Consider the following 56,849-nt stretch of genomic DNA (forward strand, 5'->3'; position numbering starts at 1 on the left):
GGAGCCCACAAAATGATCAATATAGATGAGGTAATCATTTTCTTCCTAGAGCTTGGCATGCCTGGCAGGTAGTAAATATTCAATAGATATTTGTTTAATGATGAGCTTTTATAAAAAACAAATTAACATAATGAATTCCATGTCTCAGGGAGCGACTGCAGAGGCTTGGGACCAACCGTCGTGAGTAGGAAGTTTCCTCAGCCGGCTGAGCACTGAGCGGGGAGATTCGAGGATGTTTCTGGGGAGAAATCCCAACACAAACTCAGAGGAAAGGGTGAACCTTTGAGTGGGATGTGAATACACTAAATACTCAATATTGGGACCTTCCAGGAAAATGAGCTGGGGACCCGCTTTCCGAGTCATGTTGGAACCAGAACCCCAAGGTCTTGGTGCCCCGACCTGGTGTCAGGCCTGAGCCTCTGAAGTGGGAGAGCTGAGTTTAGGACATTGGACCACCAGAGACCTCCCAGCCCCACATAATATCAATCAGCGAGAGCTCTCCCAGAGATAGCCATCTCAACGCTAAGACCCATCTCGACCCAACGCCCAGCAAGCTCCAGTGCTGGACACCCCACGGCAAATAACTAGCAAGACAGGAACACAACCCCACCCATTAGCAGAGAGGCTGCCTAAAATCATGCTGAGTTCACAGACACCCCAAAACACACCACTGGAGGTGGCCCTGCCCACCAGAAAGACAAGATCCAGTCCCACCCACCAGAACACAGGCACCAGTCCCCTCCACCAGGAAGCCTACACAAGGCACTGAACCAACCTCACCCACTAGGGGCAGACAACAAAAACAATGGGAACTATGAACCTGCAGCCTGTGAAAAGGAGACCCCAAACACAGTAAGTTAAACAAAATGAGAAGACACAGAAATATGCAGCAGCAAGGTAAAAACCCACCAGACCAAACAAATGAAGAGGAAATAGGCAATCTACCTGAAAAAGAATTCATAGTAATGATAGTAGAGATGATCCAAAATCTTGGAAATAGAATGGAGAAAATACAAGAAATGTTCAACAAGGACTTAGAAGAACTAAAGAGCAAACAAACAGTGATGAACAACACAATAAATGAAATTAAAAATTCTCTAGAAGGAAACAATAGCAGAATAACTGAGGCAGAAGAACAGATAAGTGACCTGGAAGATAAAATAATGGAAATAACTACCACAGAGCAGAATAAAGAAAAAACAGTGAAAAGAATAGAGGACAGTCTTAGAGACCTCTGGGACAACATTAAATGCACCAACATTAGAATTATAGGGGTCCCAGAAGAAGAAGAGAAAAAGAAAGGGTCTCAGAAAATATTTAAAGAGATTATAGTTGAAAACCTCCCTAACATGGGAAAGGAAGTAGTCAGTCAAGTCCAGGAAGCACAGCGAGCCCTAAACAGGATAAATCCAAGGAGAAACACGCCAAGACACATATTAATCAAACTATCAAAAATTAAATACAAAGAAAAAATATTAAAAGCAGCAAGGGAAAAGCAACAAATAACATACAAGAGAATCCCCATAAGGTTAACAGCTGATCTTTCAGCAGAAACTCTGCAAGCCAGAAGGGAGTGGCAGGACATATTTAAAGTGATGAAAGGGAAAAAACTACAACCAACATTACTCTACCCAACAAGGATCTCATCCAGATTTGACAGAGAAATTAAAACCTTTACAGACAAGCAAAAGCTAAGAGAATTCAGCACCACCAAACCAGCTTTACAACAAACGCTAAAGGAACTTTTCTAGGCAAGAAACACAAGACAAGGAAAAGACCTACAAAAACAAAAGCAAAACAATTAAGAAAATGGTAATAGGAACATACATATTGATAATTACCTTACATGTAAATGGATTAAATGCTCCAACCAAAAGACATAGACTGACTGAATGGATACAAAAATAAGACCCATATATATGCTGTCTACAAGAGACCCAATTCAGACCTAGGGACACATACAGACTGAAAGTGAGGGGATGGAAAAAGATATTCCATGCAAATGGCAATCAAAAGAAATCTGGAGTAGCAATTCTCATATCAGACAAAACAGACATTTAAATAAAGACTATTACAAGAGACAAAGAAGGACACTACATAATGATCAAGGGATCAATCCAAGAAGAAGATAGAACAATTGTAAATATTTATGCACCCACCATAGGAGCACCTCAATACATAAGGCAAATGCTAACAGCCATAAAAGGGGAAATAGACAGTAACACAGTAATTGTAGGGGACTTTAACACCCCACTTTTACCAATGGACAGATCATCCAAAATGAAAATAAATAAGGAAACACAAGATTTAAATGACTCATTAGACAAGATGGACTTAATTGATATTGCTAGGACATTCCATCCCAATACAACAGAATACACTTTCTTCTCAAGTGATCATGGAACATTCTCCAGGATAGATCATACCTTGGGTCACAAATCAAGCCTTGGTAAATTTAAGAAAATTGAAATTGTATCAAGTATCTTTTCCAACCACAGTGCTATGAGACTAGATATCAATTACAGGGAAAAAACTATAAAAATAAAAACACATGGAGGCTAAACAATATGCTACTAAATAACCAAGAGATCACTGAAGAAATCAAAGAGGAAATCAAAAAATACCTAGAAACAAATGACAATGAAAACACGATGATCCGAAACCTATGGGATTCAGCAAAAGCAGTTCGAAGAGGGAAGTTTATAGCAATACAATCCTACCTCAGGAAACAAGAAAAATCTCAAATAAACAACCTAATCTTACACCTAAAGCAATTAGAGAAAGAAGAAAAAAAAAAAACCCCAAAGTTAGCAGAAGGAAAGAAGTTATAAAGATTAGACCAGAAATAAATGAAAAAGAAATGAAGGAAACAATAGCAAAGATCAATAAAACTAAAAGCTGGTTCCTTGAAAAGATAAACAAAATTGATAAACCATTAGCCAGACTCATCAAGAAAAAGAGGAAGAGGACTCAAATCAATAGAATTAGAAATGAAAAAGGTGAAGTAACAACTGACACTGCAGAAATACAAAGGAGCATGAGCGATTACTACAAGCAACTATATGCCAATAAAATGGAAAACCTGGAAGAAATGGACAAATTTTTAGAAAAGCACAACCTTATGAGACTGAACCAGGAAGAAATAGAAAATATAAACAGACCAATCACAAGTAATGAAATTGAAACTGTGATTAAAAATCTTCCAACAAACAAAAGCCCAGGACCAGATGGCTTCACAGGCGAATTCTATCAAACATTTAGAGAAGAGCTAACACCTATCCTTCTCAAACTCTTCCAAAATATAGCAGAGGGAGGAACACTCCCAAAATCATTCTACGAGGCCACCATCACCCTGATAACAAATCCAGACAAAGATGTCACAAAAAAAGAAAACTACAGGCCAATATCACTGATGAACATAGATGCAAAAATCCACAACAAAATACTAGCAAACAGAATCCAACAGCACATTAAGGATCATAAACCATGATCAAGTGGGGTTTATCCCAGGAATGCAAGGATTCTTCAGTATATGCAAATCAATCAATGTGATACACCACATTAACAAATTCAAGGATAAAAACCATATGATCATCTCAATAGATGCAGAAAAAGATTTCAACAAAATTCAACACCCATTTATGATAAAAACTCTCCAGAAAGTAAGCCTAGAGGGAACTTACTTCAACATAATAAAGGCCATATATGACAAACCCACAGCCAACATCGTTCTCAATGGTGAAAAACTGAAGCCATTTTCTCTAAGGTCAGGAACAAGACAAGGTTGCCCACTCTCACCACTATTATTCAACATAGTTTTGGAAGTTTTGGCCACAGCAATCAGAGAAGAAAAAGAAATAAAAGGAATCCAAATCAGAAAAGAAGAAGTAAAGCTGTCACTGTTTGCAGATGACATGATACTATACACAGAGAATCCTAAAGATGCTACCAGAGAACTACTAGAGCTAATTGATGAATTTGGTAAAGTAGCAGGATACAGAATTAATGCACAGAAGTCTCTTGCATTCCTATACACTAATGATGAAAAATCTGAAAGAGAAATTAAGGAAACACTCCCATTTACCATTGCAACAAAAAGAGTAAAATACCTTGGAATAAACCTACCTAAGACGACAAAAGACCTGTATGCAGAAAACTATAAGACACTGATGAAAGAAATTAAAGACGATACAAACAGATGGAGAGATATACCATGTTCTTGGATTGGAAGAATCAACATTGTGAAAATGACTATACTACCCAAAGCGATCTGCAGATTCAATGCAATCTCTATCAAACTACCAATGGCATTTTTCACAGAACTAGAACAAAAAATTTCACAATTTGTATGGAAACACAAAAGATCCTGAACAGCCAAAGCAATCTTGAGAATGAAAACGGGAGCTGGAGGAATCAGGCTCCCAGACTTCAGACTATATTACAAAGCTACAGTAACCAAGACAGTATGGTACTGGCACAAAAACAGAAATATAGATCAATGGAACAGGATAGAAAGCCCAGAGATAAACCCATGCACATATGGTCACCTTATCTTTGATAAACGAGGTAAGAATATACAATGGAGAAAACACAGCCTCTCCAATATGTGGTGCTGGGAAAACTGGACAGCTACATGTAAAGGAATGAAGTTAGAACACACCCTAAAACTATACACAAAAATTAACTCAAAACGGATTAAAGACCTAAATGTAAGGCCAGACACTATAAAATTCTTAGAGGAAAACATAGGCAGAACACTCTATGACATAAATCACAGCAAGATCCTTTTTGACCCAGCTCCTAGAGAAATGGAAATAAAAACAAAAATAAACAAATGGGACCTAATAAAACTTAAAAGCTTTTGCACAGCAAGAAAACCATAAAGAAGACGAAAAGACAGCCCTCAGAATGGGAGAAAATATTTGCAAATGAAGCAACTGACAAAGGATTAATCTCTAAAACATACAAGGGCAGTTCATGCAGCTCAATATCAAAAAAACAAACAACCCAATCCAAAAATGAGCAGGAGACCTAAATAGACATTTCTCCAAAGAAGATATACAGATGGACAACAAACACATGAAAGGATGCTCAACATCACTAATCATTAGAGAAATGCAAATCAAAACTACAATGAGGTATCATCTCACACCGGTCAGAATGGCCATCATCAAAAAATCTACAAACAATAAATGCTGGAGAGGGTGTGGAGAAAAGGGAACCCTCTTGCACTGCTGGTGGGAATGTAAATTGATATAGTCCCTATGGAGAACAGTATGGTGGTTCCTTAAAAAACTAAAAATAGAACCAGCATATGACTCAGCAATCCCACTACTGGGCATATACCCTGAGAAAACCATAATTCAAAAGGAGTCATGTACCACAATGTTCACTGCAGCCAGCACTATTTACAATAGCTAGGACATGGAAGCAACCTAAGTGTCCATCGACAGATGAATGGATAAAGAAGATGTGGCACATATATACAATGGAATATTACTCAGCCATGAAAAGAAACGAAATTGAGTTATTTGTAGTGAGGTGGATGGACCTAGAGTCTGTCATACAGAGTGAAGTAAGTCAGAAAGAGAAAAACAAATACCGTATGCTTACACATATATATGGATATACGGAATGTAAAAAAAAAAAAAGGTTCTGATGAACCTAGGGTGAGGACAGGAATAAAGATGCAGACGCAGAGAATGGACTTGAGGACATGGGGAGGGGGAAGGGTAAGCTGGGACGAAGTGAGAGAGTAGCATTGACATATATACATTACCAAATATAAAATAGCTCGCTAGTGGGAAGCAGCTGCATAGCACAGGGAGATCAGCTCAGTGCTTTGTGACCACCTACAGGGGTGGGATAGGGAGGGTGGGAGGGAGATGCAAGAGGGAGGGGATGTGGGGATATATGTATACATATAGCTGATTCACTTTGTCATACAGCAGAAACTAACACAACACTGTAAAACAATTATACTCCAATACCAATAAAGATGTGAAAAAAAAAAAAGTTATCATACATTCACCACCTATTCAGCACCCTGGACCCCCATGGAACCCTGGCAACCCTGATCTTTTTAATGTCTGTATAATTTTGTCCTTTTCAGAATGTAATATAAATCAGATCATATAATATGAAACCTTATTCAGAGCGGCTTCTTTACTTAGCCATATGCATTTAAGTTACTTCTGTGTCTTAAGTGGCTTGAAAGTTATTTTTTGTTATTATTAAATAGTATCTCATCATGTGGTTGTAGCACAGATTGGTTGCATACTTTCCTATTTTGAAAGTCATTTTGAACCTTTCTTGGTTTGGATGCACATGAATAAAGTTGATGTTAACATTTGAAAAAACAATAAAATACTGAGTGCAGAAATAATAAATGGCAAGAGGCTTTATACATAAAATATAAGTTATCAGTGGATATATGTATATGTATAATAGATTCACTTCGCTGTACACCTGAAACTAACACATTGTAAATCAACTGTACTCCAATAAAAATTTTTTTTTGTCAATTTTCTAGCAGTGTTCTTGATGTAGAAATAAGTGCATCGTGTTTCTTCACCTAAATATATTTCACTAAAAGATGAAAACAGGAAAAAAATATTGTACTAAAAACGATTCATTTAAAGGTGGATTATTTAGATAATTCCAAAAAACAAGAATCATAGGTTAAATGACAAAATTAAATATCCTACACGTTAAAAGTGAAAAATTATAGTGTCCATTTTATTTTTTCTCTATTACAAAAAATTAGATTTATGTGTGGGTTTTCCCCCAACTTAATTTGAATAACTTCAAACCTATAAAAAATTTAAACTGTATACAGTGAACAACCTTATGCCTTTCATCTAGATTTCCTAATTGTTAATTTTGCCTAATTTTATCACATTTGTCTCCCCAATTATTAACCTCTTGCCACACTTATTTTATTGTAAGTTATTGCCACATTTGTATGTTCTCTTTCTCTTTCTCATGCTGCGCTCTCTGTCTCTCTTTCCCATTTGAAAGTAAATTGCAGACAGAATGACTTCACTTCTAAGAACCTCAGCAAATATCTCCTAAGAACTAGGACATTCTACATAACCATGATATAACACTCCAGATATTTAACATTGGTACCATAACACAATCTAATACAAAGCCACATTTCCCAATTGCCTCAAATTTCCCAATTGTCCATTTAAGCCGCTTTTTCATTCTTTGATCCAGGTTCCAAACAACAGTCACACATAAAGTTTAGTTATCATATATCTGTATTCTAGAACTGCTCTACTACTTTTACTTTCATGATATAGTTGGAACCTCCGTAGCTATGCATTCAACCATCCATGGATTCAACCAATTGTGGATCAAAAATATTCCCCCCAATTCCAGAAATTTCCAAAAAGCAAAACTTGAATTTGCCACGTACTGGTAACTGTTTACATAGCACTTGCATCGTGTTTACAATTATTTACACAGCATTTACATTTTATTTGGTATTATAAGTAATCTAGAGATGATTTTAAATACGCAGGAGGATGTACATAGGTAATATGCAAATGCTACACTGTTTTATATAAGGGACTTGAGCATCTGCAGATTTTGGTATCTGAGGGGTTCCTGGAACCAGTCCTGCACTGATACCAACAGACATCTGCACTGCTTTGTTTAAGAGTCCAGAGCAGTTTGTTGTTGTTGTTGTTTTAGATATTACTTTTATTTATTTATTTGGTGGCACCGGGTCTTAGTTGCCCCTCACCAGCTCCTTAGTTGTGGCATGTGAACTCTTAGTTGCGGCATGCATGTGGGATCTAGTTCCCTGGCCAGGGATGGAACCCGGGCCCCCTGCATTGGGAGCATGGAGTCTTAACCACTGTGCCACCAGGGAAGTCCCCAGAGCAGTTATTTTGTGCAATGTCCTACAATTAGATTTGTCTGATTGTTTTCTCCTGATGAGATTTAGGCTAAACATTCTTGGCAATTTGGCAGGTGATGTGTCCTCCGGTGCATCAGATCAGAAGGTACAGGTCTCCATTTTAAGATAACTCCATTACTAGATTTTTTTTAAAGAACAAAACTCATTCATTTTACATATAACATTAGCTTTGGGTTAATATAACCCCTCTTTACAAGTGTCCACAGAAGGTGGGAGCAGGGTGGAAAAGACACTGGCATGAGAACTGAGGTTTAGTGCCAGTTTGGTCAGTAACTAATTGTGGGATCCTTAGGTAAAAATCTTAAAATCTTCATCTATTAAAGAGAGAGAGAGAGGAATGAGCCACAAGATTTCTAAAGATCCTTTGAGTTCTAATATTCTATGACTATGAATCAACTTGTAATAGAGACAGAGGTGGGTTTGGGATCAGGAGACCAGATTTGAGCACCAGTTCAGCCACATACCAGCTATGTGAACACGGACAAGCCATTTAATCTCTCTAAGGCTTGCAGAGATTTACCTCAGAGAATGCAGAAAGATTAAGGGGTTATTGCATGTCAAAGTGCATTATAAACCATAAAAAAACTACCTAACTGGCGGGTATTATTTTATAATATCCAGTTTTTCTTTTTGCTCTAATTAGTTAATGAGAAAAGCAACCTAAAGTGACACAGACCTCATCAACTTTAAAACCAGGAAATGCCAGTAAGAGTTGCGTGTCATACTCTATTCATGGAATTTATAGAATAGTTGTATTCCATAAATGCTTATGCTCTGACGATTAATAATAGTGCCTAAAGTTACTCACTTGTACAGGCTAGTCCCGCCTAAAAGGATTGTCATTGTTCTTGGAATCCTAAATTTTGAGGGGGACAAAACAGTGAACACAGTATATGAGAACGGTAACGAGTACTTACAAACTAAATTCCTTATTCAGCAATCAATTTTGTGTTGAGCCATCAGGACCCCCGGAGAGGATGGCAAACTGAGGCCAGTGCAGAAGGGAAGTTGTCCTGCTTTTTCAGTGAGATGGGCAGCCCTAGAATAGACTAAGTCTCTTGAGCAAAGGCATGTTTTCCCGAGACAGCTAGTGGGACTTGTCACACACGCCAGCCCTATTATATTCTTATAACCCTTTATACTCTTTATATTAACCGCCCCAGAGTTTCTTTCCGGCCTTTGAACGGAACTCGGGGAACCTAGTTAGTTCGTGCACAGTGGCCACATTTTTTCGATTATTCAGCAGAACCGATAAAATATTTCCCTGGAAGAGGTTTAGGGCGCGCACACGCCCCTTGGTTTGTGTCGAGTGACGCGCGCACTATCTATGCCGAGAGTGCCTAGCGCACTGCTGTTGCTCAAGACTCGAGACACTTCCAGAAAATGGCTAACGAAGCGGTGGGGAACGGCGGCACGGCGGACGTTGGTGCGGTTGAACGCGCCTGACCTCCCAGTCCACGCAAGGGGCGGGGGGGGGGGGGTCGCACCGCCCAGGTGGCAGCGGCCGTCCCCACAGCGCGCGCTGGGCGCCATCCCCCGCTTCCCGCCAGTGCGCACGCGCGCCCCTCATCCGGGTGCTGGTTGAGGCTGCAGGTTGCGCCGGGGTGGCGGACGGGGGCGGGGCTAGTGGCTCATTGTGCGCAGCGCTGTGCGGCGCCGGCGGCCGGCGAGGCCTGAGTTGAAGTTGGAGCTGCTGCCGCCGCCCTGCAGATCACTCGCTGCCTAGGCAGCGCGCTGTTCTTCTAAAATGGCTGCCGCTACCGGTGCTGTGGCAGCCTCGGCCGCCTCAGGTCAGGCGGAAGGTAAAAAGATCACCGATCTGCGGGTCATCGATCTCAAGTCCGAGCTGAAACGGCGGAACCTGGACATCACCGGAGTCAAGACTGTGCTCGTTTCCCGACTCAAGCAGGTGAGGCCCGGCTAGGTCCGGGAAGGCGAGCTTAGGCCGCGCCTCGGAGCCCCCACTTCCGCCGCAGCCCCCGGCTGCTCGCAGCCGCCGGGGCCCGCGGGGCCGCGAGGTGGGGAGGCCCCGGGTGGCGCCCGCGCGCGCGGGAGGGCGAGGACCCTCTCGCGGCGCCCCCGCCCCCGCGCGCCGGGCCGGGCCTGCGAGGGGCCCGCGAGCCGCCCGGGACCGGCCGCCGCAGCCGAGCGCACTCCTGCCTCCCCCGGGACGTCCCTGCCAGGCTGCGGACGGCCGGCGCGGCCTCCCAAGGGCGATCGTGGAGACCCGGGAGGCGCTCGGTCCCCAGCCTTTAGCGATGGTGAGCGCGTGCATTTCTTGGCCTCGTAGGGACTGGTTACTTTGGTGACTTCTGCGAAGTTACCGTTTAATTGTGTCCAACCGTTTCCTCCCCATATTGGGGGGTAATTGGTAGTGGGAGTTGATGGGTGGGTAAGAGAAAGGGTTTGTTTTCCGCTGGGTTTTCAGTTTTTGCAATAGCGCAATAATCTTCTTTTTCTTCCCTGATTATCTTTCTGGTTTGAGTGAGCGTTGGAATTGTAGTAGAGGAGAAATAAGTTTGTACTATAGAAATTAGGAAAGCTCCTTTTAGTTCTTTACTTTCGTAGCTAGCAACTTTTCTGCAATCGAGAATATTTAGACTTTTGTTCAGTATGATAATATGAGTCAGTTAATTTTCTCGACTGGGTAATATGTAAAACTCCATGTGATTTTGATACCTAATGATGTTTCTTCCTGAAAGTTTCTCTCGTGTAGTTTAATTGCTCCTTTGTGAAGTTGGTTTATGAAATGACTGGCAATTCTAATGTCTTGAGGCTTGAGGTTTGCTAATTTTTTTTTTTCATTTCGTTTTTTAAAATAAGTTTAGATAGACTGTGTAGCATATTAACTTCTCTTTCTAATGTAGGCTATTGAAGAGGAAGGAGGCGATCCAGATAATATTGAATTAACTGTTTCAACTGATACTCCAAACAAGAAACCAACCAAAGGCAAAGGTTGTTACGAGTTATAAACATATTTTAAAATATATTTTGGTTATATAACTTGCCTCTGCTCTTGTGCCACTTGCCCTGTTTATATAGTGCTACTCTTTGCTATTTCCCTCTGGCACTCTGCCTTGTTGGGTCAAGGAAGAAAAGTTACTGTTGCCAGGCTTTGGGTGACTAGTAGCCCTTAAGATTTGGCTGAAGCTGACCTGAAAGTGAGACCAGTTCTTTCTTGCTTCTGAAAAAATTACAAAGTCAAGTTTCATGATATTTCTTCCTTCATAGTGTGAAGACCTGAAGAATAAAATACGGTTTAATACATGTCTACCTTGCCCCACAATTGGCAGAGTATTGATGGAATTCCTACCAAATCTTTCACCTTGGCTCCTTGCTGTTTTCTCTAGTATATTAAAATTTTATAACCTTTGTGTTTAGTATTTTGTTTGACTTGGTGAACTTAATTTGCATTTATGCCATTAAACATTCTAATTTTCAGTGAAATTCAAAAAGACCTTACCAATCATACTAACAAGGTAGGGGAAAAAATCCATGACTAATTAGCTTAAAAATAAAAAGTTTTAAGTTATAGGGATATGTTAATGATTTTGATTTTGTAACTTTTAAAATAGGCCAGAATATACTTCTAGGATATGGTGATTTAATGAATAGGTAAAGGTGGTTTTAAATTAACATTTTAACAATATAAATGGGACTTAGATATATTTAAAAGGTTCTGGTAAGTGAAATACTTACTTGAATAATTACGGATTTCTCCCTCTGTCCTATAAGGACAGTGTCAGAGGGTGGGCATGATGTGGGTATCTGGATCCTGGTACCTACATACAAGTTCCATGCAGCTGCATTTTAAAACCTAACACTCTTTACTGCTTTAAGTGATCCTAAATGCTGCTCTCTGCTGTAAACCAGATGGATTGAACTAGAGTAAAATGGTTGAATGGATTAACCTTGAAAAGAAGGAAATAGTCAAGTTTGATCTTAAGCAATCTGCATGAGTATTGGGACCAGGCACATCTTGATGCCGTCTCACTGAGAGTTTTTGTAGGTTTGCAAGAGTGCCCTATTTGTGCCAAAGGAAATTGAAAAGGGCAAAGAAGCATTTTCTGGATGGGATAGGAATGGCAGAGGTAGAAATGGTGTTTAGAGGAGTAACAAAGTTATCTTGAAGATCTGTGCCTTTTAATGTAATTCTTAACTCAGTGTATCACTTTGAGGGATACATTTCCCTGTGTTAGAGAAGCTTGTGTTGAGAAGCCTCTGCTGACAAACCCAGAGGCAATTTCAAAATGAGGAAGCATAAAAAATTCAGAAATAAGTACATCAGGAATTAACCATGTTTCTTATTGTGATTTCTTATAATGATTTTGATTCATGTCATTTATTTAGCATATTATGGTAGTTTGATAGATGTTATGTATTAATCATAGTCCCAAATTATTTAAGCTGATTACTGATTTTAGCATGTAAAGTAAATCTCATTTGATTTATTCATTCTCACCTACTTTTAATTTCTCTGTGTATCCCTTTCTTTTTCAGTCATTAGGAACTTCACTCATCCTACCTTTAGCAATAAATTCAGCAATATACCATTTTAAGAAGTTTTTCAGTATACATATGTATATGTGTATGTATGTATGTGTGTGTGTATATATATAATAAGTATGTTAATTTTTTCCTCTTATATGGATTATAAGGATACTTGAAATTTAATTTTTCCATAACTCTGATGTTAAGGTATCTTGTAGTATTTAGTCAGGAGTCGTAACATTAATTGTCTGTCTGCAGCACACTACAACTGTTTACTTCATGAGACTCATTCTGGGACATGTGTGATAAATAGCTCTTGTCTCCTTGAGTTCCATTTATCATTGTTCTGAAAATCCTGTGAATGAGAAAGAACATAATGTAAATCCCAAACTACGAACCTAGTTTGAATTAATTTACAGTTAAGATGCTTATAAGTAAGATTATTTTAAATTTTAAATTAAGTTTAAAAATAATTTTTAGACATCAAATTTGAATAAGGAAACTTTTAAAAATATTAATAATTAACAGATTTTTAAAACTAAGAATTCAAGAAATTAAATAGTATTGTAATATGATGTTCTTTTTGTCACGTCTTATTTCACTTGACAGTATCTATCTTGAAAGTAATTGCATCTTGGTCATACTACTTTTCCTTCAATGGGTATACTTCCTTTTTGTAAAATTGGAAAATTTACTAGACCATCTGTAAGGGTCTCTTAATTCTGAAATTTAATAATTATATGTAGCTAGGAGCCAGAAGAAAAATTCTTTTTTTAGCTAAAATAGATGTATAAGGAAGGAACAGGAAAACTCATAGGTCCTCAGTCAGTATGGATATCTTTAGCTGGGAATACTAGAAAAAGGATAAGAATAAAGAAAGGGATTACTTAGAGGCAGTCAGGTAGACAACAGCAAGACACCACATCTAACAGCTTGTTAGGCAAAATAAATAATTCTTATGATGATGTGGCTTAATGTAGCAGTAAAATTAAATGATGTTCAATGATAAGGCAAGAGAAGCTTCATGGGTCTTGAAAAGTTATTTAGGTGAAATATTAAGTTCGTTCTCTTATAAGTGCAGGGTCACTATTTCTCAATTTTTTTGTGTTAAAATGATTATGTTTTGACAGATTAGAGGAAGAGGAGTCTGCATTCTTAAATATATTGTAGAATATTTTTTAAAATGCTGTTATTACAAGCACAAACTCACAAACTTGTAACAAATGTTGATAATGTTATAGCAGGTCCTAATATTTATGGTTAACGTATTTGTAAAATCTATTTGCATAGAGTTAGTGGGGTGAAGTTTTAAGCTTAGATTGGTTCTCACTTCTGAGTCTTTTCACATTCTCTTTGCTATGAAATTTTTAATAAGTAACCTAGAAGAGCGCTTCACCAGTGAGAGTTACTGTCATTATTTGGGTGTGTGTTAAGAAAGCGGTTAAACAGGTAGAGCTAACTCCTCATTAGCTTCTTTTAGAGATTATAGATGTAAACTTTCTTTCGGTTCACCTGTAAACAGCATATCATTCTTTTGGATATTCAACCTTTCGAGTCACCTCTAAACTTCAGCAAAAGTTACTTTAAGTAGTTAATCAATGCAATATTCAGAAGTGTATGTAATCAGTACTTACCGAATTGAAACTCACTTAACAATACTTGCAGGTTTAAAAAAGATTCAAACTGCTATATAAAATCTGTTTTGTTCCCACTATAGAAACAAGTATATTTTTGGGTTACAGATTTATCCAAACATAATGCCTGATTAGGTGTGGAAAGTACTACACTCAGTATAATTAATTACATGTTTACTGTGTAAAGCTTTCTAAAATTTGTATGCCAAATAAGAATATAGTAATCAACCACATAAAATGAATTCCATGTAATTTAGTATCATAGTGCACTGTAATGCTTGCTTTTTTTTTAAACTGTTGTGTGTTTGGATGTTAAGGAAACTTTAATCAGAACTGTGGCATTGAGAAGCATTTTGGGGACAAAATTGTCATAAATCTTTTTTGGGTACCCACTGGGCTAGAAGCTTTGTGGGGGTGAGGACATAGTCTTTTATTTACATTAGTCTTTGTAATGCCTGCATATTGCTTGGCACATAACAGGTTTGTTGAATGAATACTGAGGGCCATATGATGACTTTCTTAACAACTGCTTTTAAAAATATTTCTTTTGGTGCTTATTTTAATTGCATATTTCTTTGTAGGCAGCAGTCTATCAGAGATTAATGGTCTTTACTATTTTCCAAACAGTTTTTCTTTTTAAGGTGCTTTTCTCAACAGCACTAGTGGCTTCTCCTTAAACACTGATTGTGAAATGTACTTACTCTTAGAGTACGTGAATCATGGCACTCGCCTTTTTATCCCTCACCAAGTTGTTGCTGTGTTGGAAAGCCTCATAACTTTTGCTGGAATATTGTCCAACTTCAGAAGTTGTGTATGTCATTTTCATTTCACAAAATCAGGCCCTTTTATCTCAGCCATTAAAGCCTGCATTTGACTTATGCAGTTGTATATGGTGGATTATGTTTATCAACAAAGCACTTTTGTACTTTTTTCAGCTATTTTATTGTGTCAAATATGGTGTGTGTCAAGGATCCTGGTGGGGAGATAGATAAAATTTTCTAGTACTTTATGACAGTGTCTTTCTCCCATGTCATTCATCTCCTAGGCATTTTGAATTAAGGACAGAAGACTTCACACTTTTTCTTCTCTTTCATGAACTCATGTAAAATAAAGTGAGAATTGTCCAGGAATTAGAGGAAAAAGCAATCATTATTATCAGTTGGTGGCATCAGAGATGACTTTAATGAAGAGACTGAACAATGGCTTAGGGTTTAAGGCTGAAGTTTACTGATGTATTTAATCACCTATAAGATAGTTCTCACACATTACAATAAAAGGGCCTGGTGTGGTGCAATTCCGGGAGTTAACCATTCACACCATAAACTCCACAGCCCGAGTTAGCCTTATGTGGCAGTTCTGGTAACCTGGAATAGTAGTTTGTATTATGGCTTTACAGAATTGTTTTCCAGATTATAAAAGTGAAATGTTTTCATTTTAAAAATTAGATAATCCAGAAAAGTACAAAAAAGTGAAAATTGCCCGTAATTCCACCACTCGGATTTTATCACAGATAACATGATCTAAGGTATATATGTACATGTGCATGTACTCATAGGAGGTTTATGTTTAAGGATTTTTTTTTTTTTTTTTTTTTTTTTTAACTTATCGAGAATTAATACCGGTTCATACCTACTCAAGGTGTTTTGTTGAAGGTAGGTAGAATTTAAATTTTTTCTAGTCTGGAGAATCTGAAAACAGTAACCTTTTATGTTCTTCTCACTCCAACTTCTTCAGTTATGCTCAGTCTGCTCTACATTAGAGTCTTTAAAAATACAGATACCAGGCTCCTGCCCCCCAGAGAGTTGGTTTTGGTTACTCTGTTGGGGGCCCAGGAATCAGTATTTTCTAAAAGTTCCCCAGGTGATTCTCATGCAGCTTGGGTTAAGAACCACTGGCTGCTCTAGATTACAGCTTGAAACTTAGCATCATTTTCATTCATCTCTTTCTGCCTGTCAGTTTGCAATTAGTTCTCTGTTACAGTTTTCAAAAGACGTTCACATTGCTTTATTTGATGCTCACAACAATGCTGAGTTAAGCAGTGCTATTTTCTTTTTATTGATAGGATAGAAAAGTAATCCGTTAAGAACTCAGTTACATTCTTGCTGCCTTTTAAAATCTTGTGCAGACGCTCACAAATGTGTGTGGATGTTCAGTTTGGTTGTCTTTAGATGACAAAGTTAAGAGATTTAAAAAAATATACGTTTGGTGTTTTCCAGATTTATTTTAATATAATGAGTATGAATTATCTTTATGGTAGATTTTTAAAAAATAATAAAATGACCTATTGGATGACTGCTATGTTTAAGACAGTGTGCAAAGCCTTTTAGAAAACTGATTTCATTAGTGAAATACCATTTTAATAGAAGAGAGACTAAAACACATATGCAAATGGTTAACACAAAGCATAGTACATGATTATTTTAAGATTTCATACAGTTGAGGAGAGGTTGTTGCTGGAAACATCAGTGTTGTTCAGTTTGGCCTGGTCTCTGAGTCTTCGCCCCTCTTATCCAACAAATTTTATGACTGAACATTTTCTATGTTTCATAGCTTCTGTAAACGTTTAGGGGAAAAGTTACTCAGCCACAAAATTTTTTTGGCAAAATTACTTTAAAATCTACTTGTTAAGTGGATTTTTTGTTTCGTTTTGTTTCTGGAGGTATTTCTGAACTTGAAAAGGAAAATTACCAAACCTTGTAAGGACCAGTTTGCCTTTGAAGGAGAAAACCAAATTGCCATCCAGAATTCTTTATTGTTATTCTGAAATACAAACATTCTGAAAATGTAGTTTTTTCTTAAGTTTGGTGGCAAAAGTGAGGCTACTTATAGTCTTGATTTATCCTAATTGATGTTAATATTCATATATTTCATTGCACAAATGTTTCTGTGATTGAGAGAAACTGTTCCAGAAGCCACTGGGAGGTTTAAATTTACAAATGGTATATACACTATTGTACTCTCTTAAAATCTGACAGTTCTGAAACATGTCTGGTCCCAGCGGTTTCACTAAGGATTTGTGGACCCATACAAACAATGTTGCATAATTAAGGAGGTGTTCTAGTGTCATCTTCCTTTGGTGTATACATTTTTACTTTACCATTTTACTTTTGACCCTAAAATCATGCAGTGAAATTTCAAAATAACTATATGTTACTACTATGATAGTTTGAGATGTCATAAGTAATTTTGCTTCCATTTTTTTATTTTGCTATTCAAACTATCTTTACTACTCAATTTATTTTCTAGTTTTGTTCCTCAAAGCATTAAAGTTAGGCTTCCGACTACATTGCACTTTCAGTTAGCTTCTTCATCCTGGTGGTGCTACTTTGCTTTTGGACCAGTTCCCATTTCTGTGGTATATGCCAGATTCCCTGAAGGACAAAAGATTCATTTATTAGTTTGTTGTAGGAGCTTTCATAGCACAGGCTTAAATGGGATATGGGGTATAAACGATTACTGACTGTACAAAAATGGGCCTAAGCTGGTGGTGCTTGTTGAATTAAGTGGGATTTGATTTTGCTTTTAAGTTATTTCTTATCTGTGACATCATAAAAGTTAGGAATCTGTAGATGTACTTTGTAACATCGTTAAAGTTGGAGTTTACAGTCCTTACTGACAGGATGGGGTTGCACGTGATGCTAGTTTGACTGGCGTGTCACGTCTTACCTTTGTCCCAGTGAGGGCTGATAGAAATTCTGAATAGAAATCCAGACCTTGTTTACTGCCAGCATGCAGCCTAGAACCTATACCATTATCAGTCAGGATATATATAATGCTTGAGTATCTACTTATTATGTAGCATTGTACTAGGTTCTGGGCTGGATGATGAACATCATAGCTTTTTAAGATGTGAATTATTTTTGTATGGTGGAGGGGTGATACTTTTTTTCATAAAGGAAGAAATTACAGTATAGTTTCTAATTCATCATGTGTAAACAAGTGCAGAGTTACAGATCATGAGAGGAGTCAAAAACTAGTGTGTGAAATGTCAGTTTTCTTAAATATTATGTACCTATCAGGTTATTATTAAAGTTTCATCACTGTATGTTTGAAAATCTCATCCTTGTGGTTTTTATGTTTACAAGCTTATGACACATTGTGTCCAGTGTTTTCATGTGATACAGCTGTTAAAAACAATAAGGGATAGCAAACTTGGAGCTTTTTGTGTACCTCTGCCTCTTGTTGCCTGTTTGTCATGGGGCAAGTTACGTAATCTCTGTGACTCTCACATTTTAAAATTTTATGGATGTGGCTTGTGGAGCCTGTGTTCATGCTAAAAGAGATAACATTTTTAACGACTGGCACATTGTAGCTACTTGAACATCAATGGTTTTGTGGTTTTTGAGGAGTGGGAATAGGCCTGGGATTAAACTGAAGCGCTACCCTTACTAACTTTGTCATCTGATTAACTTTTCAGCATTAGTTTCCTATTTTGTAAAATGGGGCTAGTTAAGAGGATAAAATAAATGCATTAATACATATGAAGCATTTATCCTAGTGTCTGCACTGTGGAAGCTGCTTAAGCAGTGGTAGTGACTGCTGTTGTTGTTTTGGTTGATGTAGTGTAATTTGGTTTTCCTTTAAGTAAACTAAGGCAAGTGAAACTCACCATGGAGTGTGCATAGTATATGTAGCTTGTCATTATGCTGAGGGCTGCCATTTCAAAGATGGTATCTTTAAATTGAGTTCATTAACCACTGCTTACTAGAATAATGTCTTTTAAGTAGGTCATAGTAAGATGAAGTGGAAAGAATTTAAGACTGGAAATGAGAAGCCTTGGCTTCCAGTTCTGACAATGCCATTTACTAGCTTTGGGCAAGCTGTGTAGCCTCGGGTTCATTTTCTCTTTTGTAAAATTGTGATTACCGGCCCTATGTACCATGGGGTGCTAGGAAAAATCAGTTGACCTTTTTTTTTAAGTGCTTTGCGGCACTTCGCTGGTGGCGCAGGGGTTAAGAATCCGCCTGCCAATGCAGGGGGCACGCGTTTGAACCCTGGTCTGGGAAGATCCCCCATACTGCGGAGCAACTAAGCCCGTGCGCCACAGCTACTGAGCCTGCGCTCTAGAGCATGTGAGCCACAACTACTGAAGCCTGCACGCCTAGAGCCCGTGCTCCGCAACAAGAGAAGCCACCGCAGTGAGAAGCCCGCGCGCTGCAACGAAGAGTAGCCCCCGCTCACCACAACTAGAGAAAGCCCGCGCACAGCAACAAGACCCAATGCAGCCAAAAATAAAATATAATAAAATAAATTAAAAAAAAATAAAGCGCTTTGCAAATTGTAAAGCATTTTATATTTGTAAAGAGTAAATAGTATATGCAAATGATCTGAAGGAGTTCACCCAAAAGCTCGATACTCTGTAGGTTATTTGGTGGTGTATGTGTTGGGGGGTGGAATCCTATAGTTTTATTTTATTTATTTAATTTATTTTTGGCTGCGTTGGGTCTTAGTTGCGGCACGCGGGATCTTCGTTGAGCCCTGCGGGCTCTTCGTTGTGGTGCGCGGGCTTCAGGGCCATGGGGTCTGTAGTTGTGGTGCATGGGCTGTGTAGTTTGTGACACGTGGGCTCTAGTTGAGGCGCGCCAGCTCAGTAGTTGTGGCATGTGGGCTTAGTTGCCCCGTGGCATGTGGGGTCTTACTTCCCCGACCAGGGATCGAACCCTCGTCCCCTGCATTAGAAGGCAGATTCTTTACCACTGGACCACTAGGAAGTCCCAATCCTATAGTTTTAAAAAGCTTATTTCTTCTCAAAGGTAGCATCTTTAAAGTTTTTATATTATGGAACTTTCTCTAAACGTGATAAAACAATTTAGTGAGCTCTTTCTCACCTGATACTGTTTTCTTTTGTAAGGAAGGAACAGCTCTCTTGTTGCCCTTACAGTAACTTCTAATTTGTATTTTCTCTAAAATACAAATGCCACTAAGCTCCACATTTTGTTTCTCTTGATTCACACAAGCCCTCAGTGGATAAAAGAAAACTCTTTACTCTTAATCTTTTCACATATTTGGAAAGGACCAGTATCTTGTTTCACTTTTTATCTCTCATTCATGGAAAGGATTTCAAATTGGAAGTAGATGGAAGATAGGAGCTGGTGAGGAGACATGGGAAAGGGAGGCATCCTAACTTTTTTTTACAGTTACCTCACAGCGAAACCCTCTACTCTGGGGGTCATGGAAGCTTGAGACATGGCAACTCCTGTTTTACGCAAAGGAAAGGTTGATTAGTTAGCCTCAGGAAAGAACATTCATTAACATCTCAAAATAAATAAAAATTTAAAAATTTAATAGTAAAATTTTAGCAGCTGTGATTTTTTTTTTTTTTTTTTACAGCATTTCTGATACAGTATGGGTTATTTAATTAGTAGATTTTTGTGGACTAGCTTGAAAACACAAACTTTTAGCTTTGGCTCTGTGGAAAACTTTTTTTTTCTGATGTGGAAAACATTTTTAAAATTCCAACCACCAGTTTACAAAGGTTTGAAGATGAGGGCTGGGTCAGGGAGGCCTGTAGTCTATCTAGAAGCTCTTAACAGTTTTTGGTCTGAAGTAATTTCTACTTGCCTTAAATCAGTTAAATCAGTCATTATGTTAAGCGCCCAGCGCTATTTATATTTAGGCCTTTGGAGAAACACAAAATAAGCATAAAAGCAGTCACTGTACTTAAGGTATTTTTTTAAATGGTGAAGCAAGATGTACTTGAGAGTACAAGGCAATATATAATCAGCTGATGGATTGTGAGGTGTCAAGTGTGAGAATTTTATTTTAGAGAAAGCTTGTTGACAAGGAGAACTTAGGGAAGGCTTTATGGGGGATATGAGTCTTGAATTTAGCCATCAGATGTCTGGTTATGTATACAAATAGTAGAGAACTGTTGAAAGGTGCTGCTACTTCCGGGAGAATTGGAGGTAGAGAATTTGAGTGGTGTAAAAAATGTATCTCATATGTCAAGTTGGTTAAGATGATGGGTTCATATGTAGGATTAATTGTACAGTTTATTTTAGTGAAATGAAACAGCATGACATTGTTAATAAAGCTTTTTTTTGTTTGGGACAGCTGTGGCCAGGTGGTTTATAAGCAGTTGGCATTAGCTTTGTCCGATGATTTGGGAGTGGAGAGTGGTACCTCGGGGTAAACTTCTCTGAATGTTTTTTGCTTTTAAAGTAATAAAATATTGGTTGTTAGCCCATTTTCCTTCTTTCGCAGGTAAAAAACAGGAAGCAGATGAGTTGAGTGGAGATGCTTCTGTGGAAGATGATGCTTTTGTCAAGGTAAAGTGTTAATTACACAGGTTAAGATGTTTATTTTGAGCCTAGCATTTTGCATGATGAATTCATGCATTTTACTTGAACAATAGACACTGAAATATGTAGGTAAAATAATGATAGAGACTTATGTAATATTGTCGATCTTATTAATTCTCATAGTTGAGAAATATAATAAATAACTTTATCTTTAGTTAAATGAGACAAAGCAAAAAATGTTTGTCCGAGCCTTTAAGTAGAAATCTGAGACATAGGGGCCAGAGGAACAGCTACAGGACAATTGTTATCTTAGTTCCTGGACAAGGTACTGCCCATCGCATTAGCTTTCGTATATAACAAACAGAACTTAGAATAATGTAGTCCCTAAAATGGAGAAAGTTGCTGATGTGTTGCTACTTGGTGAAGATCAGATTAAGAAATTTGTTTTGCCCTTTAAAGATAAGCCAGGTCTTTATTGGCTAAAAAAGAATGTATTTTAAAACTGACCAACCAGAAATATGAAGTATTTTAATTTTAATTGAGGTTGTGGCAGTTCTACATACTGTTATTTTTAATCATAGTTAGATTTTTTTTGCTTGTTTTCATTTTAATGAAGTGTGATCTGCTATTTACTGATCATTAGATCTTAGGTAGTGTGGCATTTGCAGGAATTTTTTAATGAGCATAGTTCCTCTTAAATTAGGTACATTTACACCCCATGTATTTCCGTTTTCTGTGTACAGTTAGGCCATATTGCCGTAACATCTTGGGATGTCTGTGTGCTCCACCATGAAGCCAGCTCATGTCCATTCACCCACCCATCTCTCCTATGGTCTAGCTCTCTACCCTGCCTACGTTATACACACACAAGCCACACAGCACCATGCGTCTCAACGCTTTGTATCTTACACTTTGAGGGCAGGCACAGAGAGAAAGAGATGTTTGGTTGAGGAGTTAGCCCTGCAGTCAGATAGTTTAGGAAATGTTTGCTCAGGGATCCATTAAAATTGATGATTGCATGTCTGTAACCAGCTTTCGTTTGAGCATTTAAGAACTCTTCAGTCTTTGTATTCTTTTATACTTGTGGTATATCTTCCATTAGGTTTGTTCCTTTGCTCTTCTCTAGTTATCTTCACTAGTGAGTGCATGATTAAGCCAAAATTATCCATAACCTGGAAAAGCATTGTGACTTAGTAAAAACCCTTTTAGTTTTCACATTTCTAACTTCCTTTCAGCTCTTCAATTCATAAAAATGTTTCAGTTGTTTGAAACATTACAAGATGTAATATTGCTGTCTCTTATATGTACTGCAAAGGATGCCTTTGTGTAATTACTAAATGAACCTGGTCTCATAATGTCTAGAAGAACAAAAGAGCTTTAAAAAAAAATCCTATTTAAATATATCTTCACTCTCTTTATATTTCTTTTTCCCTTTGGAAGTATCCGCGTATGTGATGAATTTGATAGAAATTAAGTGAATATGCTTTCCCTGTTTCTCAGAGTTGGTAGTTTTGGAATTTATACAGTAGTGGTGGGTAAATATCACCTATTGCTTAGATATATGAATACTATAGGAATTACTTCTACTTATTGGTGAGGAGAATGGTCAAAGTTGGCACTTCAGAGTAGATGAAGTTCCCTCAGTGACTTCCCTTGTGATTTTCTTTTGTTTTGCACCTATTCTTCTACCATCATATAACCAACCACCTACTCCATTTTCAATCCCCTACGTTCCTCCACCCATAGGTAGTGAAGTTGGTTAAACCTCTGTCCCAGAGACGCCCTGCTCCCCAAGCACTCCATATTCCAAAACAATCGTATTTCTTCTCGGTGCCCACCAGAAATTTCAATTCACTCATTGCAGTTCAGCTATGAATGATTAATAGTTATACCCCTGCACTTTTCCCCTTTTAACCCAGAAACTTTTTGTTAAATCTGCTAGATGTACCATGAGAATAGGAAAGGAGGAAGGAATGTTCATTGCTTTCAACCCTTTCTCTGCAGTTAATCAAAGAGGGAACTAGGCAGATTGCTGCTTTTCTTTGTTTCTACTGAGGTACCCTTGTATCCTTAAACTTTGAAGGGCAAACAGATATTCTTTCACAGAGGCAATCCCAACCTATGTTCCCCTGCTTAATCGGCTTTGTGGCATAGTGGTAGATTTCAAAGCTAATACATTTAGATTAATTATTTGCATATTTCCTAAGAACAGACATTGGTGTAACAGTTGGGATTCCTTATTATTAATTAGAAATAAACTTTATATTATCATATGTAAGATTTCCGTGGTCTTTGAAGTTAAATCAAACTGTGACATGTGGAGAAAAGTCATTTCTTTGAAGCCATGTCTTAAAGGACAGCTCGTACAAGTATGTGATTTGGTAAATATTAAACAACTGGAACTTGAGAGCAATCCAGTTAGTGTGTATGTATTTCAGTGTAAGAGATTTGGGAACGCTGACGCATAGTTTAATGACCTTGGCATTAGACCCCCTCTATTTTTAAAGACACAGTTAGTGTGTCCTATAAAATGATTGAACTTTGACTTTGGGAATAATGTCAAAATATGATAAAAGTGAAAACATTTAGAGATGTAAATTACCAAAAAGGTTTGGTGGATAGCCTATAGTACTTTGCCTCGAGTTGTACCAAATTTTCTTACCATTAAAAGGACTGTGAATTGGAGCATCAAGAGGCACATGAACAAGATGGAAATGACGAACTAAAGGACTCTGAAGAATCTGGTGAAAATGAAGAAGAAAATGTGCATTCAAAGGAGTTACTTTCTGCAGAAGAGAGCAAGAGAGCTCATGAATTAATAGAGGCAGAAGCAATAGAAGATATAGAAAAAGAGGACATCGAAAGTCAGGTCTTTAGCCAGTTTTTTTTAAAACGTGACACAGTTAAATTAAGTACTAAATAATAAAAAAGTATTTTTCTAGTTCAATGTGAAAGTCACAGAACTTTCAAAAAATATGTTTTTAAAGTTATTTATAAATCACCCAGACTCCTACCATCTAAGATGACCCTTTTATTTTTGCTTATTATCTTCCACATATGTATATATTTTTACCTAGTAGTTATCATGCCATAAGTTGCTATCCTATATAATATTTTCACATATCATAATGACTTCATAATTCTTCTGTTACACCACAATTTATTAGACTGTTTTCTATGTGTCTAATAGCTACTCCTTTAATTTGGGATATTTAAGTTTTAAGTTGTTTACTACCCCGCTGTGAATGAGTGTACCAATCTAACTCTGACCTTGCTAACATTATAAGGTGGTAGTTTTGGTTTGTTTTGTTTTTACTACTTTAGTACATATAAAAGACTAATTTGCATTTATTTGGTTATTATCAATGGTGGGGAAATTACTTATGAAGGTTTAACTTAAAAGCATATAATTTTAAAATCTTTTCTTTGAATGAAATAGATCATTTGTCCTGCTTTGAAGTATGTTAGTACATCTTAAGAAAATCAAGGGCATAGGGGGTCAGTATTCATGCCTAGAACACTTCGTTCTACCTAGCCTAATAAATGAAGGGCTCATGAAGGACATTTTTCAAATTCTTTTATCAATGTGACTAAGCGTTTCTGTTGGCATAAAAAATATAGCCTGAATTATTAAGCATTGACTTAGGACCCATGGTATCCATAGACCCTGCACAGAACACGAGGCAAGTGATAATCGGGTATAGCATAAAAGCATTCTCATGTTACCCAGATATTTTGTAAAGCAAAGCTATTGTATACCCTTTTACTTAGGAAATTGAAGCTCAAGAAGGTGAAGATGATACCTTTCTAACAGCCCAAGTAAGTTTACATTTAGTCCTATGAATTTGATATTGTGGGTGGAAGGGCTTGGAAAAGGAATCTTATTTTGACTTCATAATTCTTTAATTCATAAAATTGCCTTAAATTTAATACTGAGTTACTTATGTGGTATATACAAAATACTTTAAAGTGGCAGCTGAAATTTCTGTTGCCATAGAGGTAATTGGAAGTTATTACAACAAGGTTCCTACCATTTTCAAAATAAAAATAAAAACAGTCTATCCTTTGTATAAAACATGACTCTAGTTACCAGTCTTTTGGGAAGCCTTCACACGCCTTGATTTTTTTTGGTCACTTTGATATAAAATAAATCATTTAAAAGTACTAATATCCTTTTCAGGGCTTTAAAATTTTGTTAATTTAACACTCCTAGGATGGGCATAGTATAAAAATGATAAAAATCTCTGTTCAATTAATTTACTTGGGGTATGTATGTATGTATGTGTATGTGTGTATAGAAAATGACAACTCTTCTATTCTGTATTAGAGTTTGTTTTTGGGATATGTGATACGCATAGTGTACATCTCAAAGTATGACGTACAGATGCTGTAAACACATTTATAGCTCAATTTCTCTACTAAAAAATTATCCTTTGTCTTTTTCTCATATCTGTACTCAAGAATGCCTTGTTCATGTACCCTCTTTAAATAGTATACTTTCAAATAGAGATAGGGATTCCCTCTGTTGACTAGATTTAGAAAAAATAGTGATCCAGCTGTGTTATTTCCTCACTCTAATATTTACTGGAAGAGTATATAATGGGGCATATATTCATAGACTGCTTAGCTGATTGCCTCTGGTCATGCCTTCTTTCCTGCAGCTCTCTTGCCTTTGAAATGCTGGTGAGGCTATATATTGGCTCTCTGTGTTTATTGCAATGGGGGAGAAATTGCATTTCTGGGAGAAATGTTTTTGGTAATTTGGAATATTCAGGAAGGAAATATTAGGACTCTGAAAGTCTGTAGACTTGTCCCCCATACTATCCTCAGGTACATTCATTTCTGAATGATGAAAAGTAGATGAGGAAGATCAACTCCCAAATTGGAGGAGTACCTTCTCTAGATTACTAATTTGCAAAAAGGTAAAGTTGAACTCTTCATATTCTTTGGCAACAAGTTTTTAAATTTTCATCAAGGGCCTCTCTGACAGTTGCACAGGTTGTGAGTGTGTGAAAGCATCACATCTAAAGGTTCCCATTCTCATAATAGATTATATATTTATTGTAGAAATTTAACAGATAGAAGTATCTTAAGGAATGAGTGCCTTTTTCTAATTTTTGCAAATGTTTATGGGCTAGATTTGGCCTTGCTCCCATTCCATCCTGAGAATGAAATAACACATATATTTCTCATCAAGGGGCAAGTTTTGCCTTATCATATCAAAAGGGAGGATACATCTTCAGAGAAGTTTTAAGTAAAATGACCTTTTTCCTCTTCCCAAATGATGTATAGTGGAATATCTAGAAATATATATGAATGTATCTGAGTTCCATCATGATCTGATGCTTCTAAACATGACTAATGAATGTATTGTCTTACTACGTGTGTTAAGGAATACTGCATAGAGTGTACCCATCACACAGCTTCTGCTGTTATCAATTCATGGGCAGTATTATTTCATCTATACCTCTGTTCACTTCCCCTTTTCTGCATTATTTTGAAACAAATTCCAGACATCGTATTTCACTTTAAAAATTTCAGTATGTAAAAATTTAAAAATTTCAGAACTCTTTTATTTTTTACATTATTACTCCTAAAACACGATTTTTAATATCTTCAAATACTCAGTTGTCCAAAATTTTTTTTAAAAACAGGTTTTATTTGAATCCAGATACAAATAAGATTGAGACATTGTGATTGATTGAAATGTCTTTTAGGCCTCTTTTAATCTATAGGTTTTCTCTCCATCTTTTTTCCCCTACTATCTTATTTGTTAAAGAAATTGAGTTGTTTATCCTATAGAACAAGAGTTGGCAAAGTTTTTCTTAAAAGACCAGGTAGAAAAGGCCATTAGCCATTGTGGGCCATATGGTCTGTCACAACTATCCAACTCTGCCATTGTAGTGTGAAAGCAGCCACAGACATTAGGTAAATGAATGGAGATGGCTGTTTCAATAAAAATATTTACAAAAAGAGCATCTAGCATAGTTTGACAAGTCATAGAGCTTCCAAAGTCTATATTTTGCTGATTACATTCCTATGGTTTTGTTCAACATGTTCCTCTGTTTACTGTATTTCCTGTAAATTGGTAAGTTGGTTATAGGATCCAGAGGTTTACTACCTGATTCCTGCGCCCCCATCTCCATCCCCCCAAGACATACAGCTAATTCCCAGGTAGTGTTGTATTCTTCTATTTGGATACACATAATGTTTGACTGTATCTTCTTGGTGATGGTACCAATCATTGATGATCCATACTGCACTGATTATTTAGGGAGATCAAAGTGGTGATATTCTAATTCTGTCATGTTTTTCTTTGTTAGCTGGAATGTTCCTTGGAAAGTGAAACTTCTCCTCACCTGCTATTTGGTTACCCCGTGGTACCATTTACAAAGAAAGGCGGGATATATGTTTGATTATTTTTCTTTTATTTACCAATTTTCAAAATAATGAGCTGGTTCATGAACATCTCCAATAGTGACTAATGAGGTTTTTTTTTTTTTTCCTTTTTCTCCCATAGTTTCATTTTGAACTCATGGACTTAAATATTTTTAATGTATTTCAGTCCACTGTAGTTATTATCCTTATTAATGCTCAAATTGTCCCATCTGTAGCCAGTGAGAACCTCTTCAAGTTGGCTCTTGAGTCCTTTCAACATGATCCTAGTAGTCTTTGCTTCTGTGCTTTCTGGTAAAGATGTTCCATTTCCTGCTCCAGACCTGTAATTAGCCATTTTTTCCTTTTAGTGGTAAATGGTATTTCAAGACAATAATCTCGATGGTAGGGGTATTCATTGCCACTGGGTTATTCATGTTTTCTAGGCCTTTTCAATGTACAGTGCTAGAGAATGTGTTTTTTGTTTGCTTGTTTTTGTTGGTTTTTACTTCTAAGATAAAATAGATTTTGAGTTCATAAGGATACTTCTAAGTTAATTATTTTCTTTATCTCACAGTATATATACAATAGTCCTAGAATGATAATACCAACACCACCACCAGTGTGATTTCTGAAAATAATTTAAGGTTTTCCCCCCCAGTTGTATCTCTCCTAAGGATGTACCTTAGGAACAAATCACTGTGTTTTAGACTAGTCTTCTGTATGATCACCAACTAATACATATTTAGGTTGACTTGTTTCATTTTATTTTCAATGTTTAAGTATTGTTTTTAAAAAAATTTTAATCTGTAACTTCTTGTGAGTCTATATTTATTTCAAAATAAAAAGTTATAATTTTAAATTTAATTTTATAATTATTTAAAATATTTACATGGTTCCAAAGTCAAATCTAAGAGACAGGATATATTCAAAAATGTCCCCTTCACCCGTCACCTTATTGGTGAACTTTCTAAAATTCAGGATTTATCCTTTTATTACTTGTTTTTAAAAATATAAGTAAATAGGCAGTGCACTTGTATAGGGATATATTTATTTAAAGCCAGTCTGCAGGCTTTGACTTGAAGCTTAAATCTTTAGCTTTCAGGTGTTAGCCTCTAAGCAGTTTGTCATACCAGGTAGAATTTGGTTTGCATTCTGTTAGTTACTTATAATATTGTGAGTTTGGGCATGTTTTCTTAGTCAATTTCTATGTCTGTGAAATGAACATTGTAAGTCCTACCTGCTAGAGTGATGTGACGATCAATCATATACCCTGGCACATAGTACATGTGTAATTAGTGGTTACTTGTAGTACTGTTCTACTTGCTTGAAGGTATCAGTTACTTGAGAATTGTTTGGAAAATTTCCTCCAAAATGTTTGTATTTGGTAATGCTTTAATTCTTAAAAATTTCCTCTAGTGTCAATCTTGTCAATCTTCTATGATTGCATCATGTATATTCCTTTTTCCATTTGCCTTTGCCCCTAATGTTTCATTAACTTGAAGGGCCTTCCCTTTTTTTGTCATACGAAGTCTATATACCTCTCAAAGCCAGGCTTATCTCTGTCTCCTCCATAAAGCTCTCTCTCATATCTCTCTCATGTAGTGCTTTACTGTGTACAGAGAACTTTTTACACCCCTTATCTTATTTAATTCTATATATCCTATTTAGGTCATATGTTATCTCTATTTTATAGGTAAAATTCACCTAGGTAGATGACACTACCACAGAGTAAAACTGTTTTAGTGGTAAAGACAGAATAAATACCTGCGTCTCATGGTGCCTAGTCTGGTATTCTTTTCACTAAATGACTCCACGCTCGTAATTGTTTTCTGAATTCCATTGTACTTGCACAGTGCTGCAGTTAGTTCAGTCCCTCCACCTAAAAACAGCAATGTCTTACACTACATTTATTCAGTAAATTCATTCAACAAGTATTTGTTAAGTGCTTATTATGTGCCAGGTATTTTGTATTTCCCACAGTCTTTAGCGTATTGCCAGATAGATAGCAGGTAGTTAGTGGTTTAGGATTATTTTGAAGGTTTATTGTAAATTAGTCAGACTGAATACAGTGTTTATATACAAGTCAGGGGAAAGGAGGCCTTCCAGAAGAGGTCTTCTTACTTAGCACATATATGTACATGTATCACAAGATTAACCTAGGGGAAGGTAATAGAATGGGTATATAGTAAACACTTTGTTAACTGAAAAACAAGTCCTAGGCAGTCATTGCTGCTCCTAGAATGAAATAAAAATAGAGAAGCTTTCTGTATTAATTTTCACATTTGACTTAAGGGTTGTAGATCCCATTACAAAGATAAACAACGTGAACATTATAGACATTTGTTTTCATTTTCATATGTGAAATACATTTTTTCGAGATAAGCACAAAAAGTAGTTAATTTCAAAGGATGCTTTTCATTGTGGTTACTTATTTACCATATTTCTTATTCTGAAAAAACATCTGTTTTCAACAGAGGAAAATTATTTTCCAATAAGGTACATGTCATGTCTGTGCCTATATATCATTTAGAGGGAAAATTTTCCACTGTCTTTCTTGTATTTCTTGGTTTGTTTCTTTATTGTAAGGAATGGCTTAACCTTAGTAGTGAGTGCTATGTTTACTGCACATACTGGACAATAACGCAAATACGCACTGGTATGTGGCTCATCTTCTCTACTAACCCTAGTTGTTTTTGTGCTTCGCCCCCATTGTAATCAGTTTGTTTTCTGGAAGTTGGCTCAGACTCCTTTCCTAGGGACATTTAAGTATATGTAATAAGGCTAGTGTTGCTACTATTTTGAGAAACTGAAGTTGTGAAACCCTTCAGAAGACCTGTTGAATAATTAGGATAGATACCTAAAAACTCTTGAGCAAAGTAAGGCAAACCTTACCAATTATTTTAGCAGCTAGAAATAACATTTCTAATTGGCAGAAAGTACAGCAGAAAGATTTTGTTTTTTACATCACGGTGTTTTTCAAAATTTTACTTTTTTTAAAATGGCAAATACTTTGGCCATTTTTTTTTTCTTGAACATATCAATATTGCATCTCTAAAAGAATATCTTGGAAGTGGTGTGCTGTTGTATCACAGGTAGATAAAGGAGAGGCAAGTTGCATTCTTTAGGTTACTTTATTCTGCTTTTAAGTAAAAGTTAAGATATTCCAGTTTATTTATCCCTCTGAGATAAATGACTAAAAGAGAGTTTGGGAGGAAAAGACTTATCAGTAATTCCAGCATAACTCATCCTTTCTTTGCTGCCACTGCCACCACTCCACCCAAGTTAAAGCATTTTTCTTTCCTTTCCAAATGTTGCACATTAGAAATGTAATGTTTAAAACTAAATTCCAGCATAACAATTAGGAGATTATTAGAGCACAGTATAATGGACTTATATAATAATAGGATTCACATTGCTGTCAGTCAGTAATCTACTTGTTTTGGACTATTTTACTTCCTAAGCTTATGGCTTAATTGTTTCAGTGTTTTCAGTTTCCTTCATGTTACTTTAGTTTGCAGTACAATTGGTCATTCCCTAATTGGGGCACTTATGTGTTAACTTAAAGTTGAAAAATTATTTTGAAAATGACTTCTCAGAAATATGTTTGTTACCCAAATGTTCATTTTGAGCATATGGTAAAATATTTGACATTTTTAAGGAATGCATGCTTTTATATGAATCTAAGATATTGTTATAAGATTAATGCGGCATTTAAAATTTTGTTTACAGTTCAGTTTTGCCTTCAGTCTAATTTCCCTGCTAGGCTGTCACTCTAAGGCACAGTTCTTAAAGTGTAGCCCCTGGACCAGCAGCAGCATCACCGAGACTTGTTAGAGATGCAGATTCCCAGGCCCTGCTCCAGACTTGAATCAGAAACTCTAGGGTTGGTGCTCAGCAATCTCAATCTCAATCCCAAGCCCTCAGGGGATTCTGATACAGACTCAGAGTTTGAGAACCACTCCTCTAAGGCTTCGTGTACGGTAGCTTCACACCACCTTGACTAAAAACAATCTACTTCTACTCAGCTTTTATTTTAAAAGTTATAAGTTAAAACATTCCTTAATTTTTTTCCATTACTGAGATTATAATGCATATTACTAGCTTATTTGTTATGATCTTTAATTTTGGGAAATGTTGTTTCTATTTTGCTATGATTCAGTTATTTTTGTAGTATTAGCTTGGTGTAGAGTAAATAAAGATTTTCCCCTCTGTGATATTCTTGTTTTCAAGCCAGCACAAGCTTAATTTTAGATTACGTGATATCACAAATTTTAAAATTGAAATATCACATATTTTAAAATTAAAGCCAATCATTAAAAAAATTGTTACTTGTTTTGATTACCTGTAGCACAAATACCATTTTTAAAGTGGCTGACCACCATTGTATATGAGACAGCTTATGAATTCATTTTAACAGATTAAAAAGGAATGAAGAATTTGAAACTACTCTTGTAGTCATTCTTACTTCTGAGATACCTAAGAAGGGAGTGTTTTTTGTTTATTAATATACATTCCATCCCTTGAAAAGTATATGTTTTCATGTTAGCTTTTCTGGTACATTTTGAATAGTATGTCCTAAGAGTGCCTTTGAACTGAGTCATGTAAAATAATCAGGGCAGGCTTTTTATTGGCGTCTTTTTGCATCCTCTTTTTTTGGGGCGGTGGGGGGCCTGCGCCTCACGGCTTGCGGGATCTTAATTCCCAGGCCAAGGATCGGACCCAAGGCCCAGCAGTGAAAGCGCCGAGTCCTAACCACTAGACCGCCAGGGAATTCCTAGTGCCGTTTTGATATGAGTAAGAGTCCGGTTATTTAAACTAGTTTTGAGTAGTGAAACTAAATAATCCAGTTCATTGTTGATATAATCATTGACAGATTTGCCTGTTTTCTTGTGTAAAATCAGGTATAACAGACATATGCTACATTTCTGTAAATGTGTTTTGGTTCAGTTCTGATTGGAATATCCTGTATTTATTAGTGATAGGTGTCTCTAATAATATTAAATCATTCAGTAATTAAACTTGATAGATCTTGTACTATTACTGAAATCCAGTTTTAAGTGAATTCATTTTACATTTGATTATTCTTTGAATTTCAGGATGGTGAGGAAGAAGAAAATGAGAAAGGTATGTTTGATGCTAAGTAGAGTTTAAAAATTGGTGACATTTAGAAAAACAGTAAATTATGTGAAAATAAAACATTCCTTATTTGAAATCTTATTTTTGAAATGAGTTTATTTTCAAATTTATCAATTTAGTGAATTAAGTTAGCACCTTGATTTTATTTTTCAATTGGTTTTAATTTTCTTTTTAACACTTTAAAGATATGTTCTAACTTAATGGTACATATCAGTTACTGTAGTGGACAATGCCATTTTTTATTTAACCCAATTTAAATTTTATTTTTAAAAATAACTCCTAGCATACGGTAAGTTGATTACATTCTTGAGACTGGCACTGCAGTAACTCATACGTGCTTGTTGGGAGTCCTGGTATGTAATGGATAATTAATTTTACAACTAGTCCTAAAAATGTTGGGTGACCAGGAGACTGACTTTTTGTTTGCTGCTTAGAGAAATTTCGTACCGTCTTCTGACAGTTTCAGTAGTTTAGGAGAGCTATCTCATCCAATACAATTGCAGGGACACCAGTAGCAAAATATGTGGTCAGTATGAGGTTTACGGAAGAGTTCTTGGAAAGACGTCAAAGGATCCTCCTACTTTGGACTAGAAAGGACATGGAACAGGGTTCTAAGCAAGGCAGAATAAAAAACCTAGAAGATATGATGAAGTAAAGCAACCAGCTGAAAATCTCAGATGCCCGAAGCCTTTCTCTTTTGGGGGAATGCAAGACATCTTTGAAAATGGTAATTGCAGGACTGACTGGACAGGATGAAGCCTGGAAATAACCACTTTCCTAAACGTTATGGAGCAGGCCATCTTTGGAGCCTCCTGTAGCAGTTTTCCATGTGATTCTGGACTACACAAGAACTGAATAAGAAGAGTGAAAAAGATGAGGCCCTGAATACGTTGAAGACCGATTGGTATCCTCAGACTGTGACCTTTCAAGACGTCACCATGGGAGTTCTGAAGGTCACAAGGGTTAAATCCCAAGATAATTTGAACATTGAATACCAAATCTGCACATTTGTCACTCTCTCGTGGAGGAAAAAAAATCTTCCATATGCCATTAACTTATAACCAGAAATGAAGAACTGGTATCCTCAGGATGGAACCATTTCCTCACTTTTGTTGTTTGGTATTTGTATTTAGAGATCATTTTTTCCATGAAGAATAAGTGATCCTGGGTAAAGGATTGTTTATGTTAGTTAATACCCTTGTGTTTTTCTTCCTAACCTTCCATCAGTGCTAATAACTGGCTTTATATTTTCTAGGTCCTATTCTAGCTTATGAATATGAAATTGTTTAAACTTCTTGTTTTGCCGTATTTATTCCTGTTAAATCCTCTTAGATATAGCAGGTTCTGGTGATGGTACACAAGAAGTATCTAAACCTCTTCCTTCAGAAGGGAACCTAGCTGAGGCTGATCACACAGCTCATGAAGAGATGGAAGCTAATACGACTGTGAAAGAAGCTGAGGATGACAACATCTCGGTCACAATCCAGGCTGAAGATGCCATCACTCTGGATTTTGATGGTGATGACCTCCTAGAAACAGGTAAAAATGTGAAAATTACAGATTCTGAAGCAAGTAAGCCAAAAGATGGGCAGGACGTCATTGCACAGAGCCCGGAGAAGGAAAGCAAGGATTATGAGATGAATGCGAACCATAAAGATGGTAAGAAGGAAGACTGCGTGAAGGGTGATCCTGTCGAGAAGGAAGCCAGAGAAAGTTCTAAGAAAGCAGAATCTGGAGACAAAGAAAAGGATACTTTGAAGAAAGGGCCCTCGTCTACTGGGGCCTCTGGTCAAGCAAAGAGGTTTGTTTTTCTATGTCAGTTCTTTACGATACTGAATTCCAGCATTCAATAAGATCACTCTACATTAAGGGGGTGGCTTCAAGACCATGTACAGTAATTAGTACTTATGATCCTGCCTATAATATCTTTGACCGTCATAAGTTACTTTAAAAAAAAAGTTCAAGATCTTCGTAATATGCAGTGTGTCCTACTGATTGCATTGTCGAATTGTCAGCATATATTTGGTTTTTTTGTTGTTTTTTTTTTTTCAAATTGACAATTTTTTTGTGTTTTATTTTTAAAAATCCTTGTGATGATGGTTAATGAACAACTATCAGTCCTAAGAACACAAAATGAAGTCAAGTCCCAGTCCTGAAATCTGGAGAAGATGGCCATATATCCACTGAATAGAATTGTCAGAAAATCTAGATCTTCAGGCATCTTGGGGAAAATCAGTGCAAGAATCCTAAGGGAATCATTTGTTCAAATAACCTAATCTAGGCCTTTGGAATTATTAATTTGTATGAATAGCACTAGTTTGAAATATAGTCAATATCAAGCTGTTCGATTTCTGTTCTTTTGTTTTTGTTTTTTTTCTGTTGTTGTTGTTTTTTTTTTTTTTTTCAATTTTCTTCTGGTGATTTGCTTCTTTAGCTCTTCAAAGGAATCTAAAGACAGCAAGACATCATCCAAAGATGACAAAGGTAATGGATTTTTTTTCCTGTTTATTTCAGTGATAAATTGCATATTTTCATTAAAAAGTAATAATTGCCTGGGGTTTCCTTTGACATTATTTAGTCCTCAAAAATTGACATACTAAAATTTTTCGATGGCCTTTATGTAAACAATGGAGTTAGATTACAGCAAATTCTCAGTGTGATTGAAGCATTACTTTCTTAATTAATCTGTAAACTGGTATGAATTTGCTTAAAATATATTTGGTCTGTGTTTTTTACATTGTGTTCTAAGCATCTGTATGGAATATTCATATAACAGATATTTTGTTTTCTTATATTAGAATTTCAAGTATTTTATCTTTGATTGCAGTCACTTTTAACCCCTGTACACCACCACCAGTCTTTTCCCTTTCTGTCTAGTAGGAAATATGGTATAAACAGTATTTGTGTATATTTGTGGAGCTGAAAGAAAGTCAGTCTCTAACATTTGGTTTTACTTTCTTGATTCTTTAAATCAGGGCACACTTCTGTTAATATAGCCAGTTATACAGTATTTTAATTCTTCGGAATTTACTTCCTATTTGACTTATTTTGCATTGATGAGAGTTTTATGTAGAAAAGTAGTTTTATTTTAATTTTTGTAAGCTTAAAGGTGCATTATTTGATTACTTTTTGTTACTGGGAAGTCTCAGTCTCAGTTTGTCTCCTGGTCATGTGCATTAGTGTCATCTTGTATATGCTGTATACTTGAAAAATATTTCTTGTGTTCTAAAAAAGCATTTTAAGGGAAAATAACACCATTTAGGTACTACAGATTCTGAAAATGCCTCGAGTGCCTGAAAAAGTAATGTGTTCCTTATACTTTATTTAGTATATTTTGTTGGTATATTTTAATAATTAGAAATTTTAGTGATTGGTTTAGTAATTGACAATTAATTAATTGCATTACCCACATTCCTTACAGTTTGGTTAATGGATAAGATATAATAAATGTATTTAATGTTATCCTTTAAATTTAGAAGCCTAGTGTAGTCTTAATTAAATGTTAACTTTTTCCTGTCATTAAATTTTTTTTTCTGTAGTTAGAGAAGTACGTGGGCCCAAATGTTACTGGTAAAATAAAAAAGATGCACAAACTTCCAGTTAACATTTCATAGCAGATCGTTTGATAAGTACATTTCTTAAGAACACAAATGCAGCAACCATTAATGTTTAAAATATTTGAGTCAGGCATGTGTTGTCTCCTCATAAATACACTGAAAATAGTTCTTCAACTAAAACTTGTGGCTTGTAATTTTTAAAGCATTAAACATTTTACTCCAATAATGCAAAGTTATAAAAATTGTTACTTTTGTTTGCTTAGATACTGTTTCCCTTAGAGTGGGTAAGAGTTGTTTTCCAAGTAAAGTCAAATGAATGAAAATTCCTTTTTTATAATAGCACATTTGAAGTAGAGCACTGAAGGATGACTGACCAGGCCTGTATTTTAAGAAATGGCACTTATCTGTATGAAACCATAATTTGTGTATGGAAATAGTGCAGAAATAATTCATATAACCATTTACCTACTCTAAAGGATTTTGAGGTCTCTGATCTTATTTTTGTAAGTGATTTTAGAAGATTTTTTTTTAAATACAGAGTTATCCAGCTTCATGTAATTCCCACTTTCTCTTACCCTTTCTCTGATAGAGAATGAAGGTGAACTCTGGTTGGCTAGTCTTTGTTATTAAACATTCAAATTCTTGAAAACAGTTTATCCCTTTGTTTGACTTTTCCCTTTGCACGCCCAAGTTTCTCAGGATCTAAAGCCCACCACAGATGTAGGTAATTAAGCAGTCTGTACATTCCTAGATGACTACTTCCTGGTTGCCTGTATTCAGTGCAGTGGTTGAGTATAAGTTATTGAGCTTAACAGCAAAAGTCCAAGACATGTAATTGATTTTTTTTGCCTACTTTGTCTTAAAATTGGTGCAGTAGGAAATGTACAGATGATCAGACATGTTTGTATTATCTGTTATTGTGTTTGATTTTAATAATAGATGTGTAGGATTTTGATGTAGTAAAGTTGTACTATCAACATTAGAGGGTATTATAATTTTGGAAGAATATGGCCCTAATAATTGTGTTTAAAAAAATTCCAATTGAGATAGTTAAACTTCTGATATTAAATCTATTCTAGGAAGTACAAGTAGTACTAGTGGTAGCAGTGGAAGCTCAACTAAAAATATCTGGGTTAGTGGACTTTCTTCTAATACCAAAGCTGCTGATTTGAAGAACCTCTTTGGCAAATATGGAAAGGTACATTCTTTTTACCTTTTTATCCATCTTTCTGGTATCTCCATTTTAAATAGAGGTTATATTCAAAACAGTATATATAAAATCTAGTTTCTTGTCTGTCTTAGGACTGTTACAGGCATAATTATTGAGTTCTGTAGTAATGGTGAGTTTCATCATATAATCTCACTCTGAGCCCTGGGAATCTTTTATTAAGAGCTCATATTTTGAGCCCATTTAAGCCAAGGACTGAGTTTGATTCATTACATTCATCATGATATTTCTTGGACCTAGAATTGCTGAGGCTGATCTGGTCATCTGGAAAATATAGGTAGATTAATATTAGGCAATGGGATATAGAATATGAGGGAAAAAAACCCAAAACTGATGTGGTCCTTCTCATTATACAAATTCCAGTACAGTGGTGGTGAAAAATGTAAAACTGGTAAAACTTAATCAGAAGTTTTGATATGTGCTGTGAAGGAAGAGTGCAGGGTGTTAGCAAAGGGAGGCTTTACTGTGGTTGGTTCATCAGGAGAACTTTTTCTGGCATATGAGGGGGGCCCTAACAGAAGAGAAAAATAGTCAATGATTAAATGAATTGAATATTCAATTAATGGCTGTTGAATTAAGTTGCAGATGATCTGCATCCCTTAGGGCACTCACTATTTTCTACTTTACATTTTAGTGTTCAATATATTGATACATCATATATAACCTCCTCTGCTGTAAACTCTTTGATAGCAGGGATCTTTATCTACTATACTATGTGTGCACATGGTAGGCTTTCACATATTTATTAAATTAATGACCAGTATCGGTAAATAGCCATTAATGAGTGTTACAAAAATCTATCCTATTGATTTTAGGAGTTTTTTTTTTCTTCTTCTAATTAGAGAGTTACCTGCACATTAAGGAGGTTCTTGTAGATGTCAGATACAGAACACTGAGAATTGTGGTCCCATGATCAGCTGTGGTATATTTTTGGTTCTATTTTCAACAATTTATTGTTAGAGCTGCAAAAACGGTATTTTGATGTTGGCATTTATTAGGATTAAAACTATATTAGGAAACCATGTATTTATAACAGGGACCTCGGGCTTAAGAATTAAGCTGTTGTTGGGGCAAGTCAGCGTTTCCCAGAGTTGAGATAAAAGCTGATAGCTTCCAGCTACCCACACCATACAGCCTCCTAAATTCCTTATGTTCCTCTTCCTGACACTGCGTCCCTGTTCCTATTTATTCAGCCCTACATTGTTCTCTCTCGCTTTTCTTCTCACTCATCCACCCCTGCCTTGTCTCTCTTAGCTATTCATTTTATAGAATTGAAATTATTTGTCACTTTTATATTGGTATACATTTTAAAAGTACATAGATGGAAAGTGTGTCTTTTTAGAGTGTGTTTTTAGGGTGTTTTTTTAAAAAATTAATTTATTTGTTTCTATTTTTGGCTGTGTTGGGTCTTCGTTGCTGTGCGCGGGCTTTCTCTACCTGCGGCGAGCGGGGGCTACTCTTCGTTGCGGTGCACGGGCTTCTTGTTGTCGTGGCTTCTCTTGTTGTGGAGCACGGGCTCTAGGCTCACAGGCTTCAGTAGTTGTGGCTCACGGGCTCTAGGCGCACGGGCTCAGTAGTTGTGGCGCACGGGCTCAGTAGTTGTGGCACACGGGCTTAGTTGCTCCATGGCATGTGGGATCTTCCCGGACCAGGGCTCGAACCCGTGTCCCCTGCATTGGCAGGCAGATTCTTAACCACTGCACCACCAGGGAAGCCCTAGGGTGTATTTTTAATGTTGCTTTTTTACATGTGGCAGATTCTTTATTTTTGAAAGACCCATTATAGAAAAGTGTTAACACTTATTTAGACACTTTCTAGGAACTTACCCTTTTTGTTTTAATATCTTTAAGAGATTCAGGGTGGGCCTTTGATAGGGAAATTTTGACGCAAATCTAATTGAAAATATTATTTCTTTGCTTTCGTTAATTGTGCCATTACTTCATTGATGTGACTGACTGTGTTTTGGCAATGTATTTGAAAAAAAAAAAAAGGAAAAAACTAAAAGCAGGTTAGATTGCTTTTTGACGTTTTAAATTGTTCCCCTGAATATTTACTGAGTACTTACAGGCAAGGTAGATGGTGATCATAGAATAATATATGTCCTAAATTTATCCTTTATCCTGAATTTATACATTCTAAACATATCCTTTAATTTGAATAGTCTCCATTCTGAAGTTTAATCTATTTAGAAATGTATGTGGTTGTAAAGTTGTAAAACTTTCTAAAGTATAATCTCATTTTACAGGTTCTGAGTGCAAAGGTAGTCACAAATGCTCGAAGTCCTGGGGCCAAGTGCTATGGCATTGTAACTATGTCTTCAAGCACAGAGGTGTCCAGATGTATTGCACATCTTCATCGCACTGAGCTGCATGGACAGCTAATTTCTGTTGAAAAAGTAAGCTTGCTTAAGTGTTTATAAAAGGGAGGTTACTTTGAGGGCTAGTAATTTTCAATTTAAAGACGTTACACTGGTAGGGAGTAGAATTAGGAATGACTTATTTTTATATATTATTCATTTCTGTTTTCCAAATTTTCTACCATTAACATACTTTTTACAAACATAAAAATGTAACGTTAAAACACATATTTTTTCCTGTTTAAACCTTTCAGGTTAAAGGTGATCCTTCTAAGAAAGAATTGAAGAAAGAAAATGATGAAAAGAGTAGTTCAAGAAGTTCTGGAGACAAAAAAAATATGAGTGATAGAAGTAGCAAGTAAGGATTTATTTTGTTGATAAGCATATAGACTTTTTTGGTACACTGATGAAGTAGTCCTCATTTTGTTGTTTTCTTGCTTGGGGTGGTATGGTCAGGACACAAGCCTCAGTCAAAAAAGAAGAGAAGAGGTCGTCTGAGAAACCTGAAAAAAAAGAAAGCAAGGATACTAAGAAAATAGAAGGTAAAGATGAGAAGAATGATAATGGATCAAGTGGCCAAACTTCAGAATCGATTAAAAAAAGTGAAGAAAAGAAACGAATAAGTATGCTATGCATCTTTCTTCTCAATCCCTTTCTAATGCATCCTACAATTTAATTTTTACAGTGGAAGGGGAAACTTGAGATTACAATCCAGATAAATATTTAAACTTTGTTATTAGAAAAGGAGGTAGAAAAGGAGGTCTAATAGACTGATTGTCCTCTCCTTTTCCACTCTTAGGAGACAGATGTCTTCTTCCACCTAAGCCCATTTACTGTTAAATCTGGGCTGACTGAAAACGGTCATTGAGTAGTAGCTATGTAATAGATCTTTTGGTAACTCTGAAAGTATTTATGTTAGCGGATCAAGCTTTAAAAACTCTTTACCTTTAAGTTCTCATAGAATAAGTTTTTTATTTCATGTATTGGTTTATGAATATTTGGTTGTCTAAGAATTCAGCATTTTTACATTATATTTTCTTTTTTAATGAAATATTTTTAGACATTTGCTTATCTAATTTTTTTTTTTTTTTTCCCTCTTAGGTTCAAAGAGTCCAGGACATATGGTAATACTAGACCAAACTAAAGGAGATCATTGTAGGCCATCAAGAAGAGGAAGATATGAGAAAGTAAGTCTCTGAGGCGGATGTTGTTTACTATTCCACCTGTTCCCAAAAGAAGATAAGTCAGGATCTCTAACCATTTGCGTGCTTCCATGCTAGAAAACCTAAGAAAAGGGGAATGTCATTACTCATTTAAGCTTTTTAAATGACCAGCTCAACTTGAAAAAACAAAATTATTTTAACTTGTAGTCCTGTTGTAATTTTTTTTCCTACAGATTCATGGAAGAAGCAAGGAAAAGGAGAGAGCTAGCTTAGATAAAAAAAGGGACAAAGACTACAGGAGGAAAGACATCTTGCCTTTTGAAAAGATGAAGGAACAAAGATTGAGAGAACATTTAGTTCGTTTTGAAAGATTGCGACGAGCAATGGAACTTCGAAGGTAGGAAAAGAGTCTATTTTATACCTGTCTTTAACTATAGGTACATCTTTAACACTAGTTATAAACCAGATTTCTGGAAATTGTATGCCTACAGAAAGATATTTGTCACTTTTAAGAAGTGTAGTAAAACCTAATGATTTCATAAGTTTGCATAGTATTTTACGATTTACAAAATACCTTTCCATCTATTATCTCTGTCTTGACAGTTCTGTAAGGTTAGTTATGTCCATTATATAAGTGAAAAAAATGGAGGCCCAGAGAGGCTAAATGACTCTTCCAATGCCACGTGGCTAATGAGTGGCAGAGTCGGGACTCAGACCCAAGTCTTCTGACTCCAAGTCCAATGCTCTTTCCTCTACTCCAAAGCTGCTGCCATAAAAAACGTGACTTTAAAGGAAAAATTGATTTTTAGATAGGATAGTCTCAATGTAAGGTATAGTGGTCAAATAATATGTTGACATTTTAGGGAAAACTTATTGTACTTTGAATTAGAGACCAAGTGAAGGCAGATTTACCCTGTGAACCTTATTGTGTTAAGCTCTGTCCCAAAGCAGGCATTCTTTTTAAAACAAAACATTTCTATTTTTAGTGGCAATATCTCAACAGTTCATCATGAGTGCCAGTTTGCTTTCATATATCAACTTTTGGATGCCACTTAAAATATTCTTGTGAAAGTGTTTCATAATATAAATTTCCAAATATTAACCTATACTGTCAAATGGTCACTTACAATGAAATTTCATCTATTCATTCACAAGAGTGCTCGGAACTACCAGAGATACTTTTAGCAACTTAAATAATACTGTGATTGCCGCACAGTTTACCTAAAGGAAATAACCCTTGCATTACTCAGAAGCTTTGTTGGATGAGGTCTCAGCACGCTTAGCCTCTTGTTTAGAGGACCACAAGTTGAGAGGAGGGTGGGAGTGGGAGTTATTAGGCAGCACTCCTCAAACCCATTAGACCAGCACCCCTTTCATAGTAAACAAAAGAGTTACAGCACCTTCTTTACTCATCTGAAACGAAATTGGTATATAATATACCTACCCGTACAAATATATGAAAAATATCAATATAAAGCCTTAACTGTAATATGAAGGAAAAATGAAAGTAATTTGTAATGAAGCATATATTCCAGATATGAATGTTTAGGCTTGACTCTCTAGAAGATCTAATGAAGTAGTCAGATGTTTGCACCCTTCTTAAGACTCAGTGAGAATGTGACAGCTACAAACACAGATTGATACCGGTTTGTCATATTGGTGAGTCAAATACCAGGAGTGTTGTTGACGTTATGACATGATTTCTGAAATGGTGAACAACTCTTGGTGAAGTTCTCAAGAAAGTATAATTTTCCCTCTTACTTATATGGAGTTGCATTCCTGGAAACTTTAGTGTACATAAAACCACGCCAAAGCAAATGAACCTAGCATTTATTAAAAATTAGTTAAGTTCTAGAGCTAGATTTTTTTTCTAGAGGTGATTTTGTTTTGATGACATGAATGTCCATTATGGCATCTGAAAGGTATATTAGGAGTGTTGGACAGTTTTTTGTTATGCAGAACTATCTTGACTATTCCACACATCAGAAGATATTTAGAATCCTTGGTCCCCTTCACTAATTGCTGGTAACCGCCCATGGTCATTGTGATAATTAAAAATGCCCCTCAGATTTCCATGGGGGTAGTACTGAGCCGTTGAGAACCACTGGGTTACTAGGGGAAGACATGGTGATAGACAAAATACACTGGGTGCCTTAAAGTAAGGAAATGATTAAAAAAAAAAAAAAACTGTTAAAAGTCTTAATATAATAACTTAATTTAGTTGAGCAAACATTTGAACTACCTCCTGAATCAAAGAAGCATGTTACCCGGAGCCATCTATTGTGGGCCGTGAACACTCCGAAAGAGGCTTTGAGGCAGCCGTTCATTGTATATAGCGTTTGCTATAATTCGTGCTGATGGTTATGATCCCAGGTTATCAAAAATAGGGCCTACCTCATTTAAGGAGACAGACTGTATCCTATTTTTCTATCAAAAACAGTAGAAGTTGTAGTTTTGTAAATTCATGTATGTAGAATATCTCCTTTTAAAAATGTTGATTAATTAATGGGCTGTTATAGTGGGATTTTTATTTAAACAGGAATCATCTAAGAGGCAACTACTCTATAAAATTCAGCTGTTCAGTTGACAGTCTTAATAAATAAGTGACAGTATTGAAATCTGTTTAAAGTTTTATTTTGAGTTCTCTTTCCAATTACATTAAAACTACTTAGAATGAGTTGAAGTTTAAAATTGCCAACCTCAGGGAAAAATACAAATTCAAAAGCTATTCTCTTTCACACAGTGCTAGCATAATTTAAGTATTTCTAAATACTGATTTTTGTTAGACGAAGAGAGATTGCAGAAAGAGAGCGTCGAGAGCGAGAACGCATTAGAATAATTCGTGAACGGGAAGAACGGGAACGCTTACAGAGAGAGAGAGAGCGCCTAGAAATTGAAAGGCAAAAACTAGAGAGAGAGAGAATGGAACGCGAACGCTTGGAAAGGGAACGCATTCGTATTGAACAGGTGCAGTCAGAAAATCTTTTCATCTTAAATAACTGACCTTTTTCAAACCCTGTGATTTTTGCCCTAAAATTTGCTTTACATGTTGTAAAGCTTCTATAGAATAAGTTTAGCTAATGAGCATTTGTTAAGTGTCCCTGAAAGATAACAGTGAATTAGGTGCTAGTTAAAAATACATTTAGTTATGATGACTTTGTTCTAGCCAATTGGTAATACCTCGAGCTCTGCAATATCATGGCAGCCTAATAGTCTGAGCATAGGACTATGAGTCCAGAGTAGTTGTAATCCAGGCTCTGTCACTATCCCATTCTTAGAAAATAACTATTTCCTTACATATTATAGTGGGAGTGATTTCCCTAGGCTGGAAGGAAATAATGCCTCTCTTTGCAGAATTGCATCCAAGGTTTTAAGGCACTTAATCTTCATACATATTAAGAACTCTATTTCTAATTCCCTTTAGGTGCTTTTGTTTAAAATTATTAAACTAAATCTGACCTTCCAAATTTTAAAAATTGCCAGCTTTTAACACCCAGTCTCTGTTAATTTTAATGTTGCAGAACAATAGTCATAGCTTAGATTGCTAATTACTGAAGTCAGATTTTTTTTTTTGTCCCAGGTATGTGTTTTGCCTGGTGCTTGCCTATGATGGTTTCTTAATGACAGGATTAAAACAAAGTTGCAAATATACTTACCTTATGTTTTCATTTTGCATTGGTTGGTTCTTCCTTCTATGTTATCTGAAGGAACGACGTAAGGAAGCTGAACGTATTGCTCGAGAACGAGAGGAACTGAGAAGGCAACAGCAGCAGCTTCGTTATGAACAAGAAAAAAGGAATTCTTTGAAACGGCCACGTGATGTAGATCATAGGTAGTTGCTTACTTTCTTTAACAGTAGCTTACTATCTTATTCCTTAGTCCAAGCTAAGACTAACTCTAGAATTGGAGAGTACAGGCACTCATCACTGGAGTAAAGGGTCATGATCAACAGGGATGGGAATGATTGCAGTATTGAATTGGACCCAGTGCATTGTCAAGTAGAAGAGTCTGCTCTTCTTTCTATTTCCCTTCCTAATGCAAATGTTTTTCCACTATGACTGGAAATACATGGTAGACTTCAGCAATGGCTCTCAAACTCAGACCCATTTTGAAAATTCTTACAGGGTAGTGCAGATGGTACAGAAATCAACGTCATAAATTTGGGAAGACTAAAATATAGATTCTGTATGTGTTTGCATTCATGGTTCTTAATAGATTTCAAAATACAATATAGTCATTTAATTTTCTCATTACACATTCTGTGAGATTTAGTTGATAGTGTTGAGAAATAAGTGGAGTGAATGAATTGTGCTTGGGACTGACCCCTCTAACCTTTCCAAAGTTAAGTATAACCAAAAAGGTTGTATACACCTAGTTAGAATTTTATTATAAAATGGTATCAAGTATTTATCTTATTTGTCTTTTCCATTTAGTAATTTGAAAACAGACAATTTTTCAACTATTTTCTTTCCTGTGAAATTCCTCTAATAACTATACGACTTTGTATAACAATAATTTTTTGCTAGCTTGTTCTTGTAACAGAATGTTTTGTCTTGAGTTTATTAGCCCTCTGTATCCACAGTTCCTAGCATGTGGTATGTATGACTCCAAGTAGGTGTTATTTGATTGTTGTAAAACTAATTTATATAAACGAGCAAATATTTCTCTTCAAGGCGAGATGATCCTTACTGGAGCGAGAATAAAAAGTTGTCTCTAGATACAGATGCACGATTCGGCCACGGATCTGACTACTCTCGACAACAGAATAGATTTAATGACTTTGATCACCGAGAGAGGGGCAGGTTTCCTGAGAGTTCATCAATACAGTCTTCATCTTTTGAAAGGTAAACAGATTATGTTGAAAAATGCTGTATTTGGTATATGAGCCTTGTTAGTGATAGTTTGGTTCTCTATTAAAATCTTAAGACGTACAGGTCATAACTGAGTGTTCAGAACAAATCATATGTTTGGTTTTTGTATTTGTTAACGAGACTGTGATTCAGTATTCAAAATTAGTTTTATAGGCCACCATAACACAGTTAAGTAGGTTGGTTTTATCTTCTTAACCTTTAAAACTAAGTGGGAGTACTGTTAACTTTGGATGGGCCTCAACTGTGAAGAACAGTAAAATACCCCTCACGTTGGTAGTGACTTGAGTGTTTGATGTAATTTCCCTTGGATGGCAAAAAACCAACCTTCATGCCAGACATTTAGCTCAATTTAAAAGAATATAGGTTATTATCAATAATTGTGGCTATTTTGGTCGCTTTGCCTTAAGTTAATTTTTAAAGAAGGTGTGATTATTGTAGGTTATGCAAATAAAGTTAAGAAGAATAAGGCCAAGTAAGTACTTCTCAGGACCTGTGTTCTTTGTTTTGAACAACAGGCGAGAACGTTTTGTTGGTCAAAGTGAAGGGAAAAAAACACGTCCTTCTGCACGAAGAGAAGATCCAGGTTTTGAAAGGTATCCCAAAAATTTCAGTGATTCCAGAAGAAATGAGCCTCCACCACCAAGAAACGAACTTAGAGAAACAGACAGGCGAGAAGTACGAGGGGAACGAGATGAGAGGAGGACAGTGATCATTCATGACAGGCCTGATATCGCTCACCCTAGACACCCCCGAGAAGGAGGGCCCAATCCATCTAGACCCACCTCCTGGAAGAGTGAAGGAGGCATGTCCGCCGACAAACGGGAAGCAAGGTATTTGTGTAGTTTCTAATGACTAGCTAGTGGTGGGTTATAATGCATTTGGGTTTTTCAAAAAAAGGTATAATAGAGTTTGATTGTGTATGTTTCTGGATTTTGTTTAACAGAGTTGAAAGGCCAGAAAGATCTGGGAGAGAAGTATCAGGGCACAGTGTGAGAGGGGCACCCCCTGGGAATCGCAGTAATGCTTCAGGCTATGGAAACAGAGAGGGAGACAGAGGAGTAATCACAGACCGAGGAAGTGGAGCACAGGTAAATGCTTATGCAGGTTTATTGTCAACTCTCCAGAAATAAATTTAAAGGACTTATGAGACACATTGTATCTATAGTATCATTTGGGTGTGGACTAGACTAGTTAGATTAGAATGATTGAGAGTTTCTTGTGAAAGATCTTAATGCCTCTTGTATTTTCAAGTCAGTAGTTGAACATAGTAGTCCAGAGAAGCGGGATACTAGCCCTGAAATTTTTTTTTTCCTTCCAGTTTTATTGAGATATAATTGATGTACAGAAAGAACTGTGTAAGTTTAAGGTGTACAATGTAATGATTTGACTTACATACGTGATGAAATGATTGTAGCCCTGAAATTTTTATTAAACTTCCTGCTAAAATTTGAGAATTGTTACATTTGGTAGATGAGCCTTCCTAATGATGACTGGCTTTATTTCTTTTTTAAGAAATTGAGGCTTTCAAACTGGATGGGAAATCTTGGGCCCCTACTTGTGTTTCCCGTTCACCTTTTCCTTTTTTTTGTTTTGTTTTTTTTTTTGTTTATAATACTCTCTCTTTTCTCCCACTTTATTAAGTAGCTTAAAGTATAGAACTGAAATAAAACAATTGTCTCTTTTTTGCTCTTTTATTTTTAAAGGTAGGTAAGTGGAATATTTTGTATTTGCCTTTTTCACTCTTGTGACGCTTTATTGACTTGAATATTTTCTATTAAGAAGTCAATGAATCTCGACAGAGGACATCTCTTAGCAATTCAAATGAGCAAAAACCTTTTACCTGATTTGAAAGCATTCTGTCGATGAAATACTGGCATAATATGGGTTGACGGTAGCAGAGAGAGAATATTCTCTTAAATTACATACAAAAAAGAATTCTGAAGTGTGTGTGTATGTGTATATGTGTCTCCATCCTTCAGCCTGTAGTATACTCTGGTGCTCTGTTTTGTATTTGAATACATATTAGGTTTTGTAGCAACATTTTTTACCAGAAAATTTTTTAATCTCTTGGCATTCTAGTTAATACAACTCTGCACTTTCCATTTCATACAAAGCATTTTTGAAACAGATTTGGGCCTGCTGGGATTTATTAAGTTTTAATGTTTCTAGTAAGTAGAAATGTTCAAGAGATGAATTCATTGAGCTATTTATCCTGAATAGAACATTTAAGATTTGTTACATAATCCAGATATTCTGCCTTAGTTAGAGTAAAATTTAAGTCTCATAGACTAGTGCCCTTGCATTCAGATACCCTTTTTGCAAAAGGTATCCTGAGGGAAGAGATCCTGTTCCTCCCTTGGAAATTTGGTTTTCATGGTGTTGGTCTATAAGCTGTTCTGACTGTAGTATTGGGTTGGCAAAAAAGTTCCTTTGGTTTTTAAGTACAAATAAAAGGCACATTTTTCATTTTCACCAAGAACTTTATTGAACAACGTATTCACCATTTTGTTCCACTACCTTCTGCCATTTTTCAGGCAACTTCATAATTCCGTCTTCCCAAAACTTTTTATCTTTTTGAGCAAAGAACTGTTCCAGGTGCCTTTTACAGTCTTCCAGGGAATTGAAATTTTTCCCATTAACCAAAATAAGTGGAAAGCCGAAGGTGCAATGCCTGGTGAATACGGCAGATGAATCAGAACTTCCCAGCCAAGCTGTAACAGTTTTTGCCTGGTCATCAGAGAAACATGCGGTCTTGCATTATCCTGATGGAAGATTCTGTGTTTTCTGTTGACTAATCTGGACACTTTTCGTCGAGTGCCACTTTCAGTTGGTCTAATTGGGAGCAGTACTTGTCGGAGTTAATTGTTTGGTTTTCTGGAAGGACTCCCTTCTAATCCCACTATATACACATCACCTTCTTTGGATGAAGACCAGCCTTTGGTGTGGTTGGTGGTGGTTCATTTCACTTGTCCCACGATCTCTTCCGTTCCACATTGTAGTACGGTATCCACTTTTCATCGCCCGTCACAATTTGTTTTAAAAATGGAACATTTTCGTTACGTTTCAATAGAGAATCGCATGTGGAAATACGGTCAAGAAGGGTTTTTTCCACTTAACTTACGTGGAACCCAAACGTCAAAGCAATGAACATAACCAAGCTGGTGCAAATGATTTTCAACACTTGATTTGGATATTTTGAGTATGTCAGCTATCTCCCACGTGGTATAATGTTGATTGTTCTCACTTAATGTCTCGATTTGATTGCTATCAACTTCAACTGGTCTACCCGACCGTGGAACATCATCCAGCGAGAAATCTTCAGCACAGTACTTCGCAAACCAACCTTTGACACGTTTGATCAGTCACAGCATCTTCTCCATACACCGCACACATCTTCTTTTGTGTTTCAGTTGCGTTTTTACCTTTCTTGAAATAATAAAGCATAATATGCCAGAAATGTTGCTTTTTTCTTCCATCTTCAATATTAAAATGGCTACACAAAAATTCACCAATTTTGATAAGTTTTTTTTAAAATGCATGCTGATGTGACAGCTGTCACAGTACAATCTAACAAAGTTGTTTCAAATGAAGTTAAAGACAACTAAGCGCTACTAGAGCCATCTTACAGAAAAAACAGAATGAACCTTTTGGCCAACCCGATATATCTCTGTAGGGCGCCTTCAGATTTCTGTAGGCTAAGTGTCATAACTTTTGACTCTTTTTTTCCCTCAGATCCTTAGTTCTCTGCTTTTGTTTCTTTATGTTCACTATTCTTTTTTTTTCATAGTCATGGATGTAAGACCTTGTAAGAGCCATAGCACTAACTAGTACTGTGTACAGTAAGATGACAGCTCCTGTTTCTATGTGGTATTTGCATGTTGATCATATACCCCACCTTGATTTGTCTTAAGGTTTTGACCTCTCAGTATGCCTTCTTACATATATATAGAAGATCCAGGCATTATATATAGACCCAGAAATACTCAAGGGTCAAAAAGTACATGGGTGCTAGAAGGTATAGAAATAACAGTGCTGGGCTTCCCTGGTGGCGCAGTGGTTGGGAGTCCGCCTGCCAGTGCAGGGGACACGGGTTCGAGCCCTGGTCTGGGAAGATCCCACATGCCGCGGAGCAACTAAGCCCGTGTGCCACAGCTACTGAGCCTGTGCTCTAGAGCCTGCAAGCCACAACTACTGAGCCGAAGTGCCACAACTACTGAAGCCCATGCGCCTAGAGCCTGTGCTCCACAACAAGAGAAGCCACCGCGATGAGAAGCCCACGCACCGCAACAAAGAGTAGCCCCCGCTCGCCGCACCTAAAAGAAAGCCCGTGGGCAGCAACAAGGACCCAACGCAGCCAAAAATAAAATAAACTAATTAATTAATTTAAAAAAAAAAAAAAAAAAAAAAAGAAATAACAGTGCTGAATCATATTCTATCCTTCTACCTTTTCTACCCTGAAGCCTGAGAAGCTTCTTAAAGTAGATAGAAACCTTTTTTCATATTATTCATTCTTTCATCTTCTCACACATCTTATTAATTTCCTTCTGACATTAAAAGTACACCATAAGGGGCTTCCCTGGTGGCGCAGTGGTTAAGAATCCGCCTGCCAATGCAGGGGACGTGGGTTCGAGCCCTGGTCCGTGAAGATCCCACATGCAGCGGAACAGCTAAGCCCGTGGGCCACAACTACTGAGCCTGCACTCTAGAGCACGTGCTCCGCAACAAGAGAAGCCACCGCAATGAGAAGCCCGCGCACCACAACAAAGAGTAGCCCCCGCTCGCCGCAACTAGAGAAAGCCTGCGCGCAGCAGCAAAGACCCAACACAGCCAAAAATAAATAAAAATAAAATAAATTTATCAAAAAAAAAAAAGTACACCTTAAGTAAATTGGCCTGAGGCTGAGTCTGTCCTGACTTTTCTTTTAATATGTTATTCTTTAGCACTATCCCGAAGAACGACATGTGGTTGACCGCCATGGACGGGACACGAGTGGACCAAGGAAAGAATGGCATGGTCCACCTTCTCAAGGGCCTAGCTATCATGATGCAAGGCGAATGGGTGATGGCCGGACAGGAGCAGGCATGATAACGCAGCATACAAGGTAAGTAGTTAATCAGTTAAGACTTTTCTGCCAGCATGCAACCAAACCTTTTTCCTTTTCCTTAAAGGTCATTATAGTTTCTGAGAGATTGAATTGCAACTAGTAACAACCCTAGGTCTGCCCAGATATTTCCTCATATTAACCCAAAATCTCCAGGGCAGCTGATGTTAATTTGTGAGTTAACGTTCCTCATTGTAAGTTAATTGATTGACATTCTGGCATATCGATCTCCATACAGGTAGGTATGTATGTCAGAATGCAGTAGATAATGAATATTAATTTCATGTTGGAACCATCTTCTTGTTCATTATCATTCTGAAAATTCCTAGAAAGGAAGAAGAAACTGAAAGTATGTTCTGCTTCCGCCCTTTTCAAATGCTAGGAGATGAGCTTTATTTTCTCTTCATACCAACATCTGTTGTGGCCCTTCAGCTGGCAAGTGTTTGGCCTCTCTCTCTCCCATGCCCTTTTTTCTTTCCCATTCATCTGTCTTAGAAGAGACAGTGGCTTGGCTCAGTGATCCAAGTTACTGCTCTTCTATTGGTTGCTTCTACCCTCAGACTTAAGTGACTGTTTACTGTCCTTGTGCCCTGCACAGCCTCATCACTCATTCTGTCCTTGGTTATTAAAGGTCACCAGTACCTTTTTTCTTGACAAATATAGATTCCTTTATTTTTTTAGTTCTTGGGCTCCTTGGTGGTTAAGCACTGTTGCTTTTCCTTTTTTAAAACATTCCTCTGTTTTCTAATGTACCATAATTTTCTTTTCTACCTTTTTAATTTACTTTATTGGCTCCTTCACACGGTTGGATTTTAGATACTATTCTTTATTTTTAGCTTTATATCATGATCTCCATGTAAATGCTTAGATTTCTCCATAAATTCAGGGTCACAAGCAAACTCATTCCTCTGCGGTTTCAAACCTTTATGTTTCAGTTGTTATCTCCAGCTTCTTTTGATTTGCCATTGCCAGACTGGGCCTCATCTTTATCTTTCTTCACTCCTAGCATAAATTTCTAAGTATGGTTCAGTTAAAAAAAATATATTTGTGGTAGCTTTGTCTTCTTGCTCATTTCAGCTTCTATCAGATCTTCCCAAATGAGTGTTTTCTCTCCTCCATTTTTCACGTTATTTCTAAATTTAACCGTTGGGACTGTTTTCTTACACTGTTTACTTGCTCCAAAACTACAAACAGCTTCTTTAGGTTACAGGATCTAATCTAGATTCCTCAGCCTGGCATCCAAACCTTTCTGTAATTTGGTTTTATCCTACTTAAACCATTTCACCATGGGTTTTTCTCTCCCAAATTTGTTGTAGGATTTTGGGGTGGGTCTTTATTCCTGTATTATCCGTTCGTACCTACTGTGTTGCATTATACATATAAAAGAAATTCCAAGAATATTTCTTGAATGATGTCCTGTAGTTCAGAGGTTCAAGTTCCTAGTTGATGCTGACGCTGCAGATCTGGGGGCCACACTTTGAGAACCACTGCTCCAGTCCATTCATGCACAGACCATTAAATGGCTTACTAAGAGGCAGAGGCTTTGACGTGAGGTTGCCTGAGTTGAAATCCTCACACCACCATTTATTATCAGTTCACCGTTGTGATCCTGGGCAAGTTACTTAGCGTCTAGATCTGTCTTTCTTCATCAGGAAAGTGGGGTTAGTAATGGTACATACCTGACAGGACTGTTCAAAAGAGTAAATTATTTAATATGGGTAAAGCACAAAGAACAGTGTCTGTTAAATGATAATCACTTTTTAGGTATTAGCTGTAATTATTTGTTCTTTTGTTCTCTGACTTTTTTTTCTTTTAAACCTTTTTCAGTAATGCATCCCCAATTAATAGAATTGTACAAATCAGTGGCAATTCCATGCCAAGAGGAAGTGGCTCTGGATTTAAGCCATTTAAGGGTGGACCTCCACGACGATTCTGAAAATTAGCTCTCTACCACGGTTTCAAGATAATTTATTGAAATCTCCTGTAAACTTTACTTGACTACTTATGAAGAGGACCTCTGACTTGCTTGAGATTTCTGTCAGACTTTTTCTTTTTTCTCTTTTTTTAAAATTTAACATGATTGCTTTTCTCAATTTTGGAGAAGATGTTTAAATAGTTCTGTTGTAACTTTTAATAGTTTTGTGTATCATTCAACTTTTTTTTTTGCAGCACCAAACACATTTGAAAAGATAGGAATCAAAACCATTTTAATGCTGTGTGAATATAAAGCGTAGTTTGCAGGTGTGTGGTAGTAGTTTAATTTCCAGCATTAGCTCTGTGGTGTCAGGCTCTAGAGTTACTTCTTGTCACCAAGCATTTTCAGCCTCCATTTTGAAGGCTGTTTAAGCTTAAAAAGTCTGCTGTTTAATTTTTAGAGAATAAGATTGTTCCTTGCATTTCTGAGTATTATGTAACCTATTTTTGCAGAAGGTACTGTTACATTAAGTGCATCTGTGTATCCTGGTTTTAAAAAATGTACTCTTTTTTGAAATAAACCTTCATATTCTGTATAGTTGCTAAAGCGTTGAGAACCTTTTTAATTGTAAAATGAGAACCGATTTTCAGTTTAGTGTAGCAGCACACTTGTTGAGGTTTGCATGGTATGAAACCAAATAGATTACTGAAACCTTGGCCATGAGGTTTGTATCACTGAGGTTCTTAGACTGAGTTGTGCAGGTAAGTGCACTTTTAGGTAATCTGCACTGTTTGATGGATAAATTCCATCTCTGGGAATTGTGTGGGTATTAATGTTTCCATATTCCCAACTATGTTGAGAAGTGGAAAAAAAAAACCCAGGTTCTAGCTTGGTGAATCAGTTGGGTTTTGTAAATACTTGTATGTGGGAAGGCATTGTTGTCTCTTTGTGAAAATAAAAATCCACACCTGGAAGTGTATGTGTCTTTGTTTCCAGCTTTTTAGGTGTTAGTCCTCCAGCCCTTTTCCTTACTCCAAGTAATTGACTAGGTTTAGAGCTTTAACGACAGACTTTTGGTTTTTGTTCCTAGGAAATAAGTCTAACTTTGACTCTTCATCTCAGTAGCTGGGCAGCACACTTTGTTGAAGTGTTGGAAACTTAAGCACTAACCTTACTGGTTTTTTTCTTTAAGGCATCTTTTCCAGGAAAGTCCTTCAAAGTAAATTCAGAATAGCGCCTCTTAAAGCCTCGCGTGTTCCTTCATATAAATCAGTGATGAGTAATTCAAATGGTCTAGATTCTTGGAAAACTCAGCAGTCTGTATGCTCGTACAGAGTAAAAGATGGGTGCCAAGGGATTGCTCTGAGGCCATCTTTTGATTTGAGAAGGAGTCTTTATAGAAGTTCTTGTAAGTGTCCCTGAGTAGATATGGCTGTGCCCATGAGATGGCTGAGACTTTGAGTGCTGTGGGCAGCCAGGGTACCCTCGTCTTTGACTCTTTGGGGGAACTGGCACTTTTTGTATTGTTCTGGATTTCATACCCTTTTCTTCCCTTCTTAACTCTACAGTTGTGGGAGCAGGTGATGTGTGTGTGTGTGTGTGTGTGTGTGTGTGTGTGTGTGTGTGTGTAGGGGTCTACTTCTTCATTTCCTGATCCCCTCTGCACTTTGTAGAATGGCACAATGGAAGCCTCAGTGTGTATTGGAGTGAACTAACTTCTACTCTGCCTCTCTCTGTGACTTTGGGTCTCTGTGTCACTTCTGATCTTTTTTCCTCATTTTTAGCGTGGAGCTATGCTTACCACAAGGGATTACACAGTTGCTAACGTTGGTACGCACTTCACGTGCTGGGCAGTGCACTAAGCATTTTAAGCGCGTTGCTTGCCTAACACTCAACAGAATCCTACTAACTGTAAGTAACAACTATTGTCCTACCCATTTTTCAGATGGGGACCTGAGACGTAATCTCTTAAAGTATTAGATCTTTGATTTGTTATAATCTCTTCTACACCTACACTGAATGGTACAACAGTCTACAGACTGGTAGGTAGTTATTTTTTCCTCAGTTTGCCATAGTATAGCATTTTCAAGTTGAAAAAAACCCAGCAAAACCACCTTCTGAAATTTTGGCATTGAGTTTGGGAGTAGCCCTTAGGGTTCAGGAGCACCAGTTAATAGAGATCTGGCTGGCTAAGGATCAGTAGTGAAAACCAATTTTAGAGATTTTATAAAGGAAGATGGGTTCCTCAAAACCAAGGAAAAGGAGGAAATTTTGTTACTCTCCATATACTTGTTGAGCAATCCAAAAATGTTTCAGCAATCCAATAATATAGAAGGTTTCAGTGATTTAGGAGTAACAGCTTACAGTGGTTTAAGAAAAAGCCCGTCTTAGCAAGCTTGGGCAAGACACTGAAGTCAGAAACTACACATGCCCAAAATAATTGTAAAAGAAAAAAAAAAACTTCAGAGTTGCATAGAAGAATTTAGAAACCCTTCTGCCTATGTTTGTATCCCTTGCTAGATCGTCACTTAACTCAGTTCCTCCATACTTAAGCCTGTTCCAACAATTAAACATTCACTGAATCCTTACTGTAAAAATGTCAGATTACTTTTGCATTCTTTCCAGCTTCATCTAATCCAGCTCCTTACCTAAAGATGAATCTTTTCCAGTACCTCCAACAGTGCTTAATTAGCCTTCCTCTCAGTGCCTCTGATTTAACATGTTCAATTACTGCCCCCCACAAACTAGCTAATCCTCACAAACATTTAGTCACTATCTTCAAAGTCCGTTAGGCTGCCATACATAAAATTCTCTTTCCTACATCACTTAAACTGCATCAGTCAACAAATACTGCCTATTTTTACCTGCAACAAATTGTATTCTGAAATCCTTAAGTGCTTCCTGCAAAATAAGCTATCTTTCCTTTCTCTGTTATACTTAGCCCTTCTAACCAGGCTTAACGGTCAGGTTCCAAACAGTTAATTTTCACCTATGTATTCTGTGCTAATTACCTTTATCTTATGTCCACACCACCAAACGGCATATATTTTTCTCTTCTGTGTTTTAAACCTTCAAGTTATCACCTCATCTCCCTTGGAATAAATCTAAAGTCTTTGGAGTTGCACTACTTCTCTCACCTCATTTCCTGCTACTCTCCTTGCTCACTTTGTTTCCATCACATTGGCCTCTTCTTGTTTCTTGAATACAGCATCCCGTCTCTGGCCTTTTGCATTGATTCCTTGATCTGGAATGCACTTCCCCCACATATCCACATATCTCACTTCAAGTCTTCATGAAAATGTCATGTTCTCAGTGATGCCTTCCCTGGTATTATATTTAAAACTGCCACACTCTTAGCCCACCCTCAGTATTCTCCCTTCCCCTTCCCATCTGACATTTATCATTTATTTCTTCCAACTTGGATGTAAGCTCCAGGAGGGCAGCAATTTTTGTTGGTTTCTTGTTTTGTTTTCACTGCCATATCGTGAGCACCTGGCACTTAGTAGCTACTCAATATAATTGTTGAATAAATATATGGAGAATTCAGAATTTGTATAGAAGGGGCTTAGGGGCTGCAGTCTGGTAGGAATGGGGGTTGGGGTGGGGGTCTGGGCTTTATCTTGAAATTGCATTGGTGTAACCAACGCACTTTTCTAAGAAACCTTGAGAGTATCTGGTGAAAATTAAGGTAAGGGCTTGAGGACGGCCAAAAGCCTCTCCAAGCCACCCTTCGGAGAAGTCACCAGTAAGAAATGAGACCATTTAGAGACAGGCTGCCCAGACCATCAGATGTAAGCCACAGAGGAGATGCCTGCCTTAGGCATGAATATTAGCCATTAGATCATCTT

At 36.8% G+C, this 56,849-nt stretch overlaps 1 protein-coding gene across 6 annotated transcripts; it reads left to right on the plus strand.

Moving 5' to 3' along the window:
* Nucleotides 1–9,623: 9,623 nt before the first annotated feature.
* On the plus strand, nt 9,624–53,496 carry SLTM (SAFB like transcription modulator). Of its 6 annotated transcripts, none has more exons than XM_061180261.1 (21): nt 9,624–9,839; nt 10,798–10,885; nt 21,259–21,323; nt 23,968–24,165; nt 25,068–25,115; nt 32,771–32,798; nt 34,143–34,611; nt 35,245–35,294; nt 37,447–37,565; nt 39,841–39,990; nt 40,206–40,309; nt 40,408–40,574; nt 41,053–41,138; nt 41,348–41,511; nt 43,901–44,081; nt 44,822–44,946; nt 45,788–45,958; nt 46,501–46,815; nt 46,929–47,073; nt 50,926–51,086; nt 52,914–53,496. In XM_061180261.1, the coding sequence occupies exons 1-21, from the start codon at nt 9,678–9,680 to the stop codon at nt 53,020–53,022; spliced, it is 3,105 nt and encodes a 1,034-aa protein (XP_061036244.1). In that variant the 5' UTR covers nt 9,624–9,677; the 3' UTR covers nt 53,023–53,496. The 6 variants fall into 6 exon arrangements, with proteins under 6 accessions (XP_061036244.1, XP_061036246.1, XP_061036245.1 ...); XM_061180263.1 differs by having other exon boundaries at nt 40,408–40,493; XM_061180262.1 differs by having other exon boundaries at nt 34,197–34,611.
* Nucleotides 53,497–56,849: the final 3,353 nt, after the last annotated feature.

This window comes from Eubalaena glacialis, chromosome 2 (genome assembly GCF_028564815.1).
Source record: "Eubalaena glacialis isolate mEubGla1 chromosome 2, mEubGla1.1.hap2.+ XY, whole genome shotgun sequence".
In the NCBI taxonomy this organism is placed as follows: Eukaryota; Metazoa; Chordata; class Mammalia; order Artiodactyla; family Balaenidae; genus Eubalaena; species Eubalaena glacialis.

Excerpts from the sequence above, each read along its gene's own strand:
- SLTM (XM_061180261.1), top strand. The coding sequence starts at position 9,678 with ATGGCTGCCGCTACCGGTGCTGTGGCAGCCTCGGCCGCCTCAGGTCAG. Across the intron at positions 40,575-41,052 it reads TGAAGAAAAGAAACGAATAA|GTTCAAAGAGTCCAGGACAT; the intron begins GTATGCTATGCA and ends TTTCCCTCTTAG. Across the intron at positions 41,139-41,347 it reads GAAGAGGAAGATATGAGAAA|ATTCATGGAAGAAGCAAGGA; the intron begins GTAAGTCTCTGA and ends TTTTTCCTACAG.